This window comes from Hipposideros armiger, unplaced genomic scaffold, assembly GCF_001890085.2.
Source record: "Hipposideros armiger isolate ML-2016 unplaced genomic scaffold, ASM189008v1 scaffold_18, whole genome shotgun sequence".
Taxonomy (NCBI): domain Eukaryota; kingdom Metazoa; phylum Chordata; class Mammalia; order Chiroptera; family Hipposideridae; genus Hipposideros; species Hipposideros armiger.
The window spans coordinates 3713731-3777826 of record NW_017731368.1 but is presented as its reverse complement, the minus strand read 5'-3'; the positions used below and the strand labels follow the sequence as shown (position 1 = coordinate 3777826).

Here is a 64096-nt window from a genome sequence, read left to right as displayed (position 1 = left end):
TTTTGGGGGGGGGGGGTGAAGGTCATTGAATTCATCAGCATCCAAATTAAAAGACAGAATTGTGAATTCTGATAAGTTCATGTTTTTCCCTGGGAAGGGGACAAGTTTATATATTGGTAAAACAAGGGGCTGAACCTTCATGGTCTTGAATGTCCCCACCAGGCCAGGAAGCTGGTCTTCTTGGCAGTTTCAGTTTGAAGATGCTACAGAAATATGCTGTCGGCCACTGCCCTCTATTGAGATAAGATTGTCATTTCTGAGTATAATCACACTGGCCATATAATTACACTAGAACCTGCAACTCACTGGGGAAAAGGCAGACCCCTGTGGCGTGCACTCACTGGGGAAAAGGCAGACCCCTGTGGCGTGCACTCACTGAAAACGTTGTCCCTCTAAAGAAATTCCTGGAATCATGATAGCCAATCTTACCTCTATTCTAAGCATTTGACATACGTTCTTAGGACAAAAGAGAATCCATCGTCACCACAAACACAACTAACTCATCACACTGCAAACACAGGGGGCAGGTACTATCGTTATTTTCATTATATAGATGAGGGAAGTAAAGCACAAGGAAGTAACTTGCCCAAAGCCACAGCCAGGAAGAGCGAAGCTGCCTCCAGAGGCTGTCCCTAAGCAGCTCTGCTATCCTCCCCCCTTGAATGCCTCTGGTTCCTTTGATCTGATCATGACAATAGTTCTGACGCCTGCATTGTGGTCCAAATAGCTTTTCCCCTTGTAAAACACCCTCCAGCCTGCGCCCCATCCCTCCTATGCCTTGAAAGAATAGTCCTCATCCGTTCTCGTCCCAGCAGGGAGTCTGCCATCAGTTTTCGTTCCCAAATCCCTCAGGCATTTGGCTTTGACCTGCTTCTCTGATTTGCATGTGCTCTCCCCAAATGCCCTCAATGTATATATAACGCCTACATTAAACAGGCTCATTGAATCAAGGAATTGGGACCCTGACTAGGTGTCATGAAAACCCCGTGGTGCTGGAAGAGGCTAATTGAATTCATGAGCTTGGCTGTCGCGCTCCTTCTCCAACCTTCACGCTCTGGCTGGACTGAGCCCCCTGCGCCCCCAAACACACCCGGCTTCCCGGTGCTTCCCAATGTTTTGCTCCTTCTAATTCTTCGGCGTCCCGTGTACTTCCCCGTTTTGTCCACCAGAGGGAGTCCTACACCTTTTAAAGCCTTGATTTCCCCTTTCTTTTCACAGGTGCGGTACACAAGTCTAGCTATTGAGCTCTGAAGTGTGGCTGGTCCGTATTGAGATGTGCTCAAGTACAAATTATACACCAGATATTGAAGACTTGATGCAAAAAGTAGAATGTAAAATATTAATAAATTGATTACATGTTGAAATGATACTATTTTAGATACATTCAATACAAGACACTATTCAAATGCTATTAAAATTTTACCAATTTACTTTTAGACTTGTAAAAATGTGGGTACTAAAAAAATTTAAATTACATATGTGACTCACTTCATATTTGTGTTGGACAGCACTGGCTTAGAGGCTCCCTCCCGACGGCAAACTCTACAGGACGCCTGCAGAACCCTGGGGCCCCAGGGAACCCTGTTTGAACACCATCCACTTGACTTCACTCAGGAAGGAACTGAGGCCCACATTGGCCAACAATTTTCCCCAGGTTATCCAAGTGACGAAATCTTGAGTTTAGGTTAGAACCCAGGAGTCCTCTACCCTATTTCCCCCCCTCTCCTGTTGTGGAGGTCCTTGAATGCCATGCAAAAGCATAGGCACACGATCTTCTCTGGGGACTATTTAATGGTCCTTTATCAAGAAATGTCACCACTCCAGATCTCTCCCTTTTTCCTTTACACAGGCCTGCACAGCCGAGGTGCTGCTCTCTGTGGCACCCCATCAGCATTTTTCTGCTTCCTGCCATGAGTCCCAGCCCCCTGCTTTAGGCCTCTGTCTGACACTCCTTCCATGGCCCTGACAGCCTGACTAGAGACCCTCAAGACCAGCAGCAATACCTTAGCAATTCCTCACCTGTTTGTCTTAAACTACCCTCTTGATGTGCCCAGCCCCAATCCTACCCAGGGGGCCAAAGTAGCTCTTGCTGGAATAAGTCCCATCCAGCAGGAGGGAGGAAGAAACAGCCAGCTGGCTTGCCACATGCTGACCCCATGACCACCCCACTCTGTCACTACAGAGAGCTCATATAGCCCACAGGCCCTGCCTGTGCTGTCACTGGCGATCACATAGCCAGTGACTCACTGGCGATCACATAGCCAGTGACTCACTTGGGAACTGAAAGTGCCCCTCGGTGGGGTGACTTCTCTAAAGAAAGGTGTGAATCAGCAGTGGGGACACTTGGAGGCCAGGCCAGGCCCTGAGTTGTGGTCGTGGGGCTTAAGCTCGAGTGCCGGTACACACCTCCTCCACCACAGCGTGGCAGAATTGCAGGATTGTGGCTGAGAGTAGTTTCCTGTGTGGTGGGGGCTGAGGCCCAGAACACATGTGTGAGCTCGTGCGCGTGTGGGTCTGCTCAGTTAAGAAGTCCCTGATGCTGGTTCGTTTCTCCTTGTCACGGAGGCACCACGCAAGTGGGAGCAAACAGTCTCTCTCAGCCACCATTCCTAGACCTGGACAGCTGGTTAGGGAGCCGTGTTGGTCAAGGCCCTGAGTGTGGCCACGGTTGCTTGGGCAGTGACTACCCCATGTCTGCAATCTCCTCTTTCCCTCTTCCGGGGCCAAATTACAAAACCACTGAATGATGGGGCCATAAGTGAACTCGTGCCATGTGGGTCAGCAGTCATGGGATGCTGGCTCCCTTCCCAGTTCTGCCATGGCTCTAGCTGTGCAACTTTGGGCCAGTCACCGTACGTCTCTGGGTCTCAGCTTCTCACTTGTATAATGGATGGATGAATTATCTATCATGTCACTCTTTTAAAAATTCCTTCAAGACTTAGTAGCTTAAACAATAAGCATTTATGATCTCACACAGTTTTTGCGGGTCAGAAATTTAGGGGCAACTCAGCTGGGTGGTTTTGGCTCGTGGTCTTTCATGGGATGAGATCCAGATGTCCCCTGGGGCTGTGGGCATCTGAAGGCTTGACTGGGGCTGGAAGATCTGTTTTCAAGACAGCTCCCTCACGTGGCTGCTGGCAGGAGTCCTCAGCTCCTTGCCACATGAGTCTCTCCGTGGGGCTCCTTGAGTGTCCTCGTGACATGGTAGCCGACCTCCCCCAGAGTGAGCAGCCTAAGAGAGCAAGACAGAAGCCACACTATTTTATAACCAAGCCTCTAAAGTTAAGCACTGTCATTTCCACACTATCCTATTTGTTACACAAGTTGACCCTATTGAAGGATGTGAATACCAGCAGGTACAAGCCACTGGGCGCCATCTTGAAGGCTGCCTACAATCGCGTTCATAATATCTGCCCTGCCCACCTCACAAAGCCATCATGAGGTTTTGTTTGTATAACTTCCAGAAGATGCATCTGCTAAGATTCAGGTCAGCAGCTGCTCAAAACAGCTGTAAAAGGGGTTGGTGGGGCTGGACCCTGACACCATCAGAGAAAGTTCCAGAGGGGCACACGGAGGGCCAACTGGAAAACTTGGCAGCTCAGAGGCCTCCAACCCTCTGCTGTCCCCATATGAAGGTATAATGTGGAGACAATCAGGAAATTGGCTGGCAATGTGCCCATTGCCTATGGGTGCACCGAAGGGAGGTTCTGCTCATCCATTCGTGTTCTCTCTAAGGAAAACAGGTGGGTCACAGGCTCAGGAATTCCAGGAGGGGAGCTCAAAAAAGATGGAGGCTGAACTGTGCTCTAGCCGGTAGTTCCGACATTCAAGTGAGTTAGTTTGACCCTCACACACTCCAAAGGGGCTGCATAAATGTGAAGGATTATTGTTATTCCCTCTTGGCAAGACTCCCCCAGGTCATTCCTCGATGAATCTCCTCATCTGGTTGTTTAAGTAGCCACAGAAAGGAATTTAAATATTTTCAATGTTTTGCAGCTCTCAGGGACAATGTTGCAAAGCTGACTCTACATTTTTCCTGGTTCATTTATGCCACTCCTCTCGAAGGATATTCTGGTTACTGCTGCTGTGTAACGAAGCACTCTGAAACACAGCAGTGCAGAATGGCAACCATTTTTTGTTTGTTTGTTTATGATTTTCTGGGTTAGGAATTTTGGAAAGGCTCGGTTGGACTGTTCACCTTTGGGATTTCTCATGGGGTTGCAGCATGATGTTGGCTGAGGCTTCAGTCATCTGAAGGTCAGCGTGGGCTGGATGTCCACAGTGGCGCTTGCTCGCGGCCGGCAGCTGGTGCTGGCTGTGGGCTGGAAGCTCAGTTGACTTGTCCACGTGAAGGCCTACGCATGGCCTCTCCAGCCTGGCAGTATCAGAGTAGTTGGATTTCTTATGTAATGCTGGCTTCTCTTGCAGCTAGTGTTTGGAGAGAACCAGTTGGAGTCTGCATGGCCTTTTGGGAAGGCCATCGGTGTCGCTTCTAGTATAATTTATTAGTTATATGCTACAGTGGCCCTCTGGAGACAAAAAGCAAGTCATCAGGCTAGCACAGGTTCAAGGGATGAGAATTAGATGCCGTTTCCCGACGGCAGAGTGGCAAGGTCCCATTGGAGGTGGGCATGTAGGATGGGAGAGGTTGCTGTGGCCATCTTTAGAAAGTATCATCTTCCACAAAAGACTGGACCCGTTTCCCGTACTTGAAGGCCTATATGGAATAACCTGTGAACATCCTATTGCACAGAGTCCAAGACTACTTTGAGTTGAATAGACTCTTAAAGAGTCCCTAGTTTAATCACTTTATTAGAAGATAAAAAAAAAATCTGAGGCCTCCAGAGCTGAAGTGCCTTGCCCCAGCTCATGCAGCTGGTCAGAGGTGCAGCGGCACTGAGAACCCATGCTGCTGCTCGCCTGCACCCACCTGCTTGTTGGGAACTCTGGTGCTTGCCTTGCTGGCATCTTTCCCCTTCCTTCTTCCTAACAGAAGAATGATTTTGGTCAGGTATCTATCCTGCCCATATGGCTCACATGGACCTAAAGGGAGCTGACCCTGCGGTGTCACTCTGTCCACATGCAAGGCTAGCATGGCAGGAACCATTTTGCTACCAGCCTACAGATAAAGCCATCATCCCAAGACAGGCAGAGTCAAGAAATTCACCAGAAAATGGAACTGGAGCCACCAAATGATGTCAGCCGTAGCCTGCTCTGCTGACCTTCCCATTTTGTGACTCAAAGATCTTACTGTTTGAACCATTTTCTGTTCAGTTTCCGGTTGCTTACAGCCGAATGACTCCTGATTAAAATACTCCTTTTGTTTCTGGGATTAGCCCTGACCTTAGGGAAGGGTATTTAAGGAGATTTGGCTCAACACTGCAGGCCCACACTTCAGGAATGGCCAGTGTGCCCTGACCTGAATATGGTTTCTGGTAACTGGGATTTCCTCTCACGCTCTGTAGCCGATTTCTACCTGACAGGGGCTCAGTCCTTCCAGAACCTACTCTGATTACTCCTGTCACCCTCAGTTCCTGCTCAGCGCTGGAGTTCTCTCTTCTTCCCAAATTTCACCCCAGTGGCTGCAGCTCTCTAACCCACTGTTTTCCAAGGTGCCCTCTACCTGTGGCCATCTTACTGGATTTGTGAGGCTTGCAGCTCCCAGGGTCCTCTTTGTTAAGTCCTGAGTCCTGCCCCTCTCGGTGCACGGCTGGCTGGGCCCCAGCGCCGGGTGCTCACCTGGTTTAGGTGTGTTGTACCATGTGGATGCGACACCAAGTCCTGCCCACTGGACTAGACCTCCTTTCTGCCCCTACATCTGGACAGATGCAGCTGGCCCCTCCCTCAATTCCCTTGTGTCTTCCTGGGGACACCAAAGGTGAAAATGCTTCCTTTGAGAGGTACCACACCCCAGACTTACATCCGCAATGTCTATACCTTCACAGAACAAGGGTTCATCCTTGTGTCACAGTGCACAAAGCTCATTCGTATGCTGTTCACGTTTTATCCTATTTCTCCCCTGCTGGTTGGAGAGTGAGGTTGCATGGGGATTTTGAAAGCAAAACAAGTAGTGCCTCCAATAATTTTTTTTTTTTTTAGCTGAGCCATCCTGCCACCTGTCGGCAGCTCAGCGGCAGCTCGGCTCGGGCCGGGCATCAAACTGCTGTCCAATAAGTTTTTGAATGAAGTGATAGGCATGTATAAATAAATATACAGAAAATCCATTTACGAGTATATCGGTTGTCACTAAGATATGTTTGTCTTTGCTCAAGGTCTCTTTTTTCACCCTCACCGCCTCTTTGTGGCCCCAAACGATCCCCTTGCATGTGAAAGTACTGCCTGCTTGCTAGTGAATGTCAGTATTTGGGGCAGAATTCATTCTGAGACTTGCTCCCACGGTGACCTGGAGTGAGGTTTAAAGGGAGTAGGTGACTTTCAACTCCTTTAATGGCAGCCGTTGGTATTAACCAAAAGGCACTGCATGGTTATATGTGACTAAATTGGGAGTACGAGGTAGATTAGTGAGCAGCGGGGGAGTTTGCTAAAGATTTCAGCGGAGACAACCTCACATGTATGTGTCCAGCAAGTCCCTCAAAAGCTTGTTCTGGGCTGTGGTAGCATCTCTCCTCTTCCTCCCTGGCCTTTTGCCCTCAGTACCCAGCTTTCCTCCTCCTCCTCCTCCTCCTCCTCTTCCTCCTCCTCCTCCTCTTCCTCCCCCTCCTCCTCCTCCTCCTCCTCCTCCTTGTCCCTCCTTGTTCCAGAAAAGCCCCTTCCTTCTGCAGAAAACATGAGAGGCACTCAAAGTCCAGGCTGGAAACTCCCTTTCTACCCTTTGAAACGTGGACTCCTCAAAGACTCTTTCTCCTCAGAGAAATTCTCATGCCAGCAGCTGCAAAGATGTATCCCCAGAGTCTTTGCAGTTACCTCTAAAATGCTGGCCAGTGCAAAGATAGGGCAATGATGTGAGGCTGTTGATAGAGTGAGGCGCCATGAGTTCTAACCTCTTCGCATTGCTTGTGGTGATTCTGGGTGTCACTGGGGTGGGTGGAGGGCTGCCAGCCTCCGCCTGGTTTCAGTCTCTGAAGCCTCCTTTCTTCTGCAGCCGACATCACCCTCAAGCTCCCTTCTGGCAGGTCTCTAAGGAGGCTGCAGCCCAGGCCCTGGGGCTCACCTCCATGGCAGCTCCTTGTATGCTCTGGCTCCAAGTTCTTACTGTTGTTCTGGCTACCGGGCCTTTGCCTCATTTCTTGGGTCTCCCTCTCTCTCCCTCACAGACATGTGCTCTTTGTCCAGTCTCACTCTAATTGGGCCCTGTCTTGTACCCAACACCCTTCCCCCCATCTTTGGGGCTTTGATTCCTGCTCCAGCTGGAACCCCGAGACCTGATGGATGACAGATCCTTCTAAGGAGCACCTGGGCTTGCAAAGGCACCTCCTACTTCCTAATTTAGTCACGTACAACCATGAGATTCCTTTTGGTTGCTATCAACGGCCACCATTAGTTATGGGAGTCAAGGGCTAGCTACTCCTTGCAGCCTCTTTCTAGGTTACCATAAAAGCAAGTCTCAGTGAATTCTTCCCCTGAACAGACATTTATTGGCAAGTAAACACAAATCAGTCACACCACCTCCTGTGAGCTCTATAAAGTCTGAACTCTACGTCCCTTAGGATACTCATGCATAAAAGCAAGTTTCACTTGAGGCAAATGTGACAAGACTCTAGGAGTGGGATCAGTGCACCATTCTAGAAAGACTTGGGTGGTCCGCATTCTCTGGACCAATGGCTATGGCGTCCCTAAAATGGAAGGAGGAAAGGCTCACTAGATTCCAATACCCTGTTCTCATACGAGGTCTGACAATTAACTTTGCAAACTCATTGCAATGATATTACCAACATTTTTTTATATCAGATGGATTATTCATTATGAATTTGTATCAACTGGATAGTTAACCAAGTTTACTATTTGGAAGTGTTGAAAACGCTGAATGTAAAAGTTAGACGACCTGGGCCGGCCGAGTGGCATGTTGGTTAAGAGTTGGCTTGGGAGCGGCAGCTCTGAGCAGCAGGGCCCCAGTTCTGATCCCACATGAGGGCCAGTGACGCTGCGCTCTCTACAGCTAAGATGGTAAACAATAGTTCGACCTGGAGCTGGGCTGCCGTGAGGAGACGGCATAGGCTGCAGTGGGGCTGCAGTGGGCTGCCATGAGCTACCGTGAGTGGCCGGCAGCCAGCGTGAGCTGCCGTGAGCCTCCGTGAGTGGCTGTCCATTGGCCGGCGAGCAACTGCCTCACCCAGAAGAGCACAATGATAATACCAACATGGGACAATGAAGTGACGTCCTCCACAACTAGACTGAAGAAGAAAAGGACAGCAACTTGTCTGTTCACCTTCCCAGATTCCCAAATGCTGCTCCCTCCCCCAATTCCCCAATAAAAATCTAAAAAAATAAAAAATAAAAAATAAAAGTTAGACGACCTGAATTTTTTGCCAACAATTCATGGCCCTTGCATGACGACAATGCACCAGCTCACATGGCACTGTCTGTGAGGGAGTTTTTAGCCAGTAAACAAATAACTGTATTGGAACTCCCTCCCTACTCACCTGGCATGGCCCCCAATGACTCCTTTCTTTACCTAAAGATAAAGGAAATATTGAAAGGAAGGCATTTTGATGACATTCAGGACATCAAGGGTAATACCACAACAGCTCTGATGACCATTTCAGAAAAAGAGTTCCAAAATTGCTTTAAAGGGTGGACTAGGTGCTGGCATCGGTGCATAGCTTCCCAAGGGGAGTACTTCAAAGGTGACCATAGTGATATTCAGCAACGAGGTCTGTAGCACTTTTCTAGGATGCCTTCGTGAACTTAATTGTCTGACCTCATATGTTCTGGGGTTTCTTGATGCTTCACCATTGAAAACCCATCTCTCCACACATTATGCTAATTAACAAGACCTCTGGTATTGATCAGAGATTAAGATAGCTGAAGCATTTGTGGGAGCCCCTCTGGGCTATGACCTTCTGGCTAACCTCTGATGACCACCCCTGGATTTGCCCTGGTTAGGGCAACTGGTCTCGTCTAGGGTGTGGTTTAAAAAGACAGGCTCTCATTTAGATCACACTTTTAGTGCTGGAGTATTTTAAGGTAAATTGCCGGTATCATAGTACCAGGGCCCCCCAACCTCTATATCAATAGTAACAAACAGCATTTCTTTGGCTTATAAGATGTTTTTCCATCATTTTCATCCCTTTGCAAAGTAAGTCCCCTGATTTCTAGGCACCCCCAGGCGTCTCACAGAATCACCAACAGTTCCACTACCTGAGCGCAGCACAGCCCCTACTTCATCCACCTCCAGCTCCCTTTGCAATGGTCATTTGCTTTGGCAGGACTACACCCGCACTCCCCATTTGGGGGGCAAGCTGCTTCTTCCTCGCTCCGACCATCAGTGCGGCTGCAGGGATGGGCATGCGACCTGCACGGACCAGTCACAGTAGCTTCATCCTTTTGGCCAAAGCGATTGTCCAGGAATGGGCAAGTGGCCTGCAAAGCCATCAGGAGACTTCCTGGAGATGTTTTTGTACCTGAGCTCGTGAGAGCGCTCTCTCTACTCCCTGCTAATCAGGTCCAGAGCTGCCTGCAGGCATGACTTTAGCCTTGTGGGGAAAGCTGAATTGTGAGAAGGAATTTAATGTGAGACAGATTCAGAGACGCAGGTTGTTATGGACTGAATGTTTGTGTCCCCCCATCAAATTCATATGTTGAAGTACTAAGCCCCAATGTGACAATATTAGGAGGCAAGGCCTTTGGGAGGTAACTAGGTTTGGATGCGGTCATGAGGGTGGGGCTCTATGGTGGGATTAGCACTTATAGGACGAGGAAGAGATACCAAGCTCACTCTCGTGTCCCATGTGCACTCGCACAAACAGACCATGTGAGGACACAGAGAGAAGGTGGCCATCTGCAAGCCAGGAAGCGGGCCTTTATCAAGAACTGAATGTGCCAGTGCCTTGAGCTTGGACTTCCCAGCCTCCAGAGTTGTGAGGAATAAAAGCCTGCTGTTTAAACCACCCAGTCTATGGTATTTTGTTATTGCAGCCTGAACTGGGGAGGAAGTCCTGAAAAGGGTTGAATCTCTAAACCTAGTCGTCTCTGGACCAGCTGTACCACTGCACTCTGTGCGGTTTGGTTATACAGCCCACAAATTCCCTTTTTGCTTACACTGGTTTTAGTTGAGTTTCTGGTTAGTTTGTCCACCATCAGCAGCCAGTGGTTGCTTTACAGGACCAAACTTTCACCCCTTGCTGGAGCCCTGTGCTGCGGGGGCTCCTGGTCCTTGCTGTTATGGACCACGATCACCCATTCTGTCTTCCCGATGCTGCCCACATATCCAAATCCTAACCTGAGGACCATCTGGGCCAAAACGGAGACCTCAGTATTCTAGGCAGCTGACTTGTGGCCAGCGTGTCTAGCAGATGACCACTCTTGAGGTTGCAGGTTGTCCACACCGCTGGACTTGCTGACAACCAGCTCATGCATACTATAGATCAGTGAAGGCCTGTGAAGTGATTTGGGTTTCTTATTTTCAAACGTCATATTGCCAGGTAAGGTATCACACTGGCTACCCTGTTCAGGAACCACTTTTGCCTTCCAGAAATGACTTCCTGCCCCAAGACCTGAGACCTATCCCAGCCAGGTCCCAGGTCCTGGCCCCGCTCTCCTTTCTTACCTGTCCCCAGGCCTTACTGTGCACACTGTGGCTAACGGGATTGTGCTCTCCAAGAGAGGCCTCACACATGTGGAAACTCGGTGAGGCCTGCATGTCTGGTGTTCTGTGCCCACTTAAACATCTCAGCCTCATATCTCATCTACTGATGTATTTATACGGCTGACTTACCCTGAGCTTGTGGCTTCAGCAAACAGGACCCTCTTGATCTCTATCTGTACTTTCTACACAGAGGAAGCCAGATAGCATCGCATATTCATCGTTCATTTCCATCTCACTGATCAAGAGGCTGAAAGCAAGCGATTCTCATTGCATCTTTTATTCTTTGACTGAGGACCAATGATGAAGCGTTTAGGTTTTAGTTTCCTCATCTGTAGAATGGAACCACTATGAAAACATTGCTCCCACCTCACCTCCAATAGGACTGAATGTCCTGGACGTGTAGCAATGACTTCTGAGTCCCTTAGTCACCTTAAGAGAAGGGGATTTCCCTAGAGGACACCCCCCTGTGAGAGGAAGAGTGGGAGTGGTATTGGGTGTCCCAGCCTTCCTTGCGCCTGGGTGTGGCCACATGATCACATTTTGGCCAATGGGACATGAGTGTAAGTTATCTGTGCAACTTCCAGGTTGGGCTTTGAAAAGGAAGGAGGGTGTCCTCCAGGGTCCTTTTTCCTTTCCACTTACTGGAATGTGGACATGCTGTGAGCCACCTTTTTTCTCTTGTGGAGATCTAAGCTAGTATGGCAGCTCTATTCTGCAAAGGTGTCAGGGGCCCAGGCTGTTTAGATCTTATTATTCTGCCAACTATGTAGTGTCATTCTCATCAGAAATAAGATTCCAGAGGGAGCTGGTCTGAACAACAGAAACCAGAGATGCCCCCCTACTATTCATTCTCTCTCAAAAGTCCTATTCTGGGCAGCTATGTGCCTAGCTAAACATCCAGAGTTCTATTCTTTTTTTTGCTACATTTCCTGGTGAGGGACTCTGACTGGCTTGGTTAATGCTGTCACCTTGTTTTTGTCAGTTCTATTTACATCAGGCCATGTCATAAACCACTAACAGCTGATGGTAGGGTTTCTATGCCTGGTGTCCTCGGTGGTCATGGCTGCCTAAAAGTCACACCAGAGCTGCTTTTCCTAGGCAAGTGGGTGGGTGGGAGGCCGTAGGCCAGGCAGCTTCAACCAAAGGGGACATTGGGCATCGAAGAAAAGCATCAAGGAATTGGCAGTAGCCACTTTTGGTGATTCTGATATGTGTTAGCCCTTGGGGGGTTCCATTCAAAGCAAGAGAAGGGACGTAGGAGTGGGTGAGACCAGGTGGCGGGGACATTAGCCAAAAGCGAGGCCCCAGGCTTCTGCTGGAGCATGCAAGCAGCACTCCGTCTCTGAGCAGGGAGTGGGGGATGGGAAGAGCCCAGCTAGGACATGGGAGAAAGGACTTCTGTTCCAGGGGCCAAAAGAGGCTGTCAGACCCAGGGGAAAAGGCCACCCCTTGGGGTACAACAGAGATGTTAAGTCTCAGAAGCAAGACCAAAGCCAGTTTTCAAAAGTTGAGCACAAGGTCTGTCCGTGGTCTTTCCGCTTTTCTGCCTTGGTTCTAGCAGAAGATTCCAGACCACTCTGCTGGTCGCATCATCCCTGTGGCCCTGCCGTCAGCATTTTCTCGTTTATTCTCATGGTGGCTCCTAAGCTCACCAGTCATCGAGACAATGCACAGTGAAGCCCAACTTCTTTCTCCCCAGAGTAATTGCTAGAAAAGCTGCGCTAACAACATCACGTTCCTCTATCTAGAGGTTTCAAAATGATGATGAGCAGGAAGGGAGTCGAGCAGACATCCTCGTGGCCCATCAGCCACCCATTCTCTCCTTCTTTCTTTGGAAAAGAAACCCAATTGTTAGCTTCTTTGCAGCTTGGGAGTGGCCCAGGGACAAAGCAGAGGTATGGGCCTGCAAGAAAAACCTTTCAGAGAAGCTGGCTTCGCTGGTAGGAAGACACTTTTTCTCTCTTGCTGCTGGCTTGGAGCACAAATCGGGGGGCTGGATCGCCAGGATCTTTCTTGGATCTCAAGGCGATCTAAAGGGTGGAAGCCACATGCTGAAGATGGAGAAGCCGAGGTCAGAGTCGGAGCCTCTGATGTTGCTATGGATACCACAGAGCCTCCAGATGGTCTGCACCTAAGCAAGGAATAAACCCCGGTCTTGTTGAAGCCCTCGCGGCTCAGTGTGCTTTGTGGACCAGCAACAATGACGACGCAGGAGCTACTTAGAGATGCTGAGCCTCAGGGCGCGCCCCAGACCTTCTGAATCAGAATTTTTAACAAGACCCACAGGTAAGTCATGTGCACATGATGGTTTGAGAAGCATTGGATTAAGCCATTGTTGTTGTTTTTGCTATTATTATTATTATTATTACTACTACTACTACTATTATTGTTTTCCCTGTTGTTTGCAGCTGAATCTAATTCTTGCAGATAGAGAAGACGAATTCTGTGTGGGGTCACCAAGAAAGCGAGACTGGAGAATGAGCTGCTGAGAGGCTCACTATTGGGTCCCCACACTTCTCCCTTCCCTGCATCCAGGAAAAACATGCCTGACTTTCTAGAAAACCCTCATTCCCCCCAGGTATATCAGGAGGGGTTCGGGGAGCGGTGACCAGGGTTGTCCTGGGGCTGAGGTTCTTGAAAGCAAGGTTCCTGTCAGCTGCAAGTGCCTCCACCCCCACCCCTCTCTGCCTCCAGACCTAACAGCGTCACAGGGCAGATGATGGCATTTACCTCATAGTCATTTTGAAACCTTAAGGCATCATCCTTCCCAGAAGCCTTGACCTTCTGTTTTTAAACACAGCCGTTTCTAAGTTTTGTTCTGGGACTCAGTGTCTGTGTGACTCAGACTCGATAACCTAGGAGGGTCACACTCTGTGGTACAAAGCTACAGGAAGGGCCCATCCCAGCAGGTCTATATCTACCCCGATGGTCAGGTGAGGGAGGAAAAAGAAGCTCCTAAGGACATCTCCTAAGGATGATATTCTAGAAAATGGTTCTTGACATGCTACCAACTGGATTCAATGGTTCAAAATGAATCACTTGAAAACATTCAACTCAAGTGAGGCAACTGAAAGCTATGGTTAAGAACGTGAGTCTGGGATTCAAAGAGATCTTATTTCAAACTCCAGTTCTGCCCTTGGCTGCCTTTTGACCTTGGACAAGTTTCTAAGCCTTCTCTCCAAGTGCCTGCTAGCCTTTTAATAAATTCCAGTCTTGCTGAATTGAACCTGGGTCTCCTCACCTACACATAGGAATAACCACTACCACCTCTTCTTTGGAGGGTTGTTCTGGACTCAGGTACTTGACCTTGTGCATAGTTAAGTCCTTAGTTTTTGATGTGGGTAGGTGTGTGGACTTCACCGGTCTTGTATACCAGCGCCTCTTAAACTTTATTGCCCAAGCGTGTCACCTGGAGATTCTGGGAAAAGGCAGTGTCTGACATGTCATGTCTGGCTCGAGGCCTATGCTCCTGTATATATATTTGAAACTTTCCGGATGCTGCCGCTGCTCGGGGGACCACACTTCCTCTGGTAAGGTTGTGGACTCCACTCATGACTTGTGGCTAGCCATGAGTTAGCCCCTTAGTGTTCAAAACTCGGCACCACAATTGTAGACGCTGTTTACAAAAAGCAAATGAATTGCACTTGTGATCTCACCACAAGGTTTCTGCACTCTGTTTCAGTTTGGTTGTTGTTAGTAACCTACTAGATGTAGGACTTCATTTTGGATAAAACTTCCATACCCTGGTCAAGACATAAAGAGGTGTTTAAGCCTGCGGGCAACGGGATTTGCTTTCATCTGGACTCCTGGCGGCGTGTGCTTTCCCCATGTTTAGAGAATACCTCCCAGTTTGATGTGGCAGTTTTTTGTTGTGGTTATGTCTTTCAGCACACTTCCTGTTTTTCTTGCAAAAACAGAGACTGCTCACCCCTCTCTTGGAGGCCACAGCCCAAATGACTACAGGTTTCTTCAAGAACTTGAGCAGGACCTGGGGCACATCCTTGGTCCTCAATATTTGAGGCCTTTGGCCTTTTTCTGTGGGGACACTCTGTTGGAGTGGAGCAAACTATTATAATTCTGTTAGAGGAATATAGAGTTGCAGCACCTCACAGCTTCAGATTTCAAGTGGAAATCTTGTTTAGCCCAAACAACAACAACAGAAAAGAGAATTCAGCCATTAAGTAGTCAGGATCGCCTCAGTCACATGATCTCAGTGGCCATGCTCATAGTTGCTAGACATTTAGAGATTCATCAACTCTTGGAACTGAACAGGGGCTGAGAATTCCTAAAGCCAACTCCTCCGTTTCAGAGGTGGAAACTGAAGTTCAGAGGGGTTAAGTGATTTACCCAAGGTCACACAGCTAGCCTGGCCTTCATGATCATTATGGAATTATCCCGTGAATATTTTATATGGTTTTCTTGCCTAGTCATCCCCATTTCCTATAACCTCTAACCATGGTGTGATAAAAATAATGCGTGATTTCCCTCCTTGCTTTATGATTTTTCCATGATAGAAATAACAAAAACCACATTACATACAATATAATTGGAAAATAGAGGGGAAAAATATTATCCACTCTTATCGCTTTTTGACCTAATGCCTATCTAACCAGTACTTTAAAAATTCTTTGGTATTTTTCTGATTTTGCTTTTTAATTATTAAAATATGGTGGCCTGGAAATAAAAATTCAAACAATATAGAAAGCAATAAAAAAGTAAGTCTCCTTCTCCATTCTTTTCCTAGTTCTCCTTCTAATAGGAATATTCATTTGATTGTTTCTGTTTCTATTTCTTCTGATAGTTACCTGGATTGATTTGCTATATAGCATACTACACCTATGTTCTCATTTATCAGCTTTAAGCACTATCGGTAGACTTTTAGCTGTGACAGGTAAGTAACTTATTCACTTATCAAACCCCTTCTCCCACCTCCAAATCATGGATAATTGTGTATTTTTATTTCTTCTGATGGTTGTTAACCTTATGATTTTTACATAATATTCAATGCCTGTTTATTGAATATTCAATGTCTGTTAATTGTAGGTGTAATTCTTGATTCCCCTCTATGTAAATTAGAAAATTAATACCCCTTTACTTCCCTCCACCTCTTTTCTCCCTTGTACTCCTCATCCTCTCTCAGCTATACCACCTTTTTAATGTTGCCAAGGTTTATAGAATATGCATCCTGTTTAGTAAATTTGTCCTCCATGGTCTGCAAGTAAGTCAATTATGATCATTGAAAGCCAATGAACAATCTGTATTTAAAGTACACAGATGATGTAAATTTTATTCGCTACAGAAGCAGGTATTATATTGAGATCTGTAGAGAGAAATGTTCCAATGTCAAGGTCAAGTGGGTCTTCTTTTCTTAGACTCCATCAACTATACAAAATCACAATACTTTTTGGTTGGTTTTATATTTGGGCCATGATATATATATATATATATATATATATATATATTCACAATTTGCTGTTTTCTGGAATTTTTAGTTGATTGACAAAGAAACATATGCCTTCTTTATAACATTGCAAATACCTTCCAGCTCTTTAATTATATCATTTATTGAGTGCTCCAAAATATACAGGCTTTTGGCTAGGCCTACTGCACATCTGTACTGGAGATTCTTTTAATTGCGTCTCTAGGCTGATTTAACAGTTTTTAGTTTGCATATCTTTTTCTTGCTCGGGTAGTACATCATCAAGTAATTTTTTTTCCAGAAAACGTACGGGAGTCTGAGTTCCTGCATGTCTATACAATCCTTGATTTCTCCTTTACACTAGATCGATAGTTTGATAAGATATCAGATTCTAGGTACAAAATTATTTCTTTGGATTTTGAAGGTAATTGCTTCATTGTCTTTAAGCATCTGTGTTGCGGATGAGAAGAATGACGCCAATCTCATTTTTTGTTGGTTGTCTGTTTCTTGTCTCTCTGAGTGTATTTAGGATCTCCTTGTATTGTCACTACTCTGAAATTCCATGAGTTTGCTTCTATGGATCATTCTTTGTTGGAAACTTGGGATCTTTCAAACTAGAACTTTTGTCTCTCTTCAACTCTAGGAGATTTTCTGCAATGATTTCTTTGATAATTTCCTCCTCTCCATTTTCATTCGTCTCCTTTCCTGAAACTCTTGTTACATCAGTGCTGGCCTGCCTGCATTGACCCTTTATGTATTTTTTCTCAAATTATCCACTTTTTGTTATTTTACTCTCTATTCTGCAAGATCTTCTTGACTTTTTAGTGTAGTCTTTCTATTGTTTGAACTTTATTTTATTATTGTGAGCCTTATATTTATTATAATAATTAAAAAGTAAATACATTTCAAAAGGGATTTAAAACTCTTTCTTAGTTCCCAGCTGCTTCTTTTTAATACAAGGCTGTTTTTGTTTTAATGGGTGTATAATTAAAGTTTAGGATTTTTATGTAGTTTTAGGGTGTTTATTTTATTTTCCCTTTACTTAGCTCTGCCTCTTCCAAGTTCATCTGTACTGTGTACCTGTCTTGGTACCTTCTCTTTTATTTTCCTGTGTGAATGGTGAGTTTGGGCAGCCCATTCCTATTTATGCATGCCAGGCTAGGGGATTTAATTGCGGTAACTGGGGAGAGTTTCCTCTTCTCTGGGTGAGAAACCTAAATATAAATTCTTTGTGGAAAGGGGGTGGTTGATGGTAGGTTTCACTTCAAGCTGTGAGACTGGGGAGAAGGTAAGCAGGCTCATCCCTCCCCATCCCGGGAGGGAGCCCCATGCTGTAGGCCCTAGCCCTTTTATTAAATATATATGTCTCCAGCTTCACCTTTGGGGTTAAAAGCTGCCACTTGCTACTCACAGGATTGGGGATTAATGGTGGTCCCTATAGCAGTTAAAGTACAGTCATCCCACCCATCACCTCCTTTTATACCCATTCTGACCTTTGTACTTGCCCTGCTGCCCTGATCAGTAACACCCCTGCCCTTTCTCCTAAAGCTTCCAAAGTGCTCTGAGCACTGGCCTCCAAAATTCAGACTCTAGAGACAGTATTCCATCCACTTTCCATTTTTACAAAATTTATTATCACCTTGGGTCTGCTGCCCTCTTCCCTGTACATGAAGATGAGTGTGTTCATCTTTGTAAGTCTTTATTGTTATTTCAACAAGTTTTCTATAGTGAGGGGTGTTGATAAATGTGCTGGGTTGTCATCTTGAACTGTAAGTTAACTGTTACGTAAAATGCGATGGTTTTCTTCTAAATGAAGTTTGCTTTCTTGGTTATAAAGTAATATATATATATATATATATTTATTGTAGATAATTTTGGAAATAATGTAACAATCCAAATATCCTCGAGCTTTCTAAGTTTGTGGGTAAAATTATATTCTAATAATATAACATATATAATACAATATATTTTGCATTTTACCATCTTATTAACCTCTGCTTCATAACAACATGAGTGTTTTCTCTTTTTCAAATTCTGCCCCAGGTATTTCTGGGTGTTAACAAGCAAAGGCTAAGAGAGAGGTATATCTCTGTGAAACATAGAAAGGACACAGTGGTTTATTGATGTATTATTTATAACATTGAAAAATTGGGGAAATATCTAGTAATAAGGAAATAAGTAAATTAGGCTATCATCTACAAATACTATATAGTTATTAAATGTGATGTTTGTAGACAATTTTTAATGATGTGGGATAATGTTTATGGTGGAATACTCAGTAAAAAAGATATAAAATTGTATGTATCACATGATTTTGATGATGTAAAACGTATATATTCATATTATTAGTGTTATCAGTGAGGGAAAAGACTGTTAAGCAATACTTATTTTCATCTTTGTACTTGCCGTGAGTTTGTTTTTATACTTGATATGTTGGTAGGGAGGGTTTCTACTTAGAAACTGCCCCTCCCCGTCTACTTCCTTAAAATTGGGGGGTGTAAGTCATACTTTTCAGAACCTGTCCACTCAGCTTCCAGTCCACTTCTCCCTCCTGCCACCCCATTCCCTGCACACTGCTTCTGGGCGGAGCCTCTCAACAATGTCAAGAATTTTCTAGTTCTTCTTTTGACAGCACTTTGCAAAGTAGTGTATATTATGACATTTGTTCCTTTGTTGGTTTGAGAGCTGCTGGAATATTTTTGCCTGTTTTTTTTTTAATAAAAAACAAACAAAAGAACAAGACCAAAACTTAGGGTTCATTCAACTTCTGCCTCTTTTCTTGCCACTTCATATACTGAATATGGAAAAGCACAGGACAACTCCGATTGATGTACCACTTTCAGTGAGAAAAACTTGCTTGTTTTCGCTTTGTTTTGTTGGGTTCTGTTTGTTTTTAATAGCTCTTTACACAAATGTATTAGCCTGAATGGAGTCTTGCTTTGACCTAGAGTTAAATATCATCTGGCGTAGTAATAGGTGGATGAGCAGGACACTAACTAGCTTTCTCTTGACTCTGGTATGACCTGATAGGCTGGCCTAGAGAGTCTTCATCTGCCACAGGATGGTCCATCATTCTGTGTCGACAGGGACTGTCATAAACACACACACACACACACACACACACACACACACAGAGAGAGAGAGAGAGAGAGAGAGAGAGAGAGAGAGAGAGAGAGAGAGATGTGATTTTTAAACTGGTTTCATATCGATAGAAAGCCGTTTGGCATACATACAAAAACCTTAAAATGTGCAAATACTATAACCCAGAAATTCCAGTTATCCTAAAAAAACCCCTCATAGATGGTCACTGCAGTGATGCTTAGACCCTTAAATGCTCAACTCTAGGGGCCTGTGAACAAATCAAGAACAATAGCGGATGCTTATATAGTGCTTACATGTGCCAGACACTGTTTTAATTGCTTTAAATGCATTTATATTCACAACAACTCACTGAGGAATATTCCCATTTTACAGATAAGGAAACTGAGGCCCAGTGAAGTTAAGTTATTTGCTCAACGTCACCAAGCCAGGATTTCAACTCAGGCGGTCCAATTTCAGAGCCCATACTTTTAATCACCGTCCTCTACTGCCTCACCTAAACCAGGGTCCATAAGCACCAAAAGGATGTTCTAGAAGAATGCAGGAAAATGTACATAATAAGATTAAAGGGACAAAGCAGCTTACAAAGCAATACATTTAGTCTGGTTCTTGCTTTAAAAAAAAAGTATATATAAAATTCACAGGACAAAGAATTGGAAAATGTCTATCAAGATAGGGAGATTATTTATAATTTTAATTTTCTTTTTTGTGTTTCTATGGATGTTCTATAATGATCATTTCTTGCTTTTGAAGTCAGAAAAACTTTAAAGTATCGCAATCATTCCGTTATGCAGTTTTGATATGTGAGTGCCATAGAAGAAGGAAACCCAGGCTGCGGGCTGGAGAATGGTGGGTCGTGGCAAGAGCAGAGGTAGTTGGGGACAGGAGGAAAGCAGCAAGACTTCGTGAAAGGGGTGCTTGAATTGGGCCTTGAAACGGTATAAAATTCATAAGGGAAAAAACTGAGGACATAAGGGCGGTTTTCTGTTGCTTCTGAACACATCCTCTTTTTGTAGTCTTAGAGTCATGTTCTCCTCTTGGAATCTTTGAGTCTCTGTGCTGCCAAGTAGGCCTCGTTTCTCTTGGGGAGGGGACTTCCGGGGTGCAATAGAGTGATTTCCACAATCATCTCAGGGGCTCCCCTTGTGTTCGAGAATGTTTCCTCCTGCTCAGGTCACAGCTGCCTCTGTGACATCTTATGGTTTGAGGTGGGGGATGGGTTACTGTGGCAATGTCTGTAGTTTGCAGAAGGAACTTGGGAAACACCTGCAATGTCCTATTGTTGGAAATGACTGCAATCCACACAGAGGTGTGATGGCTTAAGTGTCAAAAAGGGGCCCGACCAAGGGGAGTCTGAGCCCACAGAAAGAGGCCCTCCAGGGGCCCATGCAGTCGCCCTTCCAAGGCTAGACCTGTGACAAGAGTTGGTTTCACACCTGGTCAAAGACTTCCTGTGCACTGAGTTCCCATAAGAGCATCTCAGCCTCTTTGGACCCCATGGAGAACTTTAGACATTGTTCACAGAGAAGACACCAAACTGTATCCAGCAAGTCCCTTGATAAAACATCACTCCTAAGAGAACCAGAGGCATCTGCCCATCCAGCAGGAAATCAGCAGCCATCTCCCAGGTCATCTCCCTTTGTGTCAGCCGTTGGTCATCACGAGCTTCCTAGTCATTTCACTCTGGAAACTTGTAAGGCAGCGGCTGTGGGATCTCCGGCAGAATTGGGGAAAGGACGCCCATGCCTCACCCATGTCTTAGGGCCTGGCCATCATCCATGTTGGGTAAATTAAAACACTGAACTGTCCTGGTAGCTAAAGGGAAACAGACCCTCCTCCTCCTCTTTGCAGAGCTTTTCTGTGGGAAATCCAGTGTTTGTGAATCTTCCCTCTGTCCCTTCGATATGTAGATAAATATTTGCCAAGGCTAAGTACACCATTTGCCAACTTTAAAACCCAGGGGTGTTTTGAGGGGTTTAAGATTTTGTCTATCTCTTTGAAATGTAAATAAACATCAAGCAAGACAGCACCCCATCTGCCTGTCACCATGGGGGTTTAGCCTGGGCATTGTTCTCCAAGCTGGAATTCTCTTGTCATTAGAGGCACAGGCCATTCCAAGGGAGGCGATTTGCTAGCACAGCTGGCTGCCCCAGTTGGCAGGTGAACTTGGGCGAACCACGGGGGAACGCATAGCAAATGGTGCTGCCAGGGCCTCCTGTGGGAAGACAAGCTACCCTGAGTCTCGGCTCGTGTTCATAATGGATGGTAACCACTTGGCGGTATAAAAATGACAAGTTTTCTTTCTACTTTTGTCATCTCATCAGCAGGCTGTGATGCATGTTGTAATTTGCTTTAATGCTTCCTCATCATAAAACTATTTTCTTTCTTTTCTACCTATTGTGGAGAAGGCTGTCTCAGTTGGCAGAATGTTTAACTTTGCCCAACACCCGTGAGCACCAGCTTTGTCGCTGGGCACAAAGGCTGTCCATGACTGGGTACTAATAATACCACCTTGTGGGCAGTTAGCCAGCACACCATGCATCGTGCTTCTGAACACCGTAACTACTCTCCCCCAGTTTCCTTTCTCTGTCTGCTCTCGCTGGGCCAGCCCTGGGTCCCAGCTTCCTGGCCCCGTGTTAACAGGACCATGGGGCCCCTGCCTTGACAGTCCCTCCTCCGGAGGCTGGCAACAGTTATCTATGTTTGGTTTAGTACCCAGGCTGCTTTGGTTTTCCAGGCCTTCCACACTGTGCCTCCAGGCCTATCCCTCCGGGCCAGCTGTCCTAGGGCCATGATGCTGCCATATTTATTACCAAACAATGCTATACGATTTCTATAAACAGGGCACTGACATATACAAACGAGGTGCCATCCTGCCCACTGCCCTCAGAGAGCTGGGCCAGCAGGTAACAAGGGGGTGTGACTTGTGTTCTCCCCACTTTGGCAGGAAGCTGCTGTGCATGACTGACCCACCGGATAAACAGGTCAGATCAGCAGTCAGCTGTCAGTCACCTCTGCTGGCTCTTCAAAGTCAGAGGTGACTCACTATCCTATACGTTCTTCACAGGTCTCTGAGCCTAAACCTGTGTCTTCCCAGAATGCTGGCCGGTGCCGTGGGTAAATAGGAAGGGAGGGCCGATGAAACAGGCATCTGGAAGATTCTGGGCCCTTCCTCTCATTCTCTCTCTCTCTCTTTCTCTCTGTTATTCCCTTTCTTTTTTTTCTGTGGGTATCAGCCAGATAGAAACCAGGGCTACTTTTCTCAGCTGAAAGTTTGTCTTCTAATCATTTTGATGCACCCAGCAGGCTTGTTGCTGCCCACAAGGAGGCATTTGTGACAATGTCCTTGAGAAAGCGCTCTCTTCACACTGTAAAGGGCTATGGGCCACTAAGATAACTCATTACAGGGTCTGACCCCAAATTGTTTATGCCGGGCCTCTGAGTAGGCCAACAAAAACTCAGAGCAATACAACAAAAATAAAAATGAAACTTCACCAATAATATCACAACTCATCAATAACCACCTATAACATTTTGAGGTATTTCTGTCTGGTCTTTTTGGGTGTGGGGCTGAAACTGAGATCAAACTGTTTTGCATTTTTCTCACTTAGTATTGCATTGTATTTTCCTATATCATTTCAATTCTCTAAAATAATTTGTAATGGTCACATATAGTTTGTCATATGGTATACCATCATTTATTGAACCAAGCACTTACTTTTAGGCACTTCAGCTGTCTCTCACTTTTCAACATGAATACATGAAGTATTATTAGACAAATATCTCTGATTAGTTCTTTAGGATCATATCTGGAAATGAAGTTCCTGGGTCAAAAGCGTGAACACTTAAGATCTAAAATACAGTTAGAAAAAGATACCCCCTGGAGAGGAGCCACGGTGTCCACCACCCTCCACCAACAATGAACAAGCAGGTCCATCCATCCATCTGCTCCATCCTAAGAATTTTGCTGAAATACATGAGTAATCCAATCTCAGCTGATTCATTTAGTCAGAGCAAGGTCACACACTGATGAGAACACAAAATGTGGAAGAAGTGCATCAAGTAGAAAAGTCTGTAATAATTTATTAACATAGTAGCTTCATTTCTTCCTTTTAAATGTATGCGACATAAAAAAAAATGCCTCAGTTCACAGAGGCCGTTCCTGCCCTGGGTGGTACGCTGCTATACACAGCCTGAATCAAGAGCCAGGCATGGGTGGTTGGGACACAGGAAAGATACTGACGGAGCTGATGCTCAGAACAGAAGAGGACCATGCCTGGGCATCTGCATCTCTGCCCACGAGAGGCCAGAAGGCCAGATGGTCATTCATTCAAATGTATCAGTGTCTGTTATTAGCCACTCACTGCACCAGAGGCTGGGAACACAAAATGACCAGCCTGTAAAGAAAATTCCAACTTATAAAAGTAAGACTCTTCCAGGACCCAGCTGCAGGGCTCTGTAAAAGCACAGGGAAGAGTGGCCCATGTAGCGTGGGGTGTCAGGGACAGCTTCCCAGAAGAGCTGAGGTCCAGGCCGATCTCTGAGGAGTAAGGAGAGCTTGGCCAGGTAGAGAGAGAAACAGGTGTCCTAAGTCATGACAGGGCAGCCAGGGTAAAAGGGCAGCATGGTGGAAGGGGCCTGGGGGAATGGTTTGAAGGCCAGAGAAGGCAGAACAGGCCGCATCATGGAAAGCTCTAGTATATTGTTTACAAGACCCTACCTGATCTGGTCCCACCACTAATTTGTTTTCCATCTCTCTTATTTCTTTTCATTTTGAGAATGTGAAACAAATGGAATCATAGACTATATAACGTTTTCAGGTTTTTTTCACTCAGCATAATGCCCTGAGATCCATCCAAGCTGTTGGGTATATCAATAGCTCATTCCTATTAATTGCTAAGTAGTATTCTTTTTTCTTTTCATAGAAACACCCCCTCATTAATGCCTGATTTCTTGTACCATTCAGCAGTATACTGTCAAGTCTTCACAGGCGATTCGATCAACACTTCAACAGTAGAATCTGATGAAACAAATTACATAGACAAGCTTCCCTAAATTATTCAATAGAAAACCTGTTTTCCCTTGATCAAAAGAGGGAACTGACCAAAATGGCTTCAGCTTGATTAAACTTCAGGCAGGTTTCTTCCTGACACCAGCCCCTGGTCACCTTTTTCTTATTTACTTTATAAAACTTGTACAATCTACCCTTGAACAACATGGAGGTTAGGGGTCCCAATGCTTTGTGCAGTCAAAAATCCTAGTATAACTTAAGTTGGCCCTCCACATACAAGGATTCCCAACTGCGATGGAAAATACAGTTGACTCCTGAACAACGTGGGTTTGAACTGCGTGGATCCACTTATATACAGATTTTAAAATATTCTATATCTGCCCTCTGAAATGCAGATAAATCTTCCAACCTCTTGCAAGTTTTACAACCAAGGAATGTCTTTTCAAAGGACTTGGGAGTCATCCCTTTGAAATGTAATCATCAAGAAAGACAGTCCCTTATTTTTCAGTCTCTGTGGGAGGGTAGGAACCTAACTATAAGCAAAAATTAGCAAACATAGATGGCCTAAATGACATTGATCGAACTCCCCGCTTACATCCTCCAGTACTTTTTCACTAGCTTACACCAGCACCTTAAAACTTTCCTGCCTTTTGTTTCAATCAATCTCTCTATTGCAATAGTCTTAACCTGTACTAGAATAGTCTTGAATATAATCCTCTTTCTGTTTTGGTACAATTTTTATTTGACATACTCCAGTCTGCTGTTTAGCTTATCTTCTGAGTTATTTTTTCAATTGGTTATTGTACTTTTCAGTTTTAAAATTTATTTGCTGAGACTTTCTATTTTTCTTCTTTTTTAAGGTGCTTGTAATTGCTTGTCAAAGCATTCTTATGATAGCTCTTAAACTCATTATCAGATAATTCTTATATCTCCTAGTGTGGCATTTATGAATTCTATTTTTTAAAATTCATTTTGAGATCTTCCTGTTCCTCAGTAGGATGAGTGATTTCTGATTAAAATCTGACTGTAAATGCTCCCATTAAAAGAGATGGAAGATCTCAAATCAACAACCTAACTTTATACCTTAAGGAACTCAACAAAAGAGAGAGAGAGAGAGAGAGAGAGAGAGAGAGAGAGAGAGAGAGAGAGAGAGAGAGAGCAAACTAAACCCAAATCTTTCAGAGGGAAGGAAATAATAAAGATTACAGTGAGATAAATAAATAAAATTAAGAGAGAGAACAGAAAAACAACAGAGAAAATCAAGAAAAACAAAAGTTAGGTTTTCAAAAAGATCAACAAAATCGACAAACCTTTAGCTAGATTGGCTTGAAAAAAAGAGAGTACACTCAAATAACTAAAATCAGAAATGAAAGTAGGGACATTATTACTGATTTTACAGAAATGAAAGGATTATAAGAGAGTACTATAAACAACTGATACCAATTGGATATAAACAATAAACAATAAACAAAAAACTATAAACAATTGGATAACCTAGAAGAAATGGAAAGATTCCATTTCTAAAACACACAACCTACCAAGACCGAATCATTAAGAAATTTTAAAAATCTATAGACCTGTAACTAGTAAAGAGATTGAATCACTAAACAAAAACCTCTCAACAAAGAAAAGCTCTGGGACAGAAAAAGTTTAACTTGTGAGTTCTACCAAACATCTAAAGAAGCATTAACACCAATCCTTCTTAAACTCTTCCAAAAAAATTGAAGAGGAAGGAACAGTTCCTAACTCATATCTATGGAACACCAAAGCCAGATGAAGAGACAAGAAAAGAAAACTATAGGCCAATATCTCTTAGGAATATTGATGTAAAAATTCTCAACAAAACACTAGCAAGCTGAGTTTAGCAGCATGTTAATAGGATTATATCTTGTATACCATGACTAAGTAGGATTTATTCCTGGAATGCAATGATGGTTCAACATATAAAACTCAATCAATATAATATACCACATTAGCAGAATGAAGGAAAAAACTCATATGATCATCTCAATGCAGAAAAACATTTGACAAAATTCAGCACCCTTTCATGATAGAAACACTCAACAGACTAGCAATAGAATGAAAGTACCTCAATATATTAAAGGCAATACACTGAAAACCCACAGCTCACATCATACTTGATGGTGACAAATTTAAAGCTTTTCCTCTAATATCAGGAACAAGTCAAGGATTCCCACTTTTGCCACTTTTATTTAATGTAGTGTTAGAAGTCCTAGCTAGGCAAAATTAAAGAAAAAGAAAAGGAAAGGCCATCCAAATTGGAAAGAAAGAAATTAAATTATCTCTGTTCACCGATGACATGATCTTAAATATAGAAAACTCTAAAGATCCTCCTCTCCCCCCAAAATCCTATTAGAATAAATGAATTCAGCAAAGTTGCAGGCTACAAAAGCAACACTGAAAAATGAGGTGCACTTCTATGTATTTAACAATGAATAACCTGAAAAGGAAATGAAGAATACAATTACATTATGATAACATAAAAAAGAATAAAATACTTAGGAATAAACTTCACCAAGGAGGCGAAAGACTTGTACACTGAAAACTACAAATGTTGCTGGAATAAATTAAAGAAGTCAAATAAAGGGAAAGATACCCCATGTTCATGGATTGGAAGAATTAATATTGTTAAAAATGTCAAAACTATCCAAAGTGATCTACAGATTCAGTGTAATCCTCATCAAAATCCCAATAACATTTTCTGCAAAAATAGAAAAGTCCACCCTAAAATTCATATGGAACCTCAAGGGGCCCTGAATAGCCAACAAACAAACAAACAACAAACAACAAACAAAACAAAGTTGCAAGTCTCACAGTTTCTGATTTCAAAACTTACTACAAACCTAGAATAATCTAAACAGTATAGCAATGTCATAAAGAGAGACATACATGAATTGAATAGAACAGAGAACCTAGAATTAAACTCTTAGAAATGATTTTCAACGACAGTGCCAAGGCCATTTGGGGTCATGGATTGAACTGTGTCCCTTCCACATTCCTTTGTTGAAGTTCCAACACCCAGTACCTCAGGATATAACCATATTTGGAGAATAGGTCTCTAAAGAGATGGTTAACTTAAAATGAGGCCTTTAGAGTTGGGCCTTAACCTAATGATTGGTGTCCTTATAAGAGGAAGATGTGGGGAGTGAGGGGTAGGGAGCATAAGCGCGGAGGGATGGATGACACAACATGTGAAGAGATAGCAAAAGGGTGGCCATCCACAAGAAGAGAGACCTCAGAGAAAGCTTAGTTCTTAAACTTCCAGCCTCCAGAGCTGTGAGAAAATCAATTTCTGTGTAAGCCACCCTATCTGTGGTATTTTGTTATGGCAGCCCCAGCAAACGAATACAATATTCAATGGAGGATACAACAGTCTTTTCCACAAACTGTGTTTGGAAAACTGGATATCCACATACAAAAGAATGGAATTGAACACTTACCTTATACCATATATAAAATGAACTCAAAATGAATCAAATACCTATACGTAGGAGCTAAGATTATAAAGCTCTTAGAAGAAAACATAAGGAACAAGTTCCATAACATTGGATTTGGCAGTGATTTCTTGAGTATGACAAATTTGATTTCATAAAAATGAAAAGCTTTTATTCATTAAAGAGCATTATCAACAGAGTAAAAAGGCAACAAACAGAATGGGGAAAAGTGTTTGCAAATCACATATCTGATAAGGGATTAATATCCTAAAATTCAACAACAACAACAACAACAACAGACTGATTAAAAATGGACAAAGGACTTGCATAGACATTCCTCCAAAGAACATATACAAATGGCCAATATGCACATGAAAAGATGCCCAACTTCATTAATTATTAGGGAAATGTAAATTAAACCCACACTGAATGCAACCACACACCTGTTAGTATAGCTATTATCCCCAAACCAGAAAATAACAAGTGTTTTAGAGGATGTGGAGGAATTGGAACCCTTGTGCATTGCTGGTGGGAATGTAAATTGGTGCAGCTGCTATGAAAAACAGTATGGCAGTTTCTCAAAATAAAAAGAAAAGAATTTTCATATGACTCAGCAATTCCATTTCTGGGTATATATCCAAAAGATTTGAAAGCAGGAACTCAAACAGATATTTGTATAGCAATGTTCATAGCAATATATTCACAATGGCCAAAAGGTAGAAACAACCCAAGTGTCCATCAATGGATGCATGGATAAACAAAATGTGGTATACACATATCATAAATGTTATTTAATACTAAAGAAGGAAATTCTGACACATGCTACAACATGCATGAGCCTTGAAGACATTATGTTGAGGAAAACAAGCCAGACAAAGGATAACACTGTATGATTCCACTTATGTGGGGTACCTAGAATAGTCAAATTCATAGAGATAGAAAGTAGAATAGTGATTACCAGGGGCTGGCAATGGGGACTTTTAAATGTTTTATCCATTAGTATCCATTAGAGTGTAGTGTTTCAGTGGGGAAGATGAAAAAGTTCTGCAGATGGATGGTGGTGATGCTTGTGCAACAGTGTGAATCTACGTAATGCCACTGAACTGTATGCTTAAAAATGGTTACATGGTACATTCTATGTATAGTTTATCAGCATTTTAAAAACCTGGCATTTTGGGTCACCGTGAGACGTTAGAGCTTATTTAAGCCTGTTTGAGCTGGTTTTGGCAGCGGGAGGGAGGACACCACCTGGTTTCTACCAGGTGGGTGTAGAAGTCCAGGGTCCCCACTAGGCCTCTGTTGCCAGAGGGGCAGACTCCTCACTGCTGGGCAGAGGTGGGCATTCCAGCTCCCTGGAGGCCTCCACTGACAGCCCAGCCAAGTCAGGTAGGAGTGCCTCATTCGTGTTCCCCATGTGGCTTCCACGGACAAGACAGAGGATGGGGTGGCAGCCTCCTTACCCCTGGGTGAAAGTCCTGTCTCCCCAGGAGGCCTCCTTTTTGGGATGGTGGAAGGGGAGGGGCGGCTGGTTCCTATCAGATGGGGCTGAAGTCCAGACTCCCCACAGGGTCCCTACTGACACCTAAGGGTGTGTGTGTGTCTCGTTATAGCCCAGTGGGGATGAAAGTCCCTGCTTGGCTTCCACTAACACCACCGCAGTAGGGGAGTTAGGAGGCGTGGAGTCGGCCAGGGCTTTGTTCCTCCTTGCCTGTTGGTGTTTCCTGGTTGCTGGCGTGTTCAGCTACAATTGTGAGGCAAAAAGACATGAGGCAAAAAGAAAACCCAGCAAACTCACCGCTATGTCGTTCCTCTAATCCTGGGATCCCTAGTCAGTCTGCCTTCTTCTCTGCACCTTCCAGAGTCTTCTTATGTTTGTCCTATCGTATACTATCCTGGTTTTTTCAGTTGTACTTAGAGAAGGGAATGGGAAAAAGGAGACTGACTTCATCTGGAAGCCTTTTAAGGTGTCTGCTTTCTTGTTGGGAGTCGAAGGCACAAGGCAGTGAGGGATCTGATGATGGAAGCCAACCCCAGGGAACATGGGCAGGCTGGGACCTGAAGGCCAAGGGGAGGGATTAGCCTTGGGCAAGGGGAGGGGAAATCCTACAAATGGAGAGAAGAAGGGGTAGGGGGTGTAGACAGATGCGAAGGAGACAGAATGTGGAGGCCTGCTCTAGGGGTGGCGTTTGTCTTCTCCACGAAGGAGGAGGGGAGTGGTAAGTGATTGTGGAAGAGGTGAGGCGGAACAGCTGTGAGGCGTTTCAGAGAAACCTCCGCTGGCTCACCTGTAGAAGGGAGGCCAACAACAGTGATTGCAATTGCTAATGAAGTGTGCTATGTGCCAGGCTCCAAAACTGGAGAGAGGCACAGGCTTTGGGGATCCCACTTAGTGGTGAGGAAACCAAGCCTTCCAGAGATGAAGTCACAATCATTTCATGGCCTGAAGTGGCAGAGCCAGGGCTTGACCACATGGTTTCTAATGATAGATCCAGCTCTCTTGGGTGCTTGAGGGCCCAGCTGAAATTGGAGACCATGACTTTGTGGTGTCCTCACACCTGAGTGAATAGCTCCAGAAAGCTGGGCATAAAAACAGAAGTGGAATTGCTAGAGAGAGCCCAGGCTGGGGTTCTTCAAGGCAGGAATCTAGGAAGGACAGCGGGTAGATACATGGCAAGAGATGAACTGAGGACCATGTATCCTGCCTGGATAGAGAATTAAGTCAAGACAACACGGGGCTGATCTTTTTTTTTTTTTTTAATGGTAAGTTCAAGCTTCCAGAGAACAGGTGGGAGTGATGGTAATGAGGGTAAGAGGTAACAGGAACAATAGGAAGTTGTGGTGAGGGAGATATTAAGTTAGATTTCTTGGTAAGGCAGATCCTGGAGGTGACAAGGTTTATAGTGTGGGTGGCTGACGGGTGGTGGGGACCACAAAGGATATGAGGTCAAGAAACTCATGGGTGGAAAGGTGAAGTCTACTTTTTATATACCTAGTCACCAGGAGAGATGGGATTTATTAGAGAGGAAAAAAAAATTCAGTGACTTGTGAAAGCACCATAGGGCAGCCTTTATTCAAGGGGAGGCTATCGAAATTGGTGTGGGGACCACTGCAACGATATCTTGCAGTGGGCGGAGAGATTGGGCTCAACTCCGAGTACAGCCCGGGCCAGTGGGAATGTATAACCAAGGAACTGGGGGTCAATGAATGAAAAATGACTAAGCGGAAACGTCAGGGGTAAGGAAGGTTCTGGCTAAGGCACCTGTAGCGGGATTCTTGCTGAGGCAGGCCAGGGTGATCAGACACCACGTGGGCGTGGGGGACCCAGTCAGGTGTTGAGGGTGATCGGATAACAAGGGTGGAAGGTTTGCTAAAATCACTTAACAGGGTTCTTGCTAAAACTGGATTTTACAAAGGGCACCCATGGTTCAGGAGAATGTTCCGGAGCCTGACTGAAGTTTGGCCAAGCAAAGTATCTTTGTCAGATTAAACCAGACTTAGAATCCGGGAAGGAGCTGTCAAATCACGGGGTGAAGAGTGGTGGGAACACTGAGGGACAGAGGGTGGCACTGGCAGATGTCATGATTCCCAAAAGACGCAAGTATTGATAAGTGTGGCTTAGAAATGAAATCAGGGTGAAAGAAGGGTACTGATACTGAACCTCACATCTGCCTTATTTTGGGGGTACCTCTATGTGCTGTGCCTGGTGCTGGGGACATTGAAACCCAGAGGGTATAACAGTCTGGTGGGGGGCGGGGGCAGGCAAGCACATAAGCACATGTATAGAACAGAGTGAGAACGCTGTTTGGTACCAGCAGCAAATGACTGGCCTGGTCTGAGGGAGTGACTGGCGTGGTGAGATCAGGAGGTGATGCCTATGCCACCTTGAGGGATGTTTACTATGGATCGGTGGCGACAGTAGGAGGGAAAGGACACAGCTAGGAAAGAGCCTGGTGGCCTGACCTGGGGAGCGCAGGAACCACGTGTTGGGGGACGAGGGCAGGCAGGGGTCCCTCAAGCCATGCTAAGTCATGCCTGCACCTTAGCCTGAGGGTCCTATGTGGAGGGCAGTGACAGGGAACAATTTGCATTTTAGAAAATGTGCAAAAGCAGATGAACAAAAGAAGAGCACAGTGGCTTCAGTTCTGTAAAATGCATTGCTAGACCAGCACGTGTAAAAATAAATAGGTTCACAGAGAAGGATTATGTGCTCTCTCCTCGTCGGGAAGTTCCCTTTATGATGACCAGCATGTTGTTTTTACAACATGTGGTTAAACTGGAAAGGGAACAAGCATGGGTTTCCGGAATCACATTTTCCTGGCTGGAAAGAAGTCACAAGAAAACAATATAGATGGAGTACTTCATGTTCTCTGTCTCTTCTTTCAGCCCCAAGGGGAGGCTGCACGGTGGGGGAGGGGTGGAGGCTTCGTGATCTACAGAAGGAATGGCCACGCTCCAGGATGAGGGGACCAAGAGCAGAGGGCAGGCAGCAGCTGTGGCAGGAAGGTGAAGGGCTCTCAGCTGCCCCAGCCCTCACACAGAAGTGCACCTGCCTACAGAGAACGCGTGGCCTAAGAAAGGCCAAGGGGCTTCCGGGTTAAAATTGGCTGAAAAGAGAGACAGGGTTGATTGTATGTCAACTATAATTATATATACATTTAGTCTTGGGACATGGACTAGAGAGGGGGAATGGAATCAATGGAATTGTAATAGATAAGCATGATATGGGGGTGGGAGGGCAATAAATGGGGGGAGGGGGGTTGTTACTCTGTGAGGGTGAAAAGGATAACTATTGCATTGTTCTGTACACCTGAAGCTAACAATAAAAAAAAAATACCAAAAAACCCCCCAGAGACAGGGCAACTTGAGGCAAAGCAGCATCCCAGAGGCGGATCTGGATGGTGGGGACTGTTTCAAGACAATTGGCAAAGTGTGAAATGGACTATGGGATGAATGTTAAATATTAACAATTGGTGAATCTGGATAGTGTTCTTTAAACGCGAGTTCTTTGAACGCTTCTTGAAATTTTTGTGTAAATTTGAAATTACATCAAATTTAAAACTTAAAGGCAAGGCTTAGGGTTGGATTCTGTTTATGGGTGGAACTGAAACTCAGGGTGAGAATAAACTAAACTGTGGATGGGAGCGACAGAACCAATACTGGGGTTTTTTTGTTGTTGTTTTTGTTTTTGTTTTTGTTTTAGTCATTCTCTGTGGAAGGCTGCATTAAATGCATTCTGCAAATGTTATAATTACCGATTAACAATGTAATTTTGCTTTTGCTATCGTTTTAACAGAGCTTCCTTTATATATTCATTTTTACCAGAGGTTTCCAGAATGAAGATCACCTGGAAAGAATTTGTTTTTTGAGTGTCTCTGTGATGTGCAAATTTATGACAGCAAGGGGAGTCACAGTGCCTCTGGAGAGGGTGACATGATGCATGTGCCTGGCTCGCTCTGTGGCCTGATGAAAGCGACCCCTCCTGGGACTTGGTCCATGGAGCTTTAGGGAGGAGAAAACCATGTCACATGGGGGGCCAAAAGCCCTTGGGAGGGGAGGGACTGAAGATATTCAAAGTTGAGAAAATCTGGCTGAGTGGCCTGGGGTGACAGGAAAAAACAAGGGCCCCCAGAACAAAGGCAAACTCAGCAGGGGAAGGCGGTGAGCTTAACGCAGGAGCCTCAGGCTTTGGTGTGTGTGTAGGGCTGGTGGTTGTGGAATAGCTCGCAGCTCAGACTGGCAGGCCTCTGGGCCAGCTATGGCTCCGTGTCATGTCACACCTGTGCGTGTGTGAGCTGCAGGAGATACAGTCTGGGAGGCCAGTTTGTGACACCTCTACAGCAGCCTGGGGGGCACCAGAGCAGCGAAGGCGTTGCTTCACAAGCAAGCATGTGTCCTGGGGCTGAGCCAGTCTGGGCTTCGACAGTGCCCTGTGTGGGGTCTCTAGAACAGAGTGGTGGTGGCCAGCGTGGCCCCTTCAGTTCTCGCCTGGCCTCTGTTTGGAAGAAGGACTAAGGCTTTTGAAGCCCTTGGAGTTCTTACACAATTCGAGAGGGAGGCCTCGAACAGGACACCCTGTGTCTGAGTCTTAAACTATTACTTGGTGAAATAAAAGAAGAGATATTTGTATCAGGCGGTAGGTAATCTCTGAAATGGTCACCGTCTGTTCCTCTTTTTTTGCATGCAGCAAGGGACAGAGCATATGTCCCCTGCCCTGGCACTCAGGCTGGCTCTGTGACTGCTTTGACCAGCTGTGTTGGAACTCATGAGCCCAGGTGGTCTTGAGACCTGGCAGCTTCTGCTTTCTTCCTCCTGGAACATTCGTCCTGTTGGTTGCTGCCTCTTGAAAGCCGGTGGCCTGCCCTGAGAAGCCCACAGGGCCACACAGAGAGGTCATGTGGAGGAGAACTGAACCCCTGAAGAGCACCTGGCACCAACTTGAACCTTCCAGCCATCCCAGCCAATGCCACACAAACCAAAGGAACCCCTCCGACACCCACAGAATCATGACAGATAATAGTTTTATTATTTTAAGCCACCAAGTCTTAAGATTTTTTTTTTCCCAATGTAGCAAATGACAATCAACACATACCATAAGCTGGTCAGGGAATAGAAAGAAGTCTAATTGATTAGGTCATGTCATCGCTGCTTAAGCCTTGGGTGTCTGAGCCTGAACCCCTCAAGGACTCAGGACACCCCCAATCCTGTTCCCCTGTCTACAGCTTCCTCAGAGATAACCAGTGCTGGGCCCAATGGCTTCCTGTTGTAAATGGGGAAACTGAGGCCCAGGGAGGGAAAAATGACCTGCTCAGGTCACACAGCTGATGTTAACGCTGGACTGAGGACCAGGGCTCCCCAAATCCCCCCCCTTTCTTTCCTCCACTGTTGTAATTAGAAACATGAGCTCTTGTTGCCCTCCAGGTGCCCATACTCCATGTGCGGCATCTCTCTGAACCCTCCCTGAGGCCCTGCATCCTCTGTTGTCAGCACTGCGGTCAATACCCACCTCCCAGATGAGGAAACCAAGGCTAAGAGAAGGTCAAGCGTTGCCCAGGGTCACATAGCTAAGAAAAGCGGGGCTGGAGTCTGAACTTGGGGTTGATGAAAGGGGCTCCGGTGTCAAGTGCACCCTCCACTGCCTTTTCCTGTGTCACAAGATGGGTTCAGAATTCTGGCTGTAGTTTCACTTTCACGGTGCACCTTTGGGAAAGGGAGGCTTCTCCACAGACTCACATAATTTACAAATTATGTGAGCTTGGGTCCCTTCACCCATGACGGTACAACACTCCTCCCCCTGCCTTTCCTGCCTGGCCCTGTCGTGAGATGGACCGGGAGCGCAGGCTGTGACACAACCTGTATGCTTATTAGTGAACGTGACCACTCATTAACAGATGAGGTGCCTCCCAGATGCTACCCCAGAACTCATGTTTACTTGCATTGGTTTTAAAGCATGATGTGAGGAAAGGGCTCCATCTGTTTTTCCCTCCTTCTGCTTTTTAAATTGGAAACACAGCACATTTCGAAGAACGTGTTTCCTGTGCCGTGCTGAAAATCCTAGTGGAGAGTATGCTTTGAAAATGCGTGTGTTTGCCCAGTACTCTGACTTCGAGCCAGAGTTAGCCGTGTCCCCGAGAGGAGGGAGGCGAAGATGGTTCTGCCATCCTGATTGACAGGCTCCTGTCTACCGGGCCGCTCCCAGACAACCTCATGCAGCCTAGAAGAGGAGGGGTCCCCACACCATGGCTTCCAGGCTTGGTGGGCCTCGCAGCCACCCAGGAACATAGGTGAGTTTCCCCATTCTGTGCCACATGCATTTCAAGCCTTCTCATGCTGGAATTCTCTGACCACCCGCCTGCCCCTGCTATCAGCAGGTGACTTCCTCACTGGTTTCACCAAGAACACGGAAGTCACCAGGATAAGACACTCTTAACTTCTTGCTAGAAATCCTCCCAAATTACCTGCACTTTCTCCCTCCTAGCCTGCTTCTCAGCGCCCATCCCCGATCCCTTCTGCAAAGACGGGGCTCCATCAGCTTTGACCCCCATCTTCCATCTCTCCCTCTCTGTAGCTCAAGCCTTCCCCATTTGATACAATCTTTCCCGGGTCCCCTAAAGCTCACCCTCCCAGTCACTTGTCAAACCTGCTGGGGGGCTCTAATGGCCTCCCTCATCTGTCCGAGCTGCTCAGCTCACAGGGCACCTCGGCCCCCATGTGTTTCCTGAAATGCTCTATGTTCTGACCTTCTAGAAAACAACCCTCTCTTACTTTTCCTCTTCTCTGTCTACTGCTTTCACAGTCTTTCCTTTGCCTGTTTCTAAAAGGTTGCTTTTGCTTTTGTGTCTGGCCCTTTTGTCTTTGTCCTTGTCACACTTTCTTGGGACCAGGCTGGGTGGGAGTAATAGAGAGCAGTGGGGAGTGGAGCCACCTGGGAGACGTGTCCCATGGGAAGGTGGCAGCAGACTCAGGACTAGCAGGTGGCAGCCAGCAGCAGGGTCAGCCAGAGAGCAAATGTTGTAGGCTTTGTGGTCATGTCAACCCCAAGTTCAAGACTCATTTGTTAATCGGGTAAGGTCCAAATCTACAGTGCGGCTTACAAGGCTGCTGGCGGTCTGGCCCCCCCACTGGACTTGTCAGCCTGCTTCCTTTCCTCTCTCAGCCCACCCACTCGATGCTCCTGCCTTTGTGGGTGACTTCCAGCTCCTAAAATGAGCCAAGGTTCCTCTCACTTCCAGGCCATGTAATTCACCCATATGAAGTGTACAATTCAGTGGTTTCACAGAGTTATATAGTCACAGTATATTCACAGTTGTGCCACCACCACTACGATCAATGTTAGAATAGTCTCATCACCCCAAAGAGAAACGCTGAGTCTATTAGTAACCACTCCCCATTCCCCACCAACAACCCTTCACCCCCCACCCCAGCCTGGGCAAAGTACTAACCAACTTTCTGTTTCTATGGGTTGGCTTATTCTGGACATTTACTATAAATGGAGTTATACTCATATAATAAGTGGTCTTTTGTGACTCACTTCTTTCACTTTAAGGTTCCTGCATGTATCAGTACTTCATTTTTTATTGCCAAATAATATTCCATTGTATGGATATACCACATTTTATTTATCCATTCATCAGTGATGGTTATTTGGGTTGGGTTGCTTCCGCATTTTAGCTATTATAAATAAAGCAGCTATAAACATTCATGTGGACATACGTTTTCATTTATCTTGTTTCATTTATCTTGGGTATATACCCAGGAGTAGAATTGTTAGGCCATGTGGGAACTTTTGAGAAATTACCACAGTGTTTTCCAAAGTGGCTGCACCAATTTACATTCCCAACAGCAGGGTATGAGGGTTCCATTTTTTCCATACGCTTTCCAGCACTCGTGATGGCCTGTCTTTTTAATTATAGCCATCCGAGGGGTGTGAAGTCATAGCTCATTGTGGTCTTGATTCATATTTCCCTTGTCGTTTATATATCCTTTTTGAAGAAGTATCTATTCCAGCCCTTCATTCGTTTTTCAATTGGCTTATTTTTATTATGAGTTGTGAGAGTTCTTTCTGTATTCTAGACACAATACTCTTATGTGACTTGCAAATATGTTCTCCCTTTCTCTGGGTTTTCTTTTTTACTGTCTTAATGGTATCCTTTGAAGCAGACACATTATTAATTTTGATAAAGTCAAATTTATCTATTTTGGTTTTTTTTTTTTGCATGTTGGACTTTTGGGGTCATCTTTTAGAAGGCTTTGTTGTGCTGAGATTGAGACACGCGTTACATGTTCAAGGTTGAGCAAGGACATTGGTGTGTGGCTGGGGCAGTGTGTGAAGGGAGAATGGTAAGCCATCAGCTCACGGAGGGAGAGTTAGGGCCTTGCTGTCCACCCTCATGCGATGGGGCACCACCGAAGGGGAGCGACTTGGTCTGACTTCCATTTGTTTTCTGGATCTTCTGGCTGCTCTTACGTCGAGGACAGGCTGCAGGGAGGGAAGCAGCAGCACAGGAAGACCAGGTGGCGGCTTTGGGCTGTGTTTCTGAAGAGAGGTAGGGCATCAGATCAGGGCTGGAACTATGGAGGTGGCGACAAGTGGTTGATTTTCATTTGAAACTAAAACTTAAAGAGGGTATGTCCACGCCTGAAGCTTCCACATACAGACCCTTGCCCGGGACACTAAAGTGCCTCAGAACCTGGCACCTAGTTCAACAAGACACATTTTAAACAACAAAGCAAGATGTAGACAAGCTGTATCAGGAGTCAGTCCCAGGTCAGCCACTTTGTATGACCATAGGCAAGTCACAGCCTTTCTGGTTGTAATTTCAATCCCTTCTTAAAATCAAAGATGGCAACAATATCTGTCCTGTTGACGCAGGTTACTGTGAGGGTCAGATAGGATTATGGCTTTCAGAGGCCTCTTCCATTCAATAAGCACCTTGCAAGGTGGGTTCCATCAGGATCTACCTGTAGGGAGGATGGAGAACATCTGGACCACTGGACACGCCCCTAGGGCCTCCTCCTGGGATGGCTGCTGTGTCTGCTCCTTGCCATGGGTTTAGTACATGTCAGGTACCAAGCACTTTGCCAGACACTGGGATGGGCACAGATGGGGAGGACATGTGGTCCTTGTAAGCACAGAGCTTAGTGGAGGAAACAAGCTGCAAGCGCACACGTGCATATGCGCACACACACATGAACTTACGTGTACTCACACACACGTGCATACAAAGATTCGCACACACCAACACACACTCACTCACCATAAAATCATGCATACATACACATATACCAATACATATATTCACACACAAATACACACAAATATTCATACACTCACACAGCCTACATTTGCACAATCAAAAAAAATGACACAAGTACACACAACTATGAACATACATACACTCACATCCATATATATATACTCACACCTTATAACCAGGTCAATAAGAACCAATCGTATGACATTTGTTGGAAAGTTGATTGCAAAGATGTAATTATTTCTAGGCTTGGAAAACAAATGGATACTACACCCCCGTCCTCCCCCAACACTGGGAAGAATCGAAGGAATACTATGGAGAAATTTTCCCTGGATTAAATTAACATGCAGTTTGGGAACACATACAGCTATTACCACACATATAATGCAACAGCCCCTTGATACTAAATAGCTGGTTAACTCCTCTGGATGTGGGTAGTTAGAAATAAGGTCTCAATTCTTTCCCCAGACATTCCTCTTTTCTCAACACCTGTTGTCTAGTTCTCAGAATTCAGGCTAGTTAGAGATTGGCTGACCCAGGACATGGGCACACTCTCTGTGAATTCATAGAAGAAAACAGGCTCCCAGTTACTAGAAGAATGCAAAGGGGGCTGGGTGACCTTCTGTTGCCCTATTGCAGGGGTATTTCCACACTGGAAATGACCTTCCGAAGAGCCTTTCAACGTCCAAAAGGGTCAAATGTGGAACTGAAAGTCATAAGTGAGTTTGAATCCTGGTCTTGCAACATCTAGCTCAATAATTATCAAGAAATTATTGAGATACATTTTCAAATATTGAAATAATAGATGCCATAAGGACATCTTGGGATCAAGAGTCTGGATGGAGAAGCAGTAAAGCGATGGACGGTGATTGGATAACCAGCTTCAGGAAGGATGGCAATTGTGACCATGGTGGCTGTATTAGTTCCCTCTTGCTGATGTATCAAATCAGCACAAATTTGGTGGCTTAGAACAACACTAATTTATTCTCTTGCAGTTGTTGAGGCCAGAAGGCTAAAATCAAGGTGTTGGCAGGTCTGGTTTCTCCTGGAGGCTCCGGTGGACAATCTGGTCTTTATCTCTTTCAATATCTCTTGGCTGACGTATTCCTTGTCTTGTGACCCCATCACTCCAATCTCTGCTTTTGTTGTCACATTGCCTTGCCTTCTTCAGTAGTCAAATCTCCCTCTACCTTCTTCTTGTATACTTGTGACTACTTTTAGGGTCCACCAGGATACTCTCCCTATTTCAAGAGCCTTAATTTAATCACACATGCCAAGTCCCTTTGACTATATAAACTCACAGGTTCTAGGTACTAGGGTCTGTATATCTTTGGGGACTATTATTCAGCTACCACAGTATCTTTATCAGAGTTCACTTTCATTGATTTTATTTCTCCCCATTTCATCTCTGCTTCCCCCGCTAGTTTTATTGAGAAATTATGGGCATATCCCATTAAGTTTAAGGTGTACAGCTGGTGACTTGATGAGTATGTATTGTGAAATGATGACCACAGTAAGGTTAGTTGACACATGCATTACCTCACATAATGACCATTATTTGTGTGTGGTGATAACACTTAAGATTTACTCTCTTAACAACTTTCATGTATATAATACAGCACTGTTATCATAATCATAGTTACCATGGTGTACATTTGATCCCCAGAATTTACTCATCTTGTAGCTAGAGATTTATACCTCCTATCTCTATCTCTATCTCTATCTCTATCTCTACCTCTATCTATCTCTACCTCTATCTCTACCTCTATCTCTATCTATATGTACTTATATCTATATCCATCACATTTTCTTTATCCATCCATACATCAAAAGACACTTAGGGGTTTCCATGTCTTGGCTATTATGAATACTGCAATAAACATGCAGGTGCAAATATCTTTTAAGATAGTGATTTCATTTTCTTTGGATGTATACCCAGAAGTGGGATTGCTCAAACATATGATAGTTCTATTTTTAATGTTTTGAGAAAACTCCATACTGTTTTCCACAGTAGCTGCACCAATTTACAATCCTACCCATAATGCACAAGGGTTCTCTTTTCTCCACAGCCTCACCAACACTTGTCTCTTGTCTTTTTGATGATGGCCATGCTAACAGTTGTGAGGTGATATCTCATCGTGGTTTGGACCTGTATTTCCTTGATGATTAGTGATGTCAAGCACCTTTTCATGTACATGTTAGCCATTTGTATGTCTTCTTTGGAAAAATGTCTATAAATGTCCTTTGCCTATTTTTTAATTTAAGTGTAGCTGGTATACAATATTATATTAGTTTCAGATATACGATATAATGATTTTACATTTATACACCTTATAATATGATCACCACATTAAATCTAGTAATTATCTGTCACCATGCAAAGTTATCACAATATTATTAACTATATTGTAATAGGAATTTTTTTGCTATCTAATTGCATGAGTTCCTTGTATATTTTATTATAGGTATTAACTCTTTATTGGAGAGACAGTTTACAAATATTTTTTCCCATTCGGTAGATCGGCTTTTCAATTTGCTGATTATTTTTTTGCTTGCAGAAGCTTTTTAGTTTGATGCAATCCCACTTTTTGATTTTTGCTTCTGTTGCGTGGGCTTCTGGTGTTATATCCAAAAAACTGTTACCAAGACCAATGTCAAGGAGCTTTTTCTCTATGTTTTCTTCTAGTAGTTTTAGAGTTTCAGGTTTTACTTTTAAGTCTTTAATCCACGTTGAGTTAATTTTTGTGAATGGTGTAAGATAGAAGTCCAATTTTATTTTTTTTCATGTGGCTATCCAGTTTTTTCCAACACTATTGAAGAGACTTTCTCCAGTGAGTATTCTTGGATCCCTTGTAAAATATTAGTTGATCATATATGTGTGGGTTTATTTCTAGAGTCTTGATTCTGCTCCATTGGTCAATGTTTTGAATTTATGCCAATACCATACTGTTTTGATTACTATAGCTCTGTAATTAAGTTTGAAAGCAGGAATTGTGATGTCTCCAGCTTTGTTCTTCTTTCTCAGGATGGCTTTGGCTATTCAGAGTCTTTTTTGTTTCCATACAAGTTTTAGGATTGTTTTTGTTTTTTTTTATGTTTCTGTGAACAGTGCCATTGGAATTTTGATAGGGATTGCACTGAATCTATAGGTGGTTTTGGGCAGTGTGGACATGTTAAAAATATTAATTCTTCTGATCCATGCACCCAGGATATCTTTCCACTTATTTGTGTCCTCAATTTCTCTCATCAATGTCTTATAATTTGCAATGTATAGATCTTTCATCTCCTTGGTTAAATTTATTCCTAAGTATTGTATTCCTTTTGATGTTATTGTAAATGAGATTGTTTTCTTCTTTTTCAGAAAGTTCTTTGTAGTGTATAGAAATTACATAAGTTAATTTTTGTATGTTGATTTTGTATTCTGCAACTTTACTAAATTTATTAGTTCTAACAGTTTCTTTAAAGGAATCTTTATGGTTTTCTGTATACAAGATCATATCATCTGCAGAGACAATTTTACTTCTTCCTGTATGACTTGGGTGCCTTTTATTTATTTTTTTCTTGCCTAATTGTTCTGGCTAGTATTTTCAGTACTATATTGAATAGGAGTGTTGAGAGTGGCACCTTTGTCTTGTTCCTGATCTTCAGGGGAAAGCTTTTCACGTTTTACCCCTGAATGTGATGTTAGTTGTGGGTTTGTCACATATGGCCTTTATTATGTTGAGGTATTTTCCTTCTATACTCAATGTGTTGGGAGTTTTTATCATAAAAGAATGTTGAATTTTGTCAAATGCTTTTTATGTATTCATTGAGATGATCATATGATTTTTATATTTTATTCTGTTGAAGAGGATACCACATTTATTGATTTTCATGTCTTGAACCATTCTTGCACCCCAGAGATAAATCTCACTTGATCATGGTATATGATGCTTTTAATGCACTGTTTGCTAGCATTTTGTTACAAATGTTTGCATCTATAATCATCAGGGATATTGGCCTATAGTTTTCTTTACTTGTAGTGTCCTTGTCTCACTTTGGTATCAGGGTAATGCTTACCTCATAAAATGAGTTTGGAAGTGTTCCTTCCTCTTCAGTTTTTTGGAAGAGTTTGAGAAGAATTGGAGTTAATTCTTTTTTAAATCTTTGGTAGAATTCACCAGGCAAACCATTTGATTCTGGACTTTTCTTTATTGGGAGGGTTTTGATTACTGACTGGTTCAATCTCCATAGTTGTTATTGATCCATTCAAATTCTTAGTCTAATTTTATCCTCTGTCATCTCTACTCTACTATTGAGCCCAATCAGCAAATTTTATATTTAAGTTATTGTATTTTTCAGTTCTATAATTTCTGTTTGGTTTTTTTAAAAAATAACTTCTATTTCTTTAATGAGATTTTAAAAATTATTTCAAGAGAATTAATAATTTCTTGTTAAAGCATTTTAATGATGGTTGCTTTAAAAATGTTTATCAGATAATTCCAACATCTGATTCATCTCAGTGTTGGTGTATATTAATTGTCTTTTCTTATTAAAGTTGTAATTTCTCTATTTCTTGCTATGGGAAAAAAATTTTTTTTTATTGTACCCTGAACATTTTGAATATTATTTTATTTAATCTTCTTCTTCTCCTTCTCCTTTTCCTTCTTCTTCTTCTTAGCAAGCAGTCCCTCTGTTGAAGTATAGTGCAAGGGGCAGGTGGATGTTTACGTTTACCCCATGCCAGGCCCTGTCAATACCACCTTACCATAAGTGACTGCTGACTCACACTGTCTCTTTGCAGGGTTGTGGGGTGAAAGTTCAATTCCCTGCTGGGTCTTTCTGATACCTTGGGTCTTGCTGATACATTTGAGCAAAAGTGGGACATGAATAGTCTCTGCCTCCTTCGAGCAGGGGTGTGAGCTCTGCTCCTTGCTGGGTCCCCCTGCCACTGGTAGAGGCAGAAAGTTAAGTGGCTAACCCTACCTCACACTCTCTCATTCTATCTCATTGAGGCCGATGTGGGTGGAGGCTGAGTTCCACATTGGGACTCCACTGATACCAAGAGGTGGGAGGACCAGAGTACCTGCTAGTTCTGCTTTATGCCATCTTGGTTAGGCTCTTTACTGCAGGGGGATTGAGGAAGTTGAGTTCCCCACTAGGCCCCGATGATGTCAGGCATGGGGGTGGGAGGGGGGAAGGAGCACTTGTTAGCCCTGATCTGCGTTATTTTGTTCGGTGTCAGTGCTGGGTAGGGGTGGAGGCTCGGCTCTCTGCTGGACCCTGCTGAGCCCGGCAGGGGACTGGAGCACTGCTTGCATCCTCCACGCAGGGTATGGTAGGCCAGGACCCTGCTTAGCCCCCCTCAAGCACACCCAGTGGGGAAATGGAGCATAGCCTGCTTCTGCTGGGTGGGGGATGGAGGATTAGTATGCTACTGGGCCCAGGGGACACTGTCATCCTTGGGCAGAGGACTTGGAGGAACACCGCTGCCCACTTCCATGGGAGTGGGGCTGGGTAGGGGTGGGAGAGAGCTCCCTTTCTGCCCTGCTGAAACTGTGTGTGTGAGGGGAAGTGGGGGTGATTCTGTTCGTTTTGGTAGGTATTGCTACAAAGACCATCTGTGGTCAGGCCACCCTTTTCTTAGGCTTTTGGCTAAGATGAGTGGCTTTCGTTGGGGTTGTTTTTGTTTTTAATCTGTGCCTATTAGCAGTTGTGGGTTGGAGGGTTCTCTAGCACCATGTCCAGGATACATGGGAGGGAATGAGGGTACACATGTCATTCCTCAAGTCCCAAGGGTCTTAGGCAGTCTACCTCCCCCACCTTGCAGAGTCTTCCTATGCTTTGCTGTGTTACGAAAAGGGTTTTTCAGCTGTAAAAGGGAGGACCTGGGAGAAATGAGGCTACTCCATCTTGGCTGCAACCAGAAGCCATAATTCATAATCTTTTAATACTTAAAGAAAGGGACATTGGAGATCATCTACAGAATTTACAGTCTCTAGATAAGAGACATGTGGACTGGAGGGGAAGGGCTGCTCTGAGCTTACACAGCTGTTTTCCAAAGTTGCTCAGCAGCAGGGAACATTTGGCACAGAGGCACCTGAAGGAATTTTGGAGGCAACATCTACAAGCCTTCCTTATCCCTTCTCCTGCACCCAGGGACATCAAGTTCTCTGATACCTGTTTGTTAGGCTGTGCCGACTCCTTCCAGGAACCCTGAAGCTCCCTGCCCCTTCACCTTCTAATCAAACACAGAACCCTCCCTGTCTGCCGGGGGACCCTGAGAATAATGAGATCATCCATTCTGGCCTGCTCATATTCCAGATACCTCAGTCGCCCCTTCAGATGTGAGCCCTTTACTTGCCTCAGTGGTCTTTTTCAGGTTAACTAAAGCTTTTTTTTTTTTTGCCTGGAATGCCTGGGAGTCATGTCTCCTCGGTGAAACCATCGCCAGTGACTGACTGGCGTGGAAGTGTGAAGCCCAGCTCCCTTGCCCACAGGATCAGGCTGGAGCTGGGTCTGAGTTTATTCCTCTTCCTGTCCAACTTCCCTGCATCTCTTTCCAGTTTCTCCTAGGAGTACTGCCTTAATAAGTCACGTGTACAAGAAAAACAACCAAGCAAGCCCACTAGGTGGTCCATCTTCCTTGTCCCAGGCTGTTCTGTGCTTCCTCTCCCTGCGAACCTCCGAAGCACACCCCCCCTCCTCCCAACCCCTCCAGGTGCATTCCCAAACTGGTGATCCTTGCCTAGCAAAGCCGTCTACACCGCTGGTGCCTAGCTCTAGCTGCACAGGAGAATCTCCAGGGGGACTTTTCAAAAGTGCAGATGCTTGGGCTCCTACTGCCCGGAGATGCCCAGTGGGGTCAGACAGAGCCTGGACAGCCGCACTTTCTACATGTCCTCCAAGGCAATGCTCATGTGCAGCCAGGGTCCAGACCACTCCTTGTTTTGCTGCAAACTGGGATTACCTGGGGATGTTTAAAAAATATTTTGGATACACTGGTAAGTGAAACAAAACACAATAGAACAATCACATATACAGTATAATTATTATGAACAATTGGAACAATAGGCACCAATAGAAGTGGGATCCTTTCTCTCTTCTGTCAGTTCTTTTCTATATATTTCAAAATTTCTTCAGTGAGAAGGTACACACACACATACATGCATGCACGTCCATATGAACAAATTGAAGTTTATTTTACATATCATAAAATTCACCCATTTCACATGTACAAATTTTTAATAAGTTCACTCAGTGGTGTAACAAAAAGGCACCCAGCCCTGGTTTGTAGCATTTCGCCAATTACCCTGGTGTAAGTAATCCAACCATGTCCCGTTTCCAAGTACCCCTGTTATGTGGTTTATCATGGAGTTCGGAAGAGATCACACAAGTGGGTCTTATGAATGCTATGAGCTGGCTGCAGCAAATCTATTTAAGTAACGCCCTAGGGCTTTTTGTTGTTTGTTTGCTTCTTGTTTGTCCTCCCCCACCTTACCTCCCTTTACCTTCAATATACAAAAGGTGTCCCAAACAGCAGGAAGTCACAGTCTATTTTATTCACTGCTATAAATGAATGCCGGCCCTACAGGGAGTGTCCAGTGGCCACATAATGAGCAGAGCTGTGGACAACATCCTTGCAGCCTTTCTGTGGTCACATTTAGTAATGCCACGATATCTGCTTTCAGGACAACTCCCAGCCTGACTTCCTGGTGAAAATAAAGAAAACCAAGTGTTGACAAAACGGAAGTACAAAGCTGCTTGAACTTCTGCAATTTTGCCGACACATATTCAAAATTTAAGTTACGGGGGTAACTCCTTTTTCTTTTCTCCTTCTCAGGAACCAAATACCGATTTAAGCAAATGCTGCAGTGCTAACCAGTTGTCCTGACAGACACACGATGGTGTCAAGTGTGAAGGGCCACAATGTGTCAGCTTCCTGGAGGTGTCTTAGGCATCAGAGCAGTGCAAGAAAATCACTGAGGTGTGACACTGTTTCAAAGAAAAGGCACCAAACCTTCCTTTTCAGGAAAACTTTGTAAGAAGTGTAAATAAAGTAAGGGGGCCACTCTAAGACAGATGGTTTGCATAGATAGCAGCTCTGTGGAAATGCGCACAGTTTTAGCCACCTTTTACAAGGTGGAAAGAGGCAGAGGCCTGGGCTAGCTGGGGAGAGCAGGCAGAAGAGGTTCAGGGGAGAGTGTGCCCTGAGTAGTGGGGGGACGAGAGGGTTCTGAGTTACGACCACAACCGACAAGGCCTTTATCCCAAGGCTTTATAACTCCCGTTGTTTTAACGATGCTTTTCTGTTACTAGGAAAGGTGAAGTTCAGCGACATGTTACCCAGGGTCTCCTGGCATATACTTGCCTCTCATATAAAGCCTGTGCTCAGAGTGTACACAGCGAGTCACTTAATTTGAGTTTGTGGTGGCCTCCGGCTCTAGCCCATCTCCCGGCTCATCACCCCCACCCCCCCTGCCTCCCCTCCAGCAACCTGGCTCCCCTGCACACTATGGAAATCCTACAGAACATTCTGTGGTTCCCAGGTGGTGTCATGCTTCTGGGTCTCTATTCACGCCACTCTCTCATCCTGGAATGCTCATCCCAATTTGTTCTTTTAAGAAACAACTGCTCCCCCTTTTACCTTGTTGCATCCGAGAGAACAAGATGGGTCACCAGCAGCTCTACTGGAGGCGTCCAAGAAAATTCGGCCAGGGTTCTCGTTCTTGCCGCGTCTGCTCAAACCGGCACGGTCTGATCCGGAAATACGGCCTCAGTATGTGTCGCCAGTGTTTCCATCAGTACGCGAAGGATGTAGGCTTCGTTAAGTTGGACTGAGTGAACTTCCATGAATGAATCACGCAAGCTATCTACTGCAGAAACAATGTCAGCTCTTTGTACATAAAATAAAGACTTCAGTTATGAGTGTTTTAATGTGAAAAAAAAAGAAACAACTACTCCTCTTTTTCTTTTCTCTCTCTCTTCTCAACTTCCCCCACTCCCCCTCCCTTCCAGCTCCTTCATTTCTTTCTTTTCACAAAGAATAGTTTGTCTTATGATACGCTCATTTAAAAAATGAATAGCAATGAAAGAGTGTACAGAAGAAAATATACACCCTTCGTGGTGGTTTTGTCCAGTGCCCGTCTTGTGAAACTGGGCTGACAGTTCCCAGAACCCCTTTCCTGTAGGGGTCCAGGCGAGTGTCCTCCAGGAGAGAGAATTAGCGTGTGGTTTGCAAGAGTAAAGCAACAGCTGCAATGTTGTGCCCTGAAGGTGCAAGCAGGTGCCAGGCCCTGTGGGGGCCTGTGCGCTATTATCCATCTGCTGGCCCCCACAGCAGCTGCAGAGCCCTCTGCTTCCTGGCTGCTCCCAAGTCCTGGGCCAGGTGCCCAGTGCAGCTTCTGCAGGCCTCTCTCCACACACTCGGTCCTCAGGAGGTCTAATTTGCCATGTAGGTTGCTGTTTGTACTCACAGGTTACATTTTGTCCTTGCTGTTGTCCATATCTAGCTTTCCTTCCTGACCATCTGGGAGACTGACATATAGAGATGTCCCACTCAACATTAGAAGCCAGGTAACAACCTGCATGGACTCACCCGCCAGCTCCAATTGCATACAATCCAGTTCCTAAGCAAATCCCGATTTTAGAGGAGGCTGACTTTCTCAGTTCCTGGCACCCTAATGCCTCCTTACTTTTTCCCTGAAGCCAAAAGAAATGCAAAACTGTTCCACTTAGTAAGTGGTTACATCCAAACAACTTAAGTATTTTTGTTTATAGCTGTTTGAAAGTACATGTAAATTGAAAGAAAAATAACATCTGATTTTATTTTTAAATAATCAGTACCAGTGGGGTACGTACACCTGTTGGGCATGGCCCCATTCTCCAATCTTGGAATCTGTTGGACCCTGTCACCCTCAGCTCCTGTTCCACATTGCTTTTATCTCAAACCATCAGAAACCCGGCTTTGCGAGGATATGAAAACCTTGAAAGGAATGCAGTCTAATATTGAAACTGTGAACTATCTTAAATGTGTAGTTCTCAGGATGTCCAAGAAACATAAGGTATCAATGTTCACCCTTGAAAACTGGAACTATTTCATGGCTCTCCTGTGAATTTACTGTGACCCCAGGGGTGCCTCAACACACAGTTTGGGAACCCTAGCCTTGTCTCATGTCATTTCTCTGATCAAACCCTGACTGATACACACATAATCCCAAAGAAATTTGGCATATATTCTCTTCCCTTCCCGACTTTGGACTCTGCCTACATATTATGAAGTATGAACCAGAAGAGTTCTATATTTTTATTTTTATGTTAATTTAACATTAGCTATACAAGAGATGATCATGCTAAATGAAATAAGTCAGACAGAAAAAGTCAAGAACCATATGATTTCATATGATATGTGGGATATAAAACTGAGAGCAACAAATGAACAAGACAGACAAAGAAAGAAAAACTCACAGACACAGAGAACAGTTTAGTGGTTACCAGAGGTTAAGTGGGAGAAGGGAGAAGAGGGTAAGGGGGTTGAATATATAAGGAGGTTTGACTTTGGGTGGGGAACACACAATGCAATACTCAGATGTGTATTCTAGAATTGTACACTTAAAACCTATATAATTTTATTAACCAATGTCACCCCAATAAATTTAGCTAAAAAATATGTAATCAATGGCCAAAAAGACAATACAAGCATATTCGCAAGTCAATAAAATTCTTTTAAAAATCACTCATGTTTGTAGCATATGTCATATTTACCATTATTTATTTAACCCTTCCCCAGTTATTGAACTTTCTAGGTGTATTCCATGTGCTATTCTGCCCACTTCTCTGTAAGGATGAAATGGAGAAACAGTAAGAACGACAGTCACAAGGAGCTGGGGTGTGAGTCCATCCACACAGGAGCAGGGAAGTAGGTGAGTGGAGGAAGGCAGTCGGGAAGGGCAGGGTGTCCTGAGTGACCAAGGAGGAGCACGAGCAGAAGGAGTCAGGTCTCCTATCTGATAGAGTTGGAGAAAGGTCATCCCACTTTCTTTGATTTATTTCATTTAATCCTGAGAACAGCCTCATGGGGATAGATACTAGTCTTATCCTCACTTTATAAGAAAGTAGTTGGTGGCTCAGAGAATCATTCATTCAAACAGCATTTACTGAGTATTTCCTCTGTGTCAACCTTTACTGAGGTGACGCAAAACATGTAAAGCGCCATTGAACGTACACGTGCGCACGTTTAGAAAACAACGCTGGAAGGACATGCCCTATAATACTAATATGCTAAGAGAGGCTATATCTGAGCAGTGGCATTGCAAGTGCTTCCACTTTCTTCTTTGGGCTTTTTACAAGTTTCCAAGCTGTCTACAATGAACACGTATCGCCTTCATAGCAAGAAAATAAAAGTATTATTTCAAAAATGGAACCGGAAGACATGGTGAAACATTGCTCATTATGAAGTTGTTGTGGATCAAATTTTGTTTTTTGATGCAGTTCTGTTTTACCAAATAGTGGACGAATGTTTCTTAATTCCATTTAACCTCTTTCTCCCCGCACTGTAGAGAGGGCTGGCAAGTTTACCGTTGGAGAGCTCACATTCACCTTGACTTCCAAGGCCAACGTTTGTCCACATTTTCCATGTGGAGACATAAGCCCAAAGCAGTGTGACCTCCTCTTCCCCAGATGAAAGTTTTCTAAACCTTCATGATACTGGCTTCTTTGTACAAAGACAACATGCAAACGTAGCAGGTCTCTGCCTGAAAGGGAGGGTAGCTTGGTAAAAAGCACAGCTCTAGTGTCCAAATAGAGAGAGGCCAGCCCAATGGTCAGCCATTGTGTTGTAAGGTGGGACACCCATCCCCTTAGGATACTTTCTGATTGATGCATTCCTTCTTCCCCTGGGCTGCCCTGGAACTATGGCTCCTTGGCAGCCCCACGTATCTCGCGCAGGCTCTGCTGGCATCCCTGTGTCTGTCCATCTCACTGAGCAGATGATTCTTTGAGAACAGAACTCCCTCCTGCACCCCTGTCTCCCAGGGCTTGCTTTGAATGGAGCAGGTCCTCAGTCACCATGCTGGCTTTTATTGATATGTGTAAACAACAATGGGGAAATGGGTGGAGTAACCCAGAGTGCGTCTCAGCCATGGAAATCAGTACAGGCACTGATGCTTTAAATGATTTATTGACTTGGAAAGTGATCAAAACATACTACAACTTAAAAACGACAACAGGGGAGCAAGTAGAGGTCCATCTTTGATACAATCATAAATACTCACAAGAGAAAAAAATAACTAAAAGAAAATACATCAAAAATATACAGTGGTTGTCTTTGGGGAGTGAGATGATGAACAATTTTGATTTTTTTTGTGTGTTTTTTTTAAATTTCCCTTTGTGTTTTTAAGCTTTTTTTAGAAATAATTTTTGTTATTGGGGAAATGATTTTCAAGGAAATGTTAAGTCTGAGGAAAAAGAGAACAAAGACATGATAAATAGGAGGTCCTTGGTGAGAGATAATGTGTTAGAGACATTTTGGGTAAATAAGTTTCTTTCAGTCAAGGGTCCTCTCAACCTCCTACATCAAGAGACCATCCCCACCCCATCCCGGCTGACAGACATTTTCCTCTCCCCCAGCCTCAAACACCATCAGCTTTCACAGCAAGTCATTTTCCTGATGACGGGTCCAAGGCGGTAGCCAAAGCTCTGATCCATAAAACCAGAGGGCTTGGACGGAGAACCAGAGGAAGAAATTAACCGTGTCCTTTGGACTGTTAGTAATTTCTGCAATAAAGCTGTCAGGATTTACTACCATATCACCCAGCTGACAGACAAGGGACGTTCTACAAATATTCAGAAAAAAAAGGCACGGTAATGGAAACAATGACTCCCTCCCCTCGATGGCTGTTTCAAGAAGTTCAACGTATTTACACATGGTCAATGTCAAGCCTACTGTCTGAATTGTTTGATTTTAGTGAATATGAACATTTTCTCTAAGGGAAGTTCCACTGCTAACAGCAGTTCCCCAGTCCTATTTCCCATGAGGTCTCAAGTTCTTCCATCATGAGTTCTATGTCCTTAGGGTTTCCAAGAGCCTAGAACCCACAGCGGGGCTGCGGTGGGTGGGTGGAGGCAGCTGCTGCCTCCTGATTGGCTCTGGGCTGGAAGTGAAGTCAACTGTGGAACCCACTATTTCCAAGTTCATTGGTGGTGAGGGTAGAGATGGGGGATGTTCAGCGGTTTTGCTTACAAATGTTAATGTTCACAAACCCGAAACCCTGTTTGGGCCCAAGCCCTTCACTGGCACCCTTTGTCCCAGTCTTCTGGAATGTCCCAGTTCACTCATACATCTCCAGGGAGAAGTTCATAGGATAGACTGAAGCCCCAGAGGTGACTTAGTCTAGACCACCTTTAAGCTGCCTCAGTCCCGTGGGGCATCATTCCACGCTGTGTCAGTGGTCAGCATCTGGCCGGCAGAGCCAAGTTGCCTCGTCTCCAGCCAGTGCCCTGGCAGGTCACCCTTGCTGGATCCTAAATCAGAACCCAGATCCAGAGGCCTGAGTCAGAATCCATTGGAGAGTTCATGCATCCCTGTGGAGGGGGACATGGAGCTCTCCCTCTCCATCCTCTCTTTCGGGAGGAAGGGGAGCCATGTAACGAGGCGCAACTGGCGTAGGTACTTGCGGAACCTCTCGCCGACAAAGACGTAGATGATCGGGTTCACACAGCAGTGTGTGTAAGCGATCACCTCCGTCACTTGAATGGCCACGTCCAGCTGTTTGCTCTGCTCACACTCCTTGGTAAAAAAGACATCTTGGAAAGCAGAAACAAACATAGTCAGATTGTAAGGGGTCCAAAAGAGAAAGAAGATGATCATGATGACAAAAATCAGACGGACGGCTTTGGCCTTCTGCTCATTTGGCCGTCTGAGCAAAATCCTTATAATCCCTGTGTAGCACACGATCATGACCACCAGAGGCAACACCATCCCCAAGATGTTCAGTTTCAGAGCCTGGAACTGCTTCCACTGTCTGAAGCTTGTGTGAGGGAAATGAAGACTGCAGGTGACTTGCTTGATCTCCAACTGGGTCTTGGAAAAATGAAAACCTGGGATGGCAGTGAAAATGGCCAGGCCCCAGGTGAAGATGCTGGAGATGATCCCAATGGTGACAGTCCGGGCCCGCAGGGCAAACACAGCGTGGACAATGGCCAGGTACCTGTCGATGGTCAGCAGGATGATGAAAAAGATCTCGCTGTACAAACCTATGTAATACAGCCCCGAGAGCAACTTACACAGGCTGTCACCGAATATCCAGTTGTTCCTCAGATTGTAGTCGATCCAGAAGGGCAGCGTGAAGAGGAAGATCAGGTCCGAGATGGCCAGGTTGAGGAGGTAGACGCTGGTCATGCTCTTGAGCCTCTTCTTTTGCACAAGGACCAGGACCACCAGGATGTTGCCGACCAGGCCAATGATAAATACCAGGGAATACAACGGGGGCAACAGATTAGCCCCAAAAGCCCTCTGCTCTCCTTTCTCACATGGGGCTGTGTCGAACCCGTAGTAATCTTCTGTGGTCCCATAGTGCTCTGAGGTGGTTGAAAGTTCCATCCTGGCTTCTCCCATGGTCAAGGAAAATGGTTTCTGTATTTACTTTGCTGTTAAAGGCGGTGCACTCTGGACAACAAAGACAAGGCAGTGATTATACGTCTTCAACAACTTGACAGCTGTTTACTGAGTGCCTACTGTGTACCATGCCCGGGACCCAGTGTTGAGCAAGGAGGAACTGAAGTCCTCTCCGCCCCCGTGGAAACTGTAGTCTAACAGTAGGTGTGGGCAATCAGCCAATGAGTGCGCACATCATGAATTTAGTTACTTTGGCAACGAGCGCAGTGGAGGAGAAGTCCAGTGGATGGAGAGCCCAGACACGGGGACACCTCACCACACTCTCCATAACCAATACCTCCTTCCCTCATGCTTCTTATGGACTTGGCATTGGATTTGGTGTTCAACAACCCTTTAGGGGTCCCACTATTTCTCCCCAGTTTAGAGGTGATGACACAGAAGTTTGGAGTGGTTAGGACACATATCTGGTGATAATGAGAGCTGGAGCTCAAGCCCGGGTGTGTATTACTCTTGTGCCCATTCCTGAAACTGCTCAGCTTCCCTGCCTCCAATCACAGAGCAGTGACATTGCACCTTGGAGTCTGCAGAAGGACGTGTGAAAAAAGACAGTCCTGGCTGAGAGTAAAAAACTAACCAGTGGATCTTCATGGCTTCTGGGGATAAAAAGGTTCTCAGCCAGGGGTATCATAGGGCACTGGGAGCATGTGAAAATGTGTGGGCATTTTTTCTTTTTTGGTTGTCACAAAGACTAGAGGATGCTACTGTCATTTGGTAGGCAGAAGCAAGGATGTCCTACAGGGCAAAAATGGTCCCACCCCAAACACCAGCAGTGCTGCCATAGTGAGATTCTGGGAGGTCAACCCCATTCCTTAGAGGGCACTGAGGACCCCAAAGAGGGCTCAGCCTGGCCCACATCACACGGCCCTGATGTGGCACAGGTAGGTCTACAGGTAACTGTGTAGGCTGCCTGTGAGCCGTGAGGATTCAGAGGAAAGCACAGGCTGGGCGGAGTGGGTGACATGGTGAGCAGAAGATGGAGGTCTGAGCTCAGAACAGCGTCAAGCCATGAGGTGCTGCACAGTCACCAGGTAGAAGCTGGGATTCTGCTGAAATAACCTCTCAAACATTTTTACCCAAGGTTGCCGTTACATAAACAAAAACAAATACACACCAAAAAGAACCACTAGATAACTTGCTTTTGCAGTACTTCCCCCAGCCCCTGCTTTTTAGCTCTTTTTTCAGTCCTTTCTGATAGCTTATTGAAGACGCCTCCCCAAAGGGAGCATGGGCTTTGGTGTAACCTACCAGCTGTGTGATCTTGGAGAAGTTAATCTACCTCTCTGAGCCTCAGTTCCTCATCTGTAACATGGAAAAGTAACACTTACCTTGCAGGGCTACTGTAAGGCAATGTATGAGAAAGGCCGCCCTCTTACTGGGTCCTCAGTAAATATTAGGGGACCTCCTTCCCTGTAGACACCCTTCCCTGAAGCCTGTCACCACCAGGAATGTCCCAGGCTCCGCTCTTATTCTGGCTGAGGTACCCTGCCCCCAAGGCCCCCCACCAGGTCTCTCTGTAGTTAATCTAGATTCTAGAAAGTGAATTCTGCCTGACAATGATGAAAAAGACGGTCCCAACCATGTGAACTGCACATTCAAATTTTCAATATGTTGCCACCAATCTGAAGTGATTTGACCTCAAGACCAATCAATAAAGTAGGTGGTACCTTTATCATAATTCCCACCTTCAATCTGGAGTCTCTAGTGCTCTTCCTTCTACACTGCTTAATGAACAGAAATTCACACTTCTGCAGCGGCCATTGGAAATTAAGGCACTTGGGGTGGGGGTGTTAACGGGCACCCGGGCTAGGGACTGTTACTTCCTGCCAAGTCCATCCCTGGAGTTTACTTCTCCATCTCTGGACTTGCCTCTGCCTGATCCACCCTGTTCCTTGAGAAACCCAGGTGGGCAGTCACTAAGGAGGCCATGGCAGCTTCTGATTACCACGGCCGCTGTCAGTGCTGGCAGCTCAGCTGGGTCCTCAGCACTCTGACGTGGCCCAGCAGGTTACAGTGAGAGCAATGAGCAGCTTGAGCACAAGGAGCAACTGGTGCAAGACTGAGCCCATAAGCCCAGTTGCAGGGGGAATTCTGGCAAAGGTGAAGGCACATCGGGTCAGCCTGTCAGGTGCCATTTGAACAGAGAGTCGCCTCCACACCCCTAACTTCCAACTCCGTTCACTGTTACACGCAATAACTTCAGGGCACGCTGCTCCCAAAGGGAGATGGGCTGGGGCGGGGCCTTGGAGGAGAAACCAAAGGATCACGTTGGCCTGCTGTCTGCTGCAAAAGTCTTCCCCAAGGTCTTCCAGCTCTGGCCTGGAGCCTGGAACTTTCCAGCGCCAGCATCCTCTAGCCTGGGAATTGGTGAAGTCTTTGAGCAGAGAAAGGGCAGTCCGTGACGGTAAAGACACCCAGGGTTGGTGGTGTGCAGGAGGTGGCTTGTGCTGGTTTACATGAATCAATTGTGTGCCTCTCTTCCCAACTCTGCATTCAGCATGTTGGTAGCTTGAAATCAACCATGGTGGGAATATTTATATGCAGAAATTGGCAAAGACTAGAAATCAGGGCTTTTTTTTAGGAGAGCCCATTATGAAATATTTACCAGCACATCAATGTCCCCCAGTCTGAACAGCCCGAGAGCTGTCCTGCTAATCAGAGTGGGGACTAAAGCATCATTGGGTGCCACACAGGCTAGTGGCAGGCTGTGCAAACTTCTGGGGGTTTCTAACTCTGAAAATCTGAGACCCTCTCAGTTTTATGGAGGAACAGTTAAAGCAGATGCTTCCAAGTAGCCCCCATGCCCCTCTATCTTCAGAACAAAATTCTTCTGCCTCTTTACTAGTAGAACAGAATGGTCATCGGGCCAGCTCTCTGCCTTCAGACGGGTGGAATTCTACCTCCTCCAAACGCAGTCCGCAGTCTGATTTTGAAATCTAGTCTTCTTAAGAAATTGATTCAGTATCAAATCATCCTTCCATCTGCAAAAAGTTTTTCTAATTCATATTTGCCTCTTGCCACAATGACTTCATACGCCATGTACGGTTTTCATTTACATGGGGAAAATTTGGCAAGTATATCCTCTTGAATAGCTTTCCACTGAGATTGTTCCTCAGTACTGGGCTGACTTTCTAAATCAGTCACCAACAACCGATCGTTCAAGATAGCTTCCTTTTTTTAAGCAAAAATAAAAACCTATTTTACATTTTATAAATCCACCCATTCTCAGTATTGCCACACAGTTCATTGCTTTATAGATGCATCAAAGAGCTACTTAGACATCTGCCTGGCTCATGAAGAATCCCTCCACCTTTGAGGAGATAGACAGGTAAAAACCAATAATCTGCAATGTGAGATGCACGTCTAGCTGCATGCATGCATTCAAACAAGAGTGCCTTCCACAGAAACTGACAAGACAGAAAAGACAAGTAAGTGCCACTTACTGTGGTTTCAAGGGACTTTGTCCACGAAGTCTCTGTTTCTAGAGCTCTTAGAGTCTTTATGAATTCAAGGTTCAAGGTCCCGAAAGAGTAGGAAGTACTCAGTTTCCTGTGTAATGATGGAGATAGGACTCCGGGGTTCTCAGTCATTCAGAATGACAAGAAGGGGACAGAGTCCTTTATGAAAGATCAGGTGTCCATGAAAGGCCACAACGCCCACCACTGGTCATTTCCTAGTGGCTGAGTGTAAGGATTTTCTCTGGTCACTCGACTGCACTTCTCCTTGGCGAGCTCTGTCTTAGGGGATTGGGTAAGGTCGGGTTGGGTGGAGTTGAGTGGGGTGAGGTGGGTGGCAATTAAGTGTTCCCAGAACTTGTAGGGCAACTGAAGTCTGGAATGGGGGCAGGGGTGGGGACAGGACACAGAGTTCTTGTGGTCAGTAAGTAGCTTCTTTTCTTCTCTTTTTTTCTTTTCTTTTCTTTCCTTTTTTCTTTTCTTTTCAAGATTGCAAGTGGAAGGATTTAAACCGGAACCCTGGGTCCTCTGTTCCTCAAAATGAGCTGGCTGGTAAGCCAGAGAGAAGCAGAAGCTCCTCTTTGGCGCCCCCTATGTCCTCCACTTCTGACTGCCTGGGCTTCTGTTTTATGCAATGATCCAACCACCGGCCTAGTTCAAATCCCAGTTCTCCACATAAGACATGGGCAGGTAATTACGACTTTTTAAGTCTTGGTTCCCCCTCCATGAAAAGAGAACACTGAATGCTGAGGCTCACAGGAGGACGCGTGAGGTCAGCGTGTATGTGAAAAATGCCCAGTGCGCCTGGCACAAGGACAAATGTCTGGTAAATGATGGTTATTATGATTCTCCCCACAGCTACCCGTATCTGCTCTGTGCTTGTGACCCTCTCAGTTCACATCTTTTCTGCGAAATGGGGACTCTGCTGACCTTCCTCACAGCTTTGCAGCAACGCACCATTTCAGAAATCACACACATGAATGTGCTTTGAAAAATGTCCCATGTCCCTTCAAGGCTCATTTCCTCATCTGTAACATGAAGACTTTGGACAAGGGACCTCATGTCCTCTTCATTGGAACAGCTCACGAGTCTTCTGGGTTGGGCTCCCCTTTTTGGCAGCCTGTCCACAGAGAGATAGATGTTGGAAGAAGGAGGCAAAAGGCAACCCAATTGACAAAGACAGCTGTAGGCCTAGGGATTTGGCGCTTTTGTACAGTGAGAAGGGCGTGAGGGGATCATCAGTGATGACCTCTCAAATCAGACATTTAAATCCTAGGTCTACATTTTACTGACTTTGGGAATGTTATTTAAGCCCTCGAGTGTCTCTTTCCTCTTCAGTAAAACAAGGTTAATACTGGTGACTTTACAGAGAGGAATACACACACACACACACACACACACACACACACACACACACACACAAACCGAGGGTGCCAAAAAAATGCATACAAGTGAACACTTTGGTCAACGTTTCTCAAGCAGTAGTTTGCCAAAATCAGAAGTGTCTGGACGCTGATGGTAACCACTTTGAGCAACTCTTGTAATTGCAGAAGTCAAACGTGACTTGTATTCATCTTTTGTTATTGGTATATATTATTACAATTTTAATAGTTTTTTCCTTTCTTAAAATGTGTACACCTCTTTTTGGCACCATCTGTATATCTATCTATCCTAGGAAAAGTGCTACATACCTCACTGCTGAATATCACTATGGTCACCTTTGAAGTACTCCCCTTGGGAAGCTGTGCACTGACACCAGCACCTAGTCCACACTTCAAAGCAATTTGGAACTCTTTTTCTGGAATGGCCATCAGAGCTGTTGTCGTATTACCCTTGATGTCTTGAATGTCATCCAAATGTCTTCCTTTCAATATTTCCTTTATCTTTGGGTAAAGAAAGAAGTCATTGAGGGCCAGATCAAGTGAGTAAGGAGGGTGTTCCAATACAGTTAGTTTATTGGCTAAAAGCTCCCTCAAAGACAGTGTCGTGTGAGCTGGTGCATTGTCATGATACAAGAGCCATGAATTATTGGTGAAAAGTTCAGGTTGTCTAAGTTTTTCATGCAGCCTTTTCAGCACTTCCAAGTAGTAAACTTGGTGAACTGTTTGTCCAGTTGGTACACATTCATATCAAAAAAGGTTAGTAACATTGTTTTGACTCTTGATTTGGACTGATGGAACTCTTTTTATCGTGGAGAATTGGCTCACTTCCACTGTGCACTTCGACACTTTGTTTCATGGTCATATTGGTACACCCATGTTTCATCACCAGTGACAACATAGCCCAAAACATTGTCTTGCCTCTCCAAAAGGTCTTGGCAAACTTTGATTCTCCTTTGCTTTTGTTCTTTGGTGAGGTCCTTTGGGACAATGTTTACACACACCTTTCTTATGCCAAGATTTTCAGTTAAGATTTTTCTGTTTCTCTATCGATGTTTACTTGGTCTGCTATGCTTCTGACAATCAGCCGATGATTTTGACACAGAATTCCACAAATTTTTTCAATGTTTTCATCATTTCTGCTCGTTACTGGCTGCCCCGAACGCTCTTCATCAGTGATGTGTTCTCTCCCCTCAGAAAAATATTTAATCCATTTGTACACTGCCATTTTCTTCATGGCATTATCCCCATAAACTTGGACTACTATGTCCCTGATTTCACTTCTACTCTTGCCAAGTTTAACAAGAAATTTAATGTTTGTTCATTGCTCTAATTCAAGCTCAGACATTCTCATGATGGCACATAAAAAACACGCAACAATAATGAACGCCACTCAGCAAGACACTGCCACATGTCAACAGCAACACAGCTATGAGACACTGATATACCAAGGTTATGAAACCTTACCAAGCTGTTTGTACAGTGCTGCCAATGTAAGCCCACGGTGGCAAGTTCACAAACTGAATTGTCAGACCTTGTATGTGTGTGTGTGTGTGTGTGTGTGTGTGTGTGTGTGTACGAATGAATGCCTTGGTGTAGTGTTTAAGCATTCAAGTTGCCTGTCTTAATTTGGGGCCTCCCCCCCTAGGTTGCAAACCCTGCAACATGGATGCAGGTGCCAGTAGTATATTTTCAGGGGACCCCAGGAAACAATGCAGGGGTGGGGGGAAGTGGGACATGAAAATAAAGGAGCCGGGAACTTGCTCATGATGCAAATTCTGGGGTCCCGTTTCCCAGACCTACTGAATCAGAAATTCCGGTTTTAACATGCCCTTCCCGTGATTCTGATTACACACCCAGATTTGGGAGCCATGGATCTAGATGTTTGCTGGGCCTTTGGCCCAAAGTCCTATGTAATCTCTCTCCAGGAGGGCTGGGCTGGACCAGATATGAGCTGGGAAGAGTTCTTTTGCTTCTAGTTTGAGTCCTACACAAGAAGGCTGCTCAATGGCCTCTTCTGTCTCCTCTTCCTGATACCCAAAGCCAGGTCCCCTATGGCGTTTCAAAGGTGGGGGCAAACCTCTTAATGTGTATGTATTCACACACACACACAAACACACACACACACACACACACACACACAGGCTTTTATTTTTTTTTTAACACAGGTGGGCCATATGATACACATTGTTTTCCATCCGGCTTTTATCACCGCACATCAACCCAGAAGATTTTCTCCACCAGCATGCAGGATGGGACACGTAGGCAGTGCCTATAGGCCCTGCCTATCAGTGGTGGGAACAGATAAAAGTATCAGTAAGGTGTACGCAATTGTCTAACCTTGACTCTGTCTAGGATGCTGATATCTTAATTCAACACCCCTCCAGTGTCAACCACATGACCTGGCCCACTGGCCCCTCTTTTTTTAATCTCACACGCTTGCTTCTTTTGTCTCACCCATGACATTTAATCCCGACCCAGCCCTGTTTCAGCTTCCCCTTTCCTGTCTCAGCCTCACATCCCAGAAACCTTACATTCTGTATAACCAGGACAGGGCAGGGCTGTGCTCCTCGATGGCGTGCAACCTGCTTGTCACTGAGGCACACCTTTCAGGTCCAACTGCTATGCCAGTCAGTTAATTTCCAAGAGAGGGGGCGATGGTGTCATGACCATGGGCTATCTCTCCGCTGCCTAATCCTGGGACACACTGTCTGGGTACATGGCAGAAGGAGTTGCTTCTGATCCCCTTTAGGACACGAAAGCCCAATTGGTGAGTGTCCCACAGATAGACAAGAGGGGCTTTGGGAGATACAAGTGATCCCTCGGCAGTAGCTCACTTCTGCCCCCTGCACACCACCTTATTTTATCCCCACCTTGCCCTCCCCCATTCCTTTCACCTTGTCCAATTTCCTTTCCCTGTCTCTGTCCACCACCCCTCCTCAGCCCATAGTCCTTCTATCCAGGTGGCCGTTTGTTCTCCTTTATCTCTGCCTCTCCTTGCCTTACCCGCCCCCCAGGATTCTACAAACCCCAGCCTGACAAACCAAAAAAGAGATGGTTCCAATAGTCCTTTGTCCCTCTCTCAGACCTTCTCAGCTGCCCCGCTGCGCTAGGTTACATCCCAAAGTGAAAGAGGGTATTGGACACATCCGTGTCAGATCCCTCTCCTTCTGCCCAAATCATCCAAGAGACCACCTCCTCCCTGAAGCCTTCCCCACCCTCCACAGCAGGAAGATATTTATGAGAGGCAGGCGTTTTCTAAGGGTTTAAGCTTTTTTGGGGGTGGTAGAGATCACTTTTTGCACACCTCATTGTATAGGTTGGACACTTTTTATAATAAATTACAAGGCAATTCACTCAAAATAGTTCAACTACATTAAAAATAATAGAAACTTATTTTCTTACAAACTTCCATGTTAGCTCTGGTTTGGTATTACTCTCTAATGTTCTCTTGTAATAATTTCTTGATAATTTCACTATCCACATACGTCTCTGCTTATCTTTGCAGTTGAATAAACAACCTCAACTCTTAGGGGCTTAAAATCACAATGACATGATTTTGTGAGTCTGAGGATTAGGTGGGTGGTCCAAGGTGGCTTCACCCCCATGTGTGACTGTTGGTGCTGGTTGTTGATGGGGGTGCCTCAGTTCTCCTGTGACTGCTCATCCTCCAGGCGGCCAGACTGGCTTCACTGTGTGACAGTCTCAGACATAAGCAGAGGCTGCAAGGCATCATGGGCCATCATTATATTTCCTTTCTTACATAATCCTCAACTCCTCTACTGTTTTCTGAGCTTTTCATGTCCACTTGCTAAAGTCCTAGTCCTGGTTAGATCCGACTTCCCACCTATACCCATGAAGTTGAATGCGGAGAGAAAACCCCACAGTTGTACCAATTGGGATCACTCTAAATTAACGATAGCCATATTTAAAGGGCCCTTACTGTCCATCAACAGCGTTTCCCTCTCAGACATTATTTCACACCTTCTGCCTTTTCCTTGAACCTCCAACACCACCTCTGTCACCCTCATTCTCAATTGATGACCTTGTTTTCTATGTCATTGAGAAAATAGAAACCATGAGAAGAGACTTTTTACATATCCCATCTCCCCTCTTCCCATCCACTCTTTCCCAGGCCCTTCCTACCTTCCTTCTTGTTACATGGATGGATTCTCTACGCTCCCATCTAAGTCCATCCCTTCTGCTTTGCATGGGGTCCCATCTTCTCTCACCCGCTTAAGGACATTGGTCATTTTCTCCTGTATCATCTGCTTTTCCTGCTTTGCTGGATTATTCCCATCAGCACACACACACACACACACACACACACACACACACACACACACACACACACACCCTTACTTCTCCTGTCATAAACAAACAAAGTCTCCCTTAATTCCACTTCCACCTGTAATTATTGACTCATTTCTTCACTCTACAATAAAATTACTCAAAGACTCGTCTTTACCTGTATCCAGTTCCACTTCACCCATGCTATCCGAAACCCAGTCTCCTCAGGCTCTTGCCCCCATCACTCCATAGCTCTTGTCAAGGTCATCAGTGACCTCCATGTGGCTAAACTCAATCGTCAATTCTCAGGCCTTATTGGACTTGACTGCTCAGCACATTTGACACCACTGTTGCTCCTTCTTGATAGTCTTTCCTCACATGTGTAGGACACCACATTCTCCTGTTTTTTTTTCTCTTATTTCACTAGCAGCTCCTTCTCAGTTCCCACTGCTGGTTTCTGCTCCGTGTTCCACCTTCTTAAACTTGGCACGCTCCAGGACATGCTCATGGAGCCCCTCTTCTTTCCTATCTTCACTCACCCCTTTGGTGGCACCATTCTCTCCCATGGCTCCAAATGTCATATTCATTCTGAAGATGCCCAAACGTCCACTTCCAGCCTACCCACCTCCCTCAAATCCAGGCTCATATCCAACACTCTGCTCAGTGCTTCCACTTGGGTTTCTAACAGATCGCAACTCAAACTCCTGATCTTTCTTCAAAGCTCTTTGCTGCTACTGTCATCCTCATCTAGAGGCAGCTCCATCCTTTCCACTGACCCTACCGAAACCTTGGAGTTATACTTGACTCAACTCTTTCAAACCTGGCATGTAAGGTTTTTGCAAAGCCTGTTGGCTCGACCTTCAAAACATATAAAGAACCCAATCCCTCCTCACTACCTTCACTGCCCCCACTTCGGCCCAAAGCACACAAGACCACAGTGGTCTCTTTCCAACATGGTGGCCAGAGTGATGATTCTTCAAAAGGTATTTCAAGTCAGGCTCTCTTCTTCCAAGTCCTTGCACTGGCCTGCAAGGCGGTGCACCACTTGGCCCTCATTCTCTTTCTGGCCCCTCTTCTAAAACTCTCCCCTTTGCTCACTCTGCTTCAGCCAAGCTGACTCGGGATGTCCTTGAACCCACCAGGCGCATTTCTACCTCAGGACCTTGCACTTGCTGTTCCCTCTACCTGGATACCCTTCCCCCAGATACCTGCATAACCTGCTCCCTCATCGCCTTCATTTCTATACATATATGTTACTGCTTATGTGAGGTATTCTCTAACCATCTTATTTAAAATTACATCTCCTCCTCCCTCACCCCCAAAGATATCTATGAATCCCTTCCCTGATTTACTTATTACCATCTTATCTATCTATCTATCTATCTATCTATCTATCTATCTATCTATCGTCTATCATCTATCTACTTATCTATTACTTAGTCATTGTCCACTGTTTTCCTCCAATGCAATGCCAGCTGCCTAAGGATTATAATGTTCTCTCTTTTGTCCACTGCTGTATCCCCATGTGGTAGGTGTTCAGTAAGCATTCTTGAATAGATAAATCACAAGAAGTTCAGCTGTGGGATGGCTACACAGTTGGTTAATGTAGTGGCTCTACAGCTTCATCAAAGACCCAGGGTTCTTGCCATCTTTCTGACATACTCAGACCAGCTCTGTTAATGGCCACAAGATGGCTACTGGGGTCACACCCAGCCATGTGACATCTAACAACAACATAAAAGGGCTGCCTCTTCCTTTTGTCAATTTATAGGAACAAGGAAAGCTCTGATGGGTTCTGTGAAAAAACAGCCACTTAAGAGGT

At 44.9% G+C, this 64096-nt stretch overlaps 2 protein-coding genes across 5 annotated transcripts; one reads left to right on the top strand and one right to left on the bottom strand.

Moving 5' to 3' along the window:
* The first annotated feature begins 35024 nt into the window (after window positions 1-35024).
* LOC109375385 (40S ribosomal protein S29-like) lies at window positions 35025-47401 on the top strand. Of its 4 annotated transcripts, none has more exons than XM_019630784.1 (2): window positions 35025-35530; window positions 47105-47401. In XM_019630784.1, exon 2 carries the CDS (start codon window positions 47150-47152, stop codon window positions 47318-47320), a length of 171 nt encoding a protein of 56 aa, XP_019486329.1. In that variant the 5' UTR covers window positions 35025-35530; window positions 47105-47149; the 3' UTR covers window positions 47321-47401. The 4 variants fall into 4 exon arrangements, with proteins under 4 accessions (XP_019486329.1, XP_019486319.1, XP_019486312.1 ...); XM_019630774.1 differs by having other exon boundaries at window positions 46323-47401; XM_019630767.1 differs by having other exon boundaries at window positions 46171-47401.
* Window positions 47402-50638: 3237 nt separating this feature from the next.
* CCR1 (C-C motif chemokine receptor 1) lies at window positions 50639-56891 on the bottom strand. Its single transcript, XM_019630560.1, has 2 exons — window positions 56594-56891; window positions 50639-53144 (listed from the first exon to the last, which is right to left on the bottom strand). Exon 2 carries the CDS (start codon window positions 53091-53093, stop codon window positions 52032-52034), a length of 1062 nt encoding a protein of 353 aa, XP_019486105.1. The 5' UTR covers window positions 53094-53144; window positions 56594-56891; the 3' UTR covers window positions 50639-52031.
* Between the last annotated feature and the right edge of the window lie 7205 nt (window positions 56892-64096).

Coding starts and splice junctions, on each gene's coding strand:
- LOC109375385 (XM_019630774.1), top strand. CDS start 47,078: ATGCTCATCCCAATTTGTTCTTTTAAGAAACAACTGCTCCCCCTTTTA.
- CCR1 (XM_019630560.1), bottom strand. CDS start 53,093: ATGGGAGAAGCCAGGATGGAACTTTCAACCACCTCAGAGCACTATGGG.